The sequence below is a fragment of the Mytilus galloprovincialis genome, chromosome 7 (genome assembly GCF_965363235.1).
Source record: "Mytilus galloprovincialis chromosome 7, xbMytGall1.hap1.1, whole genome shotgun sequence".
Taxonomy (NCBI): Eukaryota; Metazoa; Mollusca; class Bivalvia; order Mytilida; family Mytilidae; genus Mytilus; species Mytilus galloprovincialis.
In genome coordinates this window covers 43,106,668-43,178,756 of record NC_134844.1, presented here as the reverse complement: position 1 = coordinate 43,178,756, position 72,089 = coordinate 43,106,668, and the positions used below count along the sequence as shown (strand labels likewise).

Sequence of the window (72,089 nt, the reverse complement as noted above, 5' to 3'; positions counted from 1 at the left end):
AAACTATTTTATCTTATATTTGCGCATATCTTACATTGCGATCACATGAATTGTAGTTGTAGCGGTTTTAAATTTAATAACGTTACGCCTTTGTCTCATCTTACGTTGTCTAGAGTTCATATTCATTGCAAGTTATTTTCATTTTGAGACACATCGTTATTTGTTTTGAGATTATATTTGGTAAGAGATATTTATGAACATTTTTAAGAACAATGATATTTATTTAACCTATCGTATCTTTTATCAGATAAGATAACAGAACTAAAATAAATTTATTTCAACTTACCTTTTAATTTGCAGGATTTTTTTTTGAAGCGTGAAAAAAGGAGATTCCTTTTGCTTGTTTAATTTAATGTCAAGTGTTTTAATTTATGTTTTACTTACGATGTATGTTAATGTGTATTTGTCTTTTATTGTAGAGAATCAAATATGATACTGATAGTATATGAATCCAAATGTATTTTGATCAATAAAGATACTTAGTTTACCCGCATATTCGATTATATCGACTTTTTGTATGTGATCCGAACATATATGATCGTCAAACGGTCAAACAAACCTTTTTTGTTGATTGGTCTTCAATTTCATCAAAAACTACCTCGACCAAAAACTCTAACCTGAAGCGGGACGAACAGCCGGAAGAACGGACGAACGAACGAACGGACGGACGAACGAATGGACGCACAGACCAGAAAACATAATGCCCATAATTGGGACTTAACAACCTCACGAAAGTGTTCACGGCATGGTTTTCAAAATAGAAAAAGTCACCGTCAGACTCAATGGGACATTAGAATAAAAATTATCTCATTGACTTTTTTGCAGAAATTTGAAACATAAAACACATTAACATCATTTAATATCGCAAAATTTTGAATTGAGACAAAAGTAAAAAAAACCCAACAAAGTGGCAACTGTAATTAGCCTAACAAACACCATCAACAACTAAATTAAGGTCAGGGGCCGTATGCATAAAACATCTTAACTTAAGTATTCCTTAAACTTAGATTTCACTAAGAATTTCCTTAGTTAAGGTAGATACATGGTATACCGCCATCTTGGATTGTACAATCACAGTAAAAAATCGGTCTAGTTATTTGCCTAAATCTGCAAATTTGGAGACAGATTTGCAATTTTAAGGTTAGACTGTTTAATTATATAAAGAAAACTTGGTAATTTATTGTATAACTCAAAATATTTAAACAAATATCATTTTTTTTTGCTTTTAGAATCATTTTTTTTCAAATGGGCCATTTAAGGGAAGATAACTCTTTTAGTAAACAATTTATACTGGACTGATAGGGAATTTTTTTCTTTTTACTTGTAGCAAGAAACCAAGTTCGGTGACACCATTTTTTCTTTTTATTTTCTTAAAATATATTACAAAAACTATCTTTTCACAATTTATTTCAAAATTCTATCTCATAGATTTTTTTTTATGCACACAAATGTGTTTTTCTATGAACAATCTAACCAAATTTAGGCAATTTTCAACGACTCATAGGAAGAAAAATAGCACGGTGACCAATACTTTTTATTATATTTTTGAAAAGAGCATAGTAAAATCTTCATTTTGGCTAAGTATAAGAAAATTCTGTCTCAAAAAATATTTAGATTAAATTGATATAGGTATGTAAAACAATTCAATTGAACGTAACATAGTATAATGATAACAATTGGTGCATATAAGACAACACTTTTTATGGTTGATGTTTTGACGGTTGAGCATTGGAAGAAAAATATTTCGGTAATCCAAAATTTTCCTCTACTTAATCTTTAATTATCTTTCATGGTTGTAATATTTTCTGGAGACAATATGTTTTAAACGCTATTAAAACAAGATCAAGGTTTCAGTGTCGTAGCATAAGACTAAGTGTAGCATTGTAAGCATGACATTATTGTGCTAACAAATAATTTTACAAAACACTTTTTTCGATAAAATGTTCACTATAATCGTTCAGCTTATTATGCGCTGCCACCTCCCTTTCCATACTCCTTGCTTACATTTGCTTATGGTTTTAAAAAAAATCTATTTTGATGTGAAATTAACATTTTTATCACTTCCCTTTTACAACAAAAAAAGGGGGAGGGTAGATTGTTTTCCCAGAAATCCATATACAAACTTACTAGGATATTTTCCGAAAGTCCTACAATCTTTACTTAAACAAAATATTACAGGAAGTATATTCTCCACATCTTAACGTACTTACCAATATTTTCGGAACCGCAATATATCTCACTGAGTATATAAGGTAATATGAAAAAAATAATTTAATACCTTTACGAGTAAGGTATTATAAATGCCTTACATAACCGACGAATTCCATGGGGGTGAAGCAGTCGGGACTTCTAATTGCCGTAACAGTGATTCTAAACAATCAACCTAATTGTTTAAACAAAATGCAGGTCCATGCTTCCCCTTATGAAAGAAATCCGCTTCTGATTTTGTCCCTGTAAGTGATTTTTTTTAGGGTATGCCCTACATCTTCAGAATAAAACTGAATTGAAAATTCAAATGACGCCCCCCCCCCCCCAAAAAAAAATAACCCCACACACATGTAGAAAATGTGGTTTTGCATGCTGTCTCTTCATTCCTTGATTCGGTTTAAACTAACGGTTACAATTGACACCGCGCGGTGTATTTTAACAATTTAAAAAAACGTTCACGTACAGAGTAAACAAAAGAAAATAGTACCATGAATTACATGTGTGTAAAAACTGAGTACTTTTCGGTATTTAACAACGAGATTGGGAAATAGTATATATAACTACTCACTGTTATCTCTTGATTTGTTGATTATACGTGATTTGAAAATCACGATGATCGTTAATATTTACTTATTATTTAGCAATAAATAAACGAATAATTAGTATTTTATTACTTATACATATTGATCAATCAAATTGTAGGTAACATATTAATGTTCTACCAAAAACGCAAACTTTCGACTGTTTTTTTAACTATTTTTGAAAATTTAAGGTAGCTCTATATGTACCTTAGACTTAAGTGTTATCTTAGGCGTTTCCTTAGTATAAGGAGTTTTATGCATACCACTTAAGTTATGTGGGCGTGACTAAAAACAACTAAGATTTTACTTATGAAATACTTAGTTTAAGATTTTTATGCATACCACTTAGATAAAAAGGGCGGAGTTTCCTTAACTTAAGTGTTTACTAAGGAAAATCTTAACTTAAGTAGCTTATGCATACGGGCCCAGCATCTTAAAATGCTAAACAAGTAATTATTCGAAGACTTTAGAATTGCACATTTATCGTTGAACAATTGATAAAAAATGTGGATTTTCAACATTCAAATGGCTAATGTAAAGTGATATCAAAATATTTAAAAACGATCAATACCACAAAGCCCTAATAGAACAGTGGCATTCGTGTATTGCTGGATTCGTCCGAAGGAGTTGAAACCTTATTCTATAAAAAGTATTCACGAACCGAGGAATTAACACTATATATATTCAACATTTTCAATTTAAAACAAAAAGTCATGCGACTACTAATTTGAATAAATTCCGAGGGCCACGATTGACGCAGTTGTGTCCTCTTCAATGGTTTGCTTATTTTCATAATGTTGATCAATTCTATTAACAAATATTGAGAAACTTAAATTTTAGAATAATACTACCAGAATTATTTGAATAACAGTCAGCAATTAATACTATTCTTTTCTTTAACTTTTTAATTTTATAATCACCGATAACAACTTATTTCACCTTTAAACTGTAATGTTGGAAATAATAGATTATTTATATCAAACAATACAGATACGTACGTCTTATTTCTATGATCAATGTATGATATCAATATCAATTATCATAATGAATGGAAGTTTTCTGCTAATGAAAAAGACGTTTTAACGAAAAGGAGCATGTTTACACAAATTAATTACAAATTCAAACACGTTTCCTGAAATAAATATATTGCATGAAGGTTGAGATCAAATTATAGATCGTGTTCCTCAACACACTTGTAATTTTACTCTCGAGAACATCCTGCAACTCAAACATATAAATAAATCATATTTAGGAATAAATTTAAAAAAACATCAACCTTTATTCAGGCTTACAACATGAAATCACTCACCAAGTTACTTTTAACAATTCATTTTATAATTAGCATGGCAGAAAGTGGAAGTCATATAAAAGGATACGCAGATAGCAACTATGACTACAAATCTCTCAAAATATGGAAACTTTCAGAAATTTCAGATGTTCGTAGGTTTAGATGTTTGCAGTTGTGCCTACAAGTTGATGAATGCCTTGGTCTTTTCTTGCAACAAGAGAGTAAAATGTGTCATCTGTCATCATTTGATTACATTTCAACAGCCACTGTAATGTATTCACAACCATCCATAGTTCTATCTTCTACACAATGGATTTATTATCACGTGGTCAAAGGTATGTGTATGTATTGCCTGTTTGCCTGAGTAAAAACAGCAAAATAACAGTGACTTTAATTTTTTTTTTTCAGATCAAAACTAAAGCTCTTAATGACACAAATTGTATGGTTGTTCATTATGACCACGGTTCCGTTTTCTTATTCATACTTCAGGTTACATTTTCCTGTATCACGTCCAGAGTACGACAGCTGTTTTCTATTCGTTTGATGTGTTTGAGCTTTTGGTTTTGCCATTTGATTAGGGACTTTACTTTTTTAATTTTCCTAGAGTTCAGGGCCCGTATGCATAAAACATCTTAACTTAAGTATTCCTCGGACTTAGATTTCACTAAGTATTCCCTTAGTTAAGTAAAAATCTTAAGTCGTATGCATAAACTTACTTAAGTCTTCACTTAACTAAGGAATACTTAAATCGGAACCTTTCTCTAATTACCGTATAATATATTAGCTTATCGCATGTGCTGATCATCTGTTATGATTATTTACATTGATTGATCAATACATACTTATATTAAGATCTGGGTTAAATTGATGTCGGGATGTTAAACAATCCAATAACTAAAAACGGATGAAACATTAATGCATTAGAGAAAAAGTTGACGTTTTGATGTTTCCAAAACTTAACTCTACTTAATCTTTAATGCATCCTTCGTGGATGTTCTATTTTCTAGAGAAAACAATATAATTTAAACTCTAACAAAACATGATAAAGTTTCCAATGGTGTAGCACTAGTGTAGCATTGTAAGCAAGTGCTTACAAATAAATTAATTAAACTTTTTTTTTCAATATTTTTTTTTCTATAATCGCTCAGCTTTTTTCGGACTGTCGTCTCCCTTTCAGACCCCTGATTACGTTTTCTTTTTGGGTTTTAAAATATCTATTTCAATTTGAAATAAATATTTTTATCATTTCCCTTTTACAACCAAAAAAGGGGGTAGGATCAATTGTCCACGAATCCATATAAAAACAAGTGTATTTTTCAAAAAGGGGCATACAATCTTAACTAAGACACATGATTAGATTGATATATTTACGGCAAGGTATTATCAACATCTAAGTGCGATTATCAACATTTTCGTTTACAGCAACATGTTACTGCATATATAAGGAAACATGAAAAGTACGGTTAAGGTATCATAAATACGATCCAGGGGGTGAGTTGGAGGTCCTTTGGTTGAAACCCCTTTTTTAGACGATCAATTCATTTGAAGGGGACATAAAGTTAGAACCCCCCCTCCCTCTCATCCTAGGTTGGGATCCAGAAATTTTCATAAAGGAGGGGAGAGGGAACTGACTGCCATAAGAGTTCCAATGATTTTCAAAATAATCAACCAAGGTGTTCCCTCAATGGGATGTCCTTACCACCCTCCCTTAAATCCACCACTGGGTAGGTCTTAAAACTTTCCGATTTTGTAAGTGAAACAAATTGAGGGGATTTGCCTTACATCTTTAGAATAAAACTAAATAATTGAAAATTCAACCGATGCCGCTTACACACCCACGTACACAGAACACAAGGTTTTGCATGCATGCCGAATTCGTCTCTCTCTTTCTTTTCATACAGTTTTTTTTTTTTACTAACGGTTACAATTGATACCACGAGGTGTATTTTAACAGATCAACGTTATAAGTTATGTGTGTAAACATGCACGTACAGAGTAAACAAAAGAAAATAATAGCATGAAATCCATGCGTTTAAAAACTGAGTATACACAACAACGAGATTGAGAAATAAGGGTAGGTTGGAATTAATTAAATATATCTACCCTGTGTTATTACTTGATTTGTTGATTATAGGTGATTTTAAGAAAATTACAATGATCGTTAATATTCAGCAACAAACACACGAATTATTAGTATTTTATTACTGATATGACTATTTAATCACTTAAATTGTATCTATCCTATTCGTGTTCTGCAAAAAAAATCATACTTTTTACTGATTTTTTGTAGTACCTCCGAATATATTTATGGACCCATTTCCCATGTTATAACAGGAGATCTTAACATCGTTCAAGACCGAGAGTTAATAGTTATCAAAGGTACCAGGATTATAATTTAGTACGCCAGACGCGCGTTTCGTCTACATAAGACTCATCAGTGACGCTCATATCAAAATATTTATAAAGCCAAACAATTACAAAGTTGAAGAGCATTGAGGATCCAAAATTCCAAAAAGTTATGCCAAATACGGCTAAGGAAATCTATGCCTGGAATAAGAAAATCCTTAGTTTTTCGAAAAATTTAAACTTTTGTTTACAGGAAATTTATAAAAAAAAAATGACCACATTATTGATATTCATGTCAACACCGAAGTGTTGACTACTGGGCTGGTGATACCCTCGGGGACGAAACGTCCACCAGCAGTGGCATCGACCCAGTTGTGTAAATAGTTATCAAAGGTACCAGTTAAAATCATTCCTCAGTAAAGGACCTAAATATCGTCCCCCGTCAATTATTAATTGGAATGAGTGTCGTAATATCATCCACGACTCACTCCATACTTACTGTATGAAATGGATAAAACTGGAAAAAGCTGACAAAAAATCTTTGGACTCTTTTTTTAATTCAGTAATGAAGATAGTTGATATACGTATTCAACATTTTAAAGAACATTTTACTATTAACAATAACCACAAAAAACCTATTTCTCGTATCAAACATAAACTAAAAGAACTAGCCAAGAAATTTGTTTTTGTCCCGGCCGATAAAGCTGCTAATAATATTATTATTGTTTGACGTAAATTTTACATTGAGGTTCTAAAAAAAGAAATCACCAATTCACCATCATTCCAACTGACTCCATTTTCAGAAAACGACATCTGTAACAAACATAAACTTTTAGCTACCGCTTTACAAGCAGGGCCAAATACAATGAAAGTCCCAACTATGTACTGGCTTCCGAAGCTACACAAAACACCTTACAAATATAGATTTATTTCGTCTTCAAGCCATTGTTCCACTACTAAATTGTCTATTCTTCTTACCAGCACACTTGGTACAATTAAAAACCTGATAATAAATTGTTCAAATAAGGCCTTCGAAAATAGTGGAATTAATTACTTTTGGAGTGTCAAGAACTCGTTGGAAGTACTTGATAAATTGCATGCTTATATTGGTGATTTTGAATCTGTTCAAAGTTTTGATTTTTCTACCCTGTATACCACATTGCCTCACATTCTCATTAAGAAAAAATTTACACACCTAATTAAATGGGCATTTAAAAAGTCAGAATGTGAATATATATGTTCAAACTCTTTTAGGTCATTTTTTAGTAGCAATAAACAAAAAAACTATGTCAATTGGACATGCTTTGATACTATATATGCCCTTGAATTTTTACTAGATAACATTTTTGTTCGCTTTGGGGATTCCGTATATCGTCAGATTATCGGAATTCCAATGGGGACTAACTGTGCACCACTTATTGCGGACCTGTTTTTGTATTGCTATGAGTTACAATTTATGACAAAAATAAGCAAAGACCCATCGAAACAACATCTGATAAACAAATTTAATAATACTTTTAGATATTTGGATGATATTTTGGCTCTCAATAATGACGACTTCAGTATGTATATTAAAGAAATTTATCCTGTTGAACTTACTTTAAATAAAGCTAATACTAACAATGACCACTGCCCTTTCCTCGATCTTGATATCTATATCATTAACGGAAAGCTGAATACTAAAATTTATGATAAAAGAGATTATTTTTCATTTCCTATCGTTAATTATCCATTTTTAGATGGTGACGTTCCCTTGTCACCATCTTACGGTGTTTATATATCTCAACTTGTACGATTCGCTCGTGTATGTAACAATGTTTTAGATTTTAACGAGAGAAATTTATGTATTACTGAAAAGTTATTACACCAGGGTTTTCGATATCACAAACTAGTCAAAACATTTACTAAATTTTATCATCGGTATAAGGACATCATTCGTAAATATAGCTCAACATGCAGACTTCTTATACGTTCAGGTATTTCACATCCAATTTTTTATGGAAATATTCTTTATAAAGCACAAAGGTGTCAGTATTCACCTCAAAAACTAACAAAACCTTTGAATAGACTTATTAAGAAGGGATATAGTTACGATACTGTTGTCAGGTCATTAAAGATTGCATATTTTGGCGTTAATATTGATTCACTTATAGGGTCTTTGCATCGGAACTAAACACATTTATTCAAAAACCAGTTGTTGGCATGACACGGGTTATGATCTTCTCATATATGTTATGATGGCTAGAGGTATAGGGGGAGGGTTGAGATCTCACAAACATGTTTAACCCCGCCGCATTTGTGCGCCTGTCCCAAGTCAGGAGCCTCTGGCCTTTGTTAGTCTTGTATTATTTTTAATTTTAGTTTCTTGTGTACAATTTGGAAATTAGTATGGTGTTCATTATCACTGAACTAGCATATATTTGTTTAGGGGCCAGCTGAAGGACGCCTCCGGGTGCGGGAATTTCTCGCTACATTGAAGACCTGTTGGTGACCTTCTGCTGTTGTTTTTTTCTATGGTCGGGTTGTTGTCTCTTTGGCATATTCCCCATTTCCATTCTCAATTTTATTTTCACTGATTTTTAACTATTTTTGAAAATTTAAGGTAGCTCTATAGGTACCTTAGACTTACGTCAATTCTTATGCGTTTTCTAAGTATTAGGGGTTTTATGCATACCACTTAAGTTTTGTGGGCGTGACTTAAATCAACTAAGATTTTACTAAGGAAACACTTACTTTAGGATTTTTTATGCATATCACTTATAGATAAAAAGGGCGGAGTTTCCTTAACTTAAGTGTTTATTAGGGAAAATCTTAACTTAAGTAGCTTTAGGCATACGGGCCCAGTATTTGTGTGGTTTAGCTTTTTGCATCATCTTTTTCATCAGTTTGAACAGAAACATGACCACTTAAAAGTTTTCAAATGATAGCAATGCTTCAACATTTATTTTGTTTTATTCCAGACTGCACGGATTCCAAATGTCCTAGTGAATTTGGATATATTTTAGTACCGGAAATATGCTTTTGCATTAAGTGGTATGACAACATTGTATATCATTCACAATCAAAGGAATTCTGTCGAAATGATGGTGCTCAATTAGTCAGAATTAACAGTTTTATTAAACAGCTTTATGTTAATGACTATTTAAGTGAGTATATAATTTTTCAACTTGGTTTCAACTGGAACACTCTTTTCGACAAATTAGTACTTTTATCTGTATCTATTTATATATATATGTACTTTGTACTTTATGCATGCAAGGAGAGAGATTGACTTAGTGCCTATGTTACAAAAGAGATTTTCAACTGTCGGAAAGATGTACTAATAAATCAAAAGTAAAAAATCTCAAAGTGCATCCCATATTAAGAAAGGTTGATCGTAGAGCAATAACTAAATGATCTGATTATTTCAGGTCCAATTTCTGACAGATACAAAATAATTAAGCTAAAAAAAAACATATCTTGATCCAATTTTACAGTTTGTTTAAATACAGTTAATATGCATAAAGAGAGAAGCAATGGGCTTTCATGACACCCCTCCCGTTGTGAATTTTGACTAAACATATTTGTTCTTGATGCATATACGCCCACGGTGGACAAAATCAAAATGGATAATTTCCTTTGTATGTTAAAATCTAAATAGTACATCGATAATACTTTTGTTTAAATTTCATTCAATACATACACTTTATTCTTTTTAACCAGTTATTGTCTAATTCATACGTAGTGGCAACTGTTTTCCCAATCCTAACAACTCTGTCATTCTTGCTACGCCTGAAATAAAAAGTGTCGGTGTGTCGAGCATGGCCTTGTTATTGTGATTGCTGTTAAACCTTTTTTTTTACAGTTGTATCTACCCATTCTGTTTATTTGCTATGAGATTTTTGACCGATGAACAGTAAATAATGTACAAGCTTTTAAGAGATGATTTCTGGCTCCCAATTGTGAACTTTTCATTTCTATGTCGCAACATTCCAGCAGCTTGTATATCCTATCATGATTTCCTTGATAGAGGATTGCTGTTCACAAGGAAGCTATTAAAACAAGAGTTCCAAATGCTCTAATAATTTGCATACTGAGGTATATGCTTATTTAATTTTCGTTTCAATATAATAAAAGTTCTTGAGAAAAGGTTTTAACACTTTTAACATTCCGTGGAGGCCATCGTTAATAGTGAAAGAGCCGGAGTTTCCGGAGAAAACCACCAAACTTCAATAGGAAAACTGACAAATCTAGTTAATTGAGATTGGAGTCTAATGTACCGCACGAGTGGGGTTCGAACACACAACCCCAATGTTCACTGACTAATGATTAGAGTAGTAGAGCTATTTAGACCATTTGGCCACCGAGGCCCCAGTACAAATTGAAATTCCAATATCTACTTGTAGAAATTTAGAATTCAGATTTGTACTCGGAGGTTTCTCGAATGTGATTAATGTAAAGTAAGATCCAGGTTATAACTTAAATAAAATATATACAAGTAGGTGATTAATGTAAAGTAAGATCCAGGTTATAACTTAAATAAAATATATACTAGTAGGTGATTAATGTAAAGTAAGATCCAGGTTATAACTAAAAGAAAATATATAGTATGATTCTGGGTTTTACTGTATGTTTTGCTACTTCGTTAAAGTTTTTAATGATGCACTGGATAGGTCAAAACAACAAACAAAATGATAAATTGATAGAATGTGATTTCTATATTTCCTTTTTTTTTTTGCATTAAGATGAGTGTCTTCTGAATACTAATTTTGATACATTTTTTTTAAATTTAAGATGTTTTTGTTCAATTTCAAATCGAAAGACATCATTTACATAATAAAATATTTTTATCTGATAGACAATATATGAAATGCTTCCAATAAATGTTGGCAAGTTATAAGATTAATATATAGTATAATCAATTAAAATATATGCCAAATTGAAGTGTTCTTAAATGCATGTACACTCAGATGTTGTCAAAACCTTAAAGCACCTCGTATGAACGTATGACCTGTTGAAATTTAGTTAATATTTTGTAAAAAGGCTCTGCTGTGAAATAAATTGAAAGAAAATTTGCTCTTTTTTTTCCTTTTTGGATATATCATTATAAAGAAAAAAACGAAATATTTCTTTTATTGTTGCTTTTTTAGTCATCGTCTAATACAATTTAGGATGTCCCAAGTACAATTCTGGATATCCTAATTTCTACCAGTAGATTTGAATTTGAATTCTTATGTGTACGAGGGTGATTATGGATCCAAGTGAATTCGAATCTGTACTGTAACAAGTAAAAAACAAATGCACTTAATTCAAAATTTATCATTCTGGTGTTTTTAATAATTATTTATAAATAATTTATTCAATTTAGAACAATCAAAAATGATTAAATGGATTTAAGTTGAACTATTGTATCACAAGTCTGTCAAAGCTGATTTTTTTTAATTCGAATACCGCACCAGAAATGTGCACTCGACTTTAATCTCAAATGACTAAGCTTGTCAGTTTTCCTACAGAAGTGTGGTGCTTCTCACCAGTAACTCCGTCTCCCTCAACAAATAAAATTACCACCTCGAAATGGCACAATCGTGCTGAAGATAAATTACACGCGAACCAGTTAATCAATTTCATACGGAAATGCCATGTTTTTCAGTAATGGCTCTAATCTTATTGTTTCAGACCAAGTAGAACCTTATCCAGTATCAGCAAAGTTCATTCAAGGTGAACTTGTTAATGGTAAATGGTTATATGACGATGGTACAGAAATGACTTACTTCAACTGGCTTCCTGGGAAACCAGAATCTGATGACACTTATTATATACTTAATATTGTATCCCGAAGTGAATACAAGTGGAAAAACATCAGAGATATCTTCGAGAGATCTTTCATTTGTGAAATAGACCTTCAAAAGTGATTGGCGTAATTTTCAGTATTTTGGCAATGCGGCTTATTATGCTTTTATGCTTTTAAAGTCTAAAAAACGGTTGTTTCTGTAAATAGTATATTGAAATTAAATATCGTCTGCATATAAGATTATGAAGCATGACCCCTTCTTTATCAATAAGAACCCTTTCCTCTATTTTTTTTTTTTATTGAAATTCGTAAGCCATGGACTCGAAATTGTTCTCATTTTATCAAATTCTGACTAAGATGTTGGCCTAAAAAAAAATTTAATTTGAAAATAACTTGAAAACACTTGTCCATTTCAAATGCTCGGCTAGGCTAACCAACGGAACACATAGGACCAACTGTAACTAAATAACGTTTATATTAGCAACTATTTGTCACCATATGGCTTTCAACAGTGAGCAAATATGTACCGTATATCAATTTATAAAAGGCGCGAACATTATAAATTGTAAAACAATTCAAATGGAAACCCACATATTGCTTTATGTACAAAACAGTAGGCGAAACAGATATGATATACTGCAACAAATGACAACCATTGAAATACAGGGGCCTGACTTGGAACAGGCACATTCAATATGTGGTTCGGTGAAACATGTTTGCAGGGCGTTAACACATACGCTAACCTAGGCCCGTATTAATATATCACAAACTCGATCAATGAACATACACTGGCATTGCGATCGAGTTGGAATATATAAACCCTTAGATTGGGTAAAATGAATATCACCGTCCAAAAATCATATTAGCAATAGGGAACTTCTAATCCTCCCTTTGTCTCGCAATGTTTCGTAAATAGTTTCTCACGTCAAACTAAAACATTTAAACCAGGGACATGACTGTTAATGCTTCCAAGAAAAAACTCATAATCTTTCGGATGTTAATCCTAGATACAAATTAGCCGTATAACACATTATATGAAGAATGTCAATAATATAATAGGAATAAAGGAATAATTATAGTCAAACGGTTTAATTTCAAAAGCTGGTGATAATAATCAGATAAATACAAATGGGGGCTTATAAATACATTTTATGTTATTTTCTCATTATTAAACTTAAGTAGCTCACATCAATGTCGGTATTTAGATTAAAAATTTCCGTACAATAACTTTGTCATCCAAAACAGCTCTTGTGATTATGTAATTGTCGTGTGTATCCGTTTTTGATACAAAAAGATATTTTGCTAATTATGCTTTTGAGATACCAAATAAGTTATATCTATAACACAGGGTTTATTTAATAGCTAATTAGTCCAGAAATATTGTGGTTTTGTTTTTTATTATATCAAATTCGTGTTGAATTCTTCTTCATTAACTGCTAGTATTCTTGGAATTATACATTATAGTTATTATCATTTTTAGTATTTTTGTTAGATTTTTTATGTGATAAATTAAGCCTTTTCCAAATATTTTTATGAGTTTTTCCTGTTACATTATTGTCTCGATTTAGGGAGAATTAAGCTTGCACATGCACAAAATATTTCAACCCTACACTGGTGTTATGCACCTGTACCGAGGTAGTAGCCTGCAGTTCATTTATTGTCGATGATTGCTGACTGTGATGAATGCTTTTCGTTTATTGGTAAGGAATAAATCAGGTTTTCGGGTGTTCCTGTGTCAATTGTTTCATATTTGGTATGTAGCTATCTATAAATAAAGGCAACAGTAGTATACCGGTGTTTAAAAGTCATTAATCGATAAAGAGAAAACATAATAACCAGGGGCCGTATGCATAAAACATCTTAACTTAAGTATTTCTTAAACTTAGATTTCACTAAGAATTTCCTTAGTTAAGTAAAATTCTTAAGCGGTATGCATCAACTTACTTAAGTTTTGACGGATGAGCATTGGAAGAAACATATTTCGGTAACCCAAAGGAATAATCTTTAATCATCTTTTAATGGGTGTAATATTTTTTGGATACAACAATATGTTTTAAACTCTAACAAAACATGATCAAGGTTTCAGTGGCGTAGCACAAGACTAGGGGTAGCATTGTAAGCAAATCATTTTACAAAACATTTTTTTCAATAAAATGTTCACTAATCATGCTAATTATAGTTCAGCTTATTATGCGCTGACATCTCCCTTTCCAGACCCCTTGTTTACATTTGCTTATGGTTTGAAAAACATCTATTTTGATGTGAAAGTCACATTTTTATCTCTTCCCTTTTACAACAAAAAAAAGGGGAAGGGTAGAAATTTTTTCCAAGAATCCATATACAAACAAGGACATTTTTCAAAAGTCCTACAATCTTTACTGACACAAATTATGACAGTAAGTTTATTCTCAACATCTTAACGTACTTAGTACTCAGTATTTTCGAAACCGCAATATATCTCATTGAATATATAATGAAATATAAAAAAAAAATTGATACGAGTAAGGTATATATATGATCTTATATAAACTTCGAATTCCATGAGGTGTAGCAGTGGGGACTTTTGACTTCTGTAACAGTGATTCCATAAACAATCAACTTATTGTTTCAACAAAATGAAGGTCCATGTCCACCTCTCCCCTTTGTATGAAAAGAAATCCGCCTCTTGGTAGGTCTTAAAACTTTTCGATTTTGTCCCTGTAAGTGAATTTTTTTTAGGGTATACCCTAAATCTTTAAAATAAAACTAAATTGAAAATTCAAATGATCCCCCCCCCCTCCAAAAAAAAAACAACCCATACACACATGATATAAAAAATGTTTTTTTGAGTGCCCTCTCTTCATTCCTTAATTCTGTTTGAACTTACAGTTACAAATGATACATGCGCGGTGTATTTTGTAAATCTAAAAACGTGCGCGTACAGAGTGAACAAAAGAAAAATAGAACCATGAATAACATGAGTATAAAAACTGAGTACTTTTGGTATACACGAGATATGAGAAATAGTATATAACTACCCACTGTTATCTTTTGATTTGTTGATTATACGTGAGTTGAAGAAAATTACGATGATCGTTAATATTTAACAATAAATAAACGAATAATTAGTATATTATTACTGATATAGTTATTAATCAATTTAACTGTAGGTAACATATTAATGTTCTGCTAAAAACGCATACTTTCGATTGATTTTAAACTATGTTTGAAAATTTTAGGAAGCTCTATAGGTATCTTAGACTTAAGAGTAATCTTATGTGTTTCCTTAGTATAAGGAGTTTTATGCATACCACTTAATTTTTGTGGGCGTGACTTAAAACAACTAAGATTTTACTAAGGAAATACTTAGTTTAATATTTTTTATGCATACCACTTAGATAAAAAGGGCGGAGTTTCCTTAACTTAAGTGTTTACTAAGGAAATCTTAACTTAAGTAGCTTTATGCATACGGGCCCAGGTTAAAAACTAAAATCAAGGGAAACACATTACTATAAGAGGAAAACAAAGTAACAACAGAAACACTTAAGTGCAAAAACAAAAACCAAAAAAGACAACTTCTATTGAAACGAACTATTTGTAAACACCTGCCTTATTCCAGACTTGACAACTTTTTTGGAATTATTGATCCTCAATGCTCTTCAACTTTGTACTTATTTTGCTTTAAAACTACTTTGATATAAGCGTCACTGATGAGTCTTATGTAGACGAAACGCACGTCTGGAGTACTAAATTATAACCTTAGTACCTTTGATAGCTATTGGCACAAGTCATTTTAAGGAAATTTGTAAGGGTTCCGCTTAACCCAGTGTCTCTCCTACTATTGTTGTTAATCGCAAGCTGAACAAAAATGAGGAAAAAATATTCCTGTCGATTATATTTTGAAAGTAAGAAGCTTCTGGTCAAGTTTGGCAAAAATCCAGGATAGTTTATGGATCTAACAAATGATTTAAAAACTTTAACTGCACTGTTTGTATTGCTAACTGGAAGAAATAAATAAGTTCATTTATAAGTAAAATACGGAAAACCAGGAACAGTTTGTTTACTAAATTTCCTTCTAGATACTAGTTTTTGATCATTAACAAGCTGCTGTCCAAGTTTGGTACAAATCTGGATAGTTTACGAAAGTTATTAAAATTTTAAAAACTTTAACCACACAGTTAATGTTATGTTTCCTTGCAGAAAAACTAAGTCATTTATATGTAAAATACAGAAAAACAGGATTTTTTTTAAATTTACTTCTGGATCATATATTGGTATCATAAACAAGCTTCTGTCCAACTTTGGTAGAAATCCAGGTATGTTTAAGAAAGTTATCTAATTTTCAAAAACTTTAACCACAGAGTAAATATTTGTGGACGCTGCAGACGACGACGACGCCCAGGACGGAATGTAGCATCGCTATGTCTCGATTTTTCGATAAGAGTCGAAGGCTCGATAAAAATGATTTAATGCACCTGTTTTAATGGTTAACCAAACCTACCACTTTATGACAATGCTACAAAATATTGCTAAAATTTCAAAACTACGTGATAGAAACACAGCCCAAACACTCGCCAGATCACTCATTACAAATAAGTGCAACTTACGGTAAAAAAAAAAATGCGTTTTTAAAATAGTCCCAGATTCTATCATCAACTCAGATTGATTTGAAATTATTTCTTTTGACAGATTTGCAAATAACCACAGTAAAATGCTTTTAATAATTAAATACGTTTTCTTTCCAAAGATAATTAATAAATAAATAAAATTAATGTAAAAAAGAAGCACAAAAAAGCATAAATATCATTTTGCTCTTTTATTACACGATTTTATTTATCTATGTAAAATCCACCATAAAGGAGTGAAAGATTTTTTAAAAGTACTGGGATCGAAGCCTTACCCTGACAGACTTATGGTTGGATTAACATTATATCTGACGTAGAATCACGCGTTTGACGTCACACAGTTAAATATAACATAATTTTGTCGTTCAAAGTATGACGGGATGCATAAGTGCAGAGTAACATTAAATTGATATCACTTAAACAGATTTAACAGTAAAAGTAATATTAATAAAGACAAACAAAAGAATACTACAATACGTTATTAAGACGATAAACAACGGCGGTACGCAAAATCTATACGTCAAGACCATCGTGTAATATTTGTGAATATAAAAAAGAAGATGTGGTATGATTGCCAATGAGACAACTGTCCACAAGAGACCAAAATGACACAGACATTAACAACTATAGGTCACCGTACGGCTTTCAACAATGAGCAAAGCCCATACCGCATAGTCAGCTATAAAAGGCCCCGATAAGACAAGAAGTTGATACGGAATATTTATCAACAAGGTACTGGTATCTTCCGATAAACTTTTTTAGAATAAGGACGAGACATACCCCTGGTTCATCAACCTTCCGCTCAGACACTGATGACGTTTTACAAAGTCTGAGTATGAGCCGCAAGCTCTTGAATCCCGAATATGTTGGGAAATGTACGTATATCTTATATGCAGGTGAAGTTGGTATATTTTTTCTTTATCGCTATTTTGTGCATTTCTCCTTTGTTCTTTTTTTGTGATAATATTTCATATCATGCTACTCGCTTGAGATGGAAAATTATCGCTAGAAACTAAGGAGGCACGAGGCTAATGAAATTGACATCGGTAAAATAGCGATACACATATTATCATTAGTCGTACCGGCTAAAGCGATAAAATCAATCTCGTTGAGAAGATCTTCGATAATCTATAAATATTTTAAAGGAATGTGGGCATTTATAATTTCAAAATTAAAATCGTCTCGTTTGTCTTAGATTCTGGTAGCAATGCTGGAGTTATCTAATCATGAATTACAAATTCTGACGGACATTGAAAATGTGGAAGTTAGCTAGCTTGTGCAAAATATGCATATCCGAGTACTTTTAATACTAACCAGCCTATTGGTAGACTGTACTGCATACCATAGTCTCACCTCAACCTTGACAGACCACAGGTAAAGCGTTTTAGTACTGTGTTTTTTTTTAAATGTATATCACTGTTGTTTTATAACATATCAATGCAGTATAGAATTATAAAATGAAAGTCTATAGATATTCAAATATTGTGATAATAGTGCATATATTAAATATAATAATAAATTTGACTGTACCGACATATTTAGGGGTGTATTTCACGGTATATCATATGAAATTAACCGGTATATATTGACTAAAATTTCTACGGAAACCTACACTTGTCACTATCGTTCATGTACAAATATATCTTTAATATGATTTTACACAGGTAGTCATCATCTCATAAAACTTTTCATTAACATGATTAAACTAGAAGAATTTGGAAATATTCCCCAATTGTATTTCTATATAACAGAAAAAGAACCAAATGTTCATGGTAAAGCTTAAATATGTAAATCTATAATTATCTGGGGGGAAAAGTCGATAATAACCATACATACCATGAAAACACGACAAATACTGCTACTAAAGTATTCGACTATATTATTCTTGAATGTTAATAATGAGTTGAAATTACATTCAGATAATAATGCTTTACTACAAATCATTCTATTTCTTTTAACATGTTAAAGAAATATGGTCAATATATTATATATTTCATATCAATCAAACAGATTTTCTATATTTCAGTCCCTGTAAATAACCATGCCAAATTTATACATTCACACAAACCTGAAAAATGATGATATCGCTTTGGATTTTGAAGAAAAGTTGATTAAGAAGGTAGCTTCAGTTATGATTGTTCCTACAGAGGTTAGTGCCGTGATCATAAATAAACTCATCACAAAAAAATGTCCCTTTAAAATCGAGCATCACTGGAGAGATATTTATTGTCGAAAGCGCATGTGGTGTAGCAAAATTGGTTCCATTAATATATTTTCTACCACTGCGACAATACCTATTCTGGGGAAATGTTAGTTCCCGCAGGTAGCACCAGCCTAGTAAACAGTAATTTGGCATAAGCATGAAAATGTTGTCACAAATATAAAAAAAAAAGGTAAGGAATAACTGTTCCTAATGCAAAGCTCTGGTGCATCGCATGTCTTTGTCTCAACTTTTTGTTTTTCTTAGTTTATAAGCTCTTCGTGTTTTGAATAGGATTTTGATTTTCATATATTCATACCTCGAGCATCACTGAAGGGATATTAATTGTCCAAATGCGGATCTGGTTCAGTCCATTTGTACCGTTATTAATGTTAAAATTTCAACTTTGAAATAAGCTTATCAAAGAAAATGATCATGAGGATCGCAAATTCATAGACAAAATTTCAATATAGTGCATATCTGAGGTTAACGCATCAGCAGTTTTACAAGACAAATATTAGCAGCATATGAATTTTAATAGTGAAACAGATTATAACAGGATTTGTAGCATTTTATATTGTTTCCAACAAATCCCAAGATCATGATCTATCAACAATGGACATATATAGGCTATTCATTAAAAACATAAGAAGATAGTTTTACCTATGCGACTATCATACAATTGAGAGGTTTGGTTAGCTATAAAATCAGGATTAACCATTTTCTACTTGAGAAAATGCTAGTAACAAGACCTTTGATGTTTAAACTTTTCATTTTGCCAGGATTTTTCGTTTTGAATTGTCCTTGATAATTTTGGTATTTTACTTTTTACCAGTCATTGCAAATTGCAAATATATTTTTAAAAAGAAAAAATGGTATAAGACAATAACAATCAAAACCAAGGAGTAAACAAAGACTAAAAAACCAAAGGACATTTACATCAACAGTTATAAATAATTAATAAGAAACAATAAGTTGTATTAACTTATTAAACACAACTTTAAGTTTCGAAAATCCATAATGGTTTCTTATCACTAGATAAAAGTCCAAGTAGAAGTAGCAGTTAATAGACTAAAAAAAAATTTTTTGCTTTCTGGGTGATATTGTTCTACCAAATGTCTCATTCTCACAAAAAGGTGAAATAATAAAAATCCGAGGAAAATTCAAAACGAAAATCTAGCATTCAAATGGCAAAATCAAAAGCTCAAACACATCAAAAGAAAGGAAAATAACTATCATATTCCTAACTAGGTACAGGCAGTTTCTTAGGTAGAAAATGATGGAGTGAAACTGGTTTTATAGCTAGCCAAACATTTCACTCATATATGTCATTCGCATAAAATTTCATTATTTTGACAACGATGTGTGAATAAAGCAAACAGACATAATAGATAAAAAAAAATTAGGCCATAAATCCCATCTTATTGAATATATATTGGATGTTGTACTTTATTGATTTTTCGGTCAAGTCAAAATGTCAGCAATAGCCATCAATTTACGTAAATTGTAAAAAAAAAATACCCAGCAATATTGGTTATTCCTATAAAGTTTCGTAATTTGATACCTTATTATTTTCCTCATTTTAATCTTTTTTTGTTATTATCAATCAAAAGAGGGACGAAAGATACCAGAGGGAGAGTCAAACTCATAGATAGAAAATATACTGACAACGCCATGCCTAAGAATAAAAAGACAAACAGACATAAAAATTATAATAGTACAGAAGACACAACATAGAAAACTAAAGACTAAGCAACACGAACCCCACCAAAAACTTTGTGTGATCTCAGGTGTTCCGGAAAGGTAAGCAGATCCTGCTCCACAGGTGGCACATGTCCGGTAAATAGTTTAACTCGGTAGGTCAGATTCGTGAAAAAGGAAGGGTATTGTAGTTACGACATAAGGAACATATCCGATATCATCTGTAAAACGGTCAACCAACCAAATGAACAACCTTTATTTTATGGTAAACATTTTCTCAATATATTGATAATCAAAACAAAAGACGAAAACAACATGTTATACAATTTCTTGCATACGTTTCTGGGTTAACCTTTATCAGGAACGCTCAAAGCCAAATGTTTAAAAGCCAAGGATTTATAAGAACCGAAACAATTGAAGAGCTATATATATATGACCAAAAAGAACTTAAAAATCAACAATTCCATCGAAGCCAATTTTGCATGATGGAGTTGTAACCTTTAGTTTCTTGAATTTCAAAATTTAAATAACTAAAGGACAATTTTAGAAAGGATTAATTTAAATTTGAAAAATTGTATGTAATCAATATAATATAACAAAAATTGCATAACGAACTTTAAGGTTATTTACATTTGATTCATTAAAGTTAAACATAGCTTTATTGATAAAATATACTCAATAATGAATTCAAGTATTAATATTTTCGTGTTAAAAATTACAGAAGAAAATGTACATAACCTTTATTTAAATATTGGTTTAATATCTAATCTGGACTTTTTTTGGAAATAATAAACTAATTACTATGGAAATGATTCCTCATATATCTACGACTATAAAATTAAAATCATAAAAACAAGTTCAACCAACCATTTTTTTTTCTTAAAATGATTTTAAGAAAAATCCTGTACCAAGTCAGGAAAAAGACAGTTGTTATCAAATAGTTTCTATGCGTGTTGGTGTATGTTTGTGTTGCACTTCGGTGTTCTTGTTGTCCCTTTGTTTTTCTCATATAGTTGATGTGCTTCCCTCAGTTTTGGTTTTTCTCAATCGATTTATAACTTTTGAACACTTACTACTGTTGCCTTTTTTGATTTTACATTAATGTTTCTGAATTTGCTGTTAATTTAGACTTTCGACAGCATTATTTCATCATGATTATGGTTTCGGTCATCTCTTTTTACCTCAGAAAGATGAATTGAATTCTTATAAATATAACGATTGCACAATATGTAACAAAAGCTTGTAAAAGAGAGGCGAAATATACCAATGTAATATTCAAACTCTCAAGTCCAAAACGTTTTGAACTAGGGTTGATGTTAAGTGCTCCTGAAGGACAACCACATACTGCTTCATGCGGCGTCCGTCATGTTGCTGTGGTGAGTCTAATTATCCCTGTTATAGGTCAAATTCAGTTACAGGACGGGTTGTAGTTACGATCATTAAAACATATGTCGTCGTCATTTGTGAAACAGATACTAGTATTCCAAATTTATCAACCAACTCGTGACGGCATCTATTAAATTGTCTTAAGGATCGTTTCAACTTAGCCACCTGAACATTTTAGTCTATTAGCTTCTATCAAGGAAATCATGATATGTAATACAAGTTGAAATATCATATTTCCAAATAATTTTGAGAAAATGAAAGTAGTATTTTCATAATTCTTTTAGGGAAATATGTCGTTGCTACTGAAATTGCATCTACACTTTGAACTCGATAAAAACCTATCAAAGATACATTGTACAAAGCTCATAATTTGAAAAGTCGATAACGACAGACGCACATTTCGTTTACATGATACCATTTGCGTTGACCTCTCGAATCAAAACAAATTGAAGTCAAAATCAGATCTAAAGTTGAAGATCATTAAAAATCGACAATGCCATAAAAAAGGTCAATGACACTTGGTAAATATCATGATTCCAGGCTTATATTTTGGTGATCTAGACGCGCTTTCGTGTACATCAACCTAGTCAGTTGCGCTCGAGCCATTACAAAAGGAAGCCAATATCAGACACAGCTTGATAGCATTTAAGATAAAACGTTCCGAAAATTTTAACAATTACGGCTTTGGCAATCTGTACAAATCAGTATACTTACGATCAATCTTAGTCGTAAGTTTTTTTTTGTGAAATCGACTCCTGGTGGTAGAAAAAAAAACCTTATTGTTTCAAATAATTTACCTCCGTTAAATATACAGAAAGTCAACATATCAATGATTTTTTAATCAGCAATTTAAAGTTATCAGAATAAGGATTTTCAAGACAGTCACACCATTGCGAATTCATTTAATTGACTTAGAGACAAAATAAATGATGACATTGTATTTGAAATTGGTTATTTCAGGTAGTTTATATAAAATTGACGTGTGGAGATAGGATGTACCATAATGGCAGTCGTGGTCCTATGATGTTTTTAGATATGAATACAGTTGGTAAATTTAACGAAACCAATAACCCTGAATACACGAAACAGTTTATGGAATTTCTAACAGAGAACACAAATATTCCAAAGAATAGGTAAGGTTGTATTAAGACTTCATAGTTTGACTCATCCAAAACATTAGGTGAAAAAAATATTAGGTTATTTGTAATTTTCACGAATGTGATCTACCGCATGAAACTTGTTATTAACATGAGCAACATGACGGGTGCCAGATGTGGAGGAGGATCTGTTTATCCTTTCAGAGCACCTGATACATCCCATTTTTTGGTGGGGTTCGTAATGCTTATTCTTAAGTTTTCTAAGTTGTGTTTTGTCTACTATTCTTTGTCTGTTTGTCTTTTTATTTTTTAATCATGGCGTTGTCAGTTTATTTTCGACATATATGAGTTTGAATGTCGCTCTGGTATATTTCGTCTTTCCTTTATGTCGTATCTGTAACTGCAGTATTTAAAAAATATATATATCTTCTGTTTTGCTGTCTGAAATTCATATGAAAATGAGGTTTTCTTTTAAATAGAACGTTCTACACATACTGGTATCATTCTTAAATGTTGTGTTATCATTTGATTTTCGTTCCCTATGCAGGAATATTACTTATTTTAGATTTATGAATGAACTCATCATAAAACAAAATAGATCAATAAGTCCAACTTTGTATTATTATCAGAAAATAAAGTACCACCTTAATTCTCTGTTATAATTTAAGGTGGTACCTAACACTACAGGGAGATAAAATCAGCTAAACGTTTTAATTACCTTGTGTTGATAAGCATGTTAAGGGAATATTAAGCTTCTCAATGATCAAAATAATTGCTTGTCAAATTGCTATATAACCAGTGTAATTTTTCTGATAAAACGGTTGGTTCAAATTTAAAAAAAAATTATGTTTTTGTCAAAGGGTCAAAGTAAATACTTTGTCAAAATTTTAAGAAAATTAAACGAGCCAAATTAATTTTAGTTAAAGTGTTGGGTACCACCTTAAACAATGGGAAACGGTTATTGTTATATGTAATTAAATCATGTTTTGTTTTTACTTCTCTTATTCTTAATTTGCATTACACAAACTTGCCTAGTAGGTGAAATAAAAAGATATGTTGAAAATATTTATGCATCCTTCTATATGTGGCGTATAACTGTCACCAAGACATTACTTTTTTGTCCTTTCAACATGTTCAATGTCGATAATACGTGATATTCTGCTCACTCCTGTCATTAATACAAGCAAGAAATACATGCATTGAATTGGCTAAATTCTAAATTCAATGATAAATTAAGAATGCAAGTCAACCTGGCAAGGTCTGGCAATGTTCATGACAGATGCATCATGCAGCATTCACACCAATCAAATGTCGTTGGGTGTCTCTCGGATGATTTTGTGACACAAATCTGACTAAAGCTTCATACTTTTAACATATTCTGCTTAAACTGACGGACATGTCAGGAATATGACTCCTGTCTTTTCTGCAATTTGGTTTCGTCTTTCATGCACACAATGTGTATTAATAAATGTGCTTTTAGTTTTCTCATTTGAATAATTTTTCATTTTGGTGCCTTTGCGGTAGGGTTTTTGATCATTGTTGAAGGCCTTATGGTGACCTATAGTTGTTAATTTCTATGTCATTTGGTCTCCTGTGAAAAGATATCTCATTGGTAATTTTACCACATCTTTTTTTTATATTTAAGTACCATATAAACATTATATTTTGTTTCCAGTCCATAACTTTTTTAAAACATGCGGGTATTTTTATGCTTATATTATTTTCTCTAACAAAATTGTTATCTTCAAAGCAATTCGTTTCTTTTTCAGAATCGTCATTCATTACCATGATGCCAGTGCACATGAATATGGCTTCTGGAGACGAGCACCAGACTACAAATACTCACAATATTATTCACCATGAGGAATTGTGCAATATCACATTCAAATCATTTATTCTAAGGCAGCCATTATTTGATGTTCTCATGACATAAAAGGACATAAAATAATTAATTCAGACAGCGCATGTAGATTTGAGTTCAATATGCACACAAGCATAGAAAATAAAGTATATTGATATTTATTCTTGTAGTATTCAAAATAAAAAGAAAAAACCAAAGGACATGGGGTATCCAATACTGACACAAAATATGGACATTCACAGCAAAAATCTCACAAAATGCAAAGGAAGAGCGGTTTTATCGATGTTCTTCATTACAAATTACAGTGAGGCCTTCGACAAGGAGCATAAAAAAGAAACACTCTTATTCATGAGTACTGCATACAAGTACTAGAACTTCCACTAGTGGAGTACCATGCTGGAATATGACACTTTCGGTTGTTATCCATTTTGATTTGTTTGGGCTTTTGATTTTGCCATTTGATTAGTGACTTTTTGTTTTGAATTTTCCTTGGATTTCAGTATTTGTGATTTTACTTTTTTCTGAACCTCTTTTTTGTATGCAACCTGGTTCTTCTGGGTTTTTTTAAGAGCTATCCTACCATAATCAATACTTGATGATCTGATGACGTAATGGGCACTGATAATAGCTTCTATAATTGCAGACATTATATTCCAAGCAACACACCAACTATTGTTTTGGCCTTTCTTATTTTATCAATAGAGGGTCACTGATGAGTCTTTTATAGATGAAAAACATATTTGGCATACAAAACGTAAATCCTGGTTGGTTTATTTGTAATACTGCAACAAATTGTATAAAAATCAACTACTTTAATCATTTATCAATTTTATTAATTATTGTATAAATCAACATTGGATTTTATATTATTGCACATCACAAGTAACAGTATTCTTTAATATATGTAAGCTATTAAAAAACATACTTCAGGGTAGATATACAGTTAGAGTTCGAATATATGATATTCAAATTCCAATAATAAGGTTTTGCTTAAAGTAGAATAATGCAGACAATGAATACAAGTGTATTATCTTTGGTTCAATAAGTAATTTATTATAGTAATTTCTCTCAAATTTAGGGCTTATAGCTTTTAGTAGACATATGAGTATAAGAAATACAAATTTCAACTCATTGCTAAATCAGAAATGTAAAGTAGGAAAATTTTGAGAAGGCCCTATTTTCCCAAATTTCTCAAATAGATAATAGATAAATGATAAAAAATTTCCACTCATTTAAATTTAATCTTTTAGAAAAACCAGCATACATTACTTTGTCTTTGCAAACAGATTTGGCCTTTGAAATCAAGACATTATTACACTATATCTAATAAAACTAATATGTATCAAAGAAACACAAAAAGTCATATAGACAAGGCACATTAGCAAAAATGAAAGACAAGAATACAAAAAATATCAAAGAACATAACACAATAACGAGATTTTGCTTAGGAACTTATCGTTAATAATTTTAAGCGGAGTTCTGTATTTTTTTTATTTTTGTTTTTTTCATCAAGGAATTAAACAATAGTACAGAATACCTCTTACTTCCGCCAAATGATTCATTATAGTTAAGCTGTCAGAGGCGGTAATCAGTTTTCTGAAAATATCAATTGATAATAAATTGTCACAACACTCAAGTACTTTGTATCATCATTGTCACCTTGCAAACGACCTTATGAAATCACTACTTTGACAATATTCCACTTAATGCTTGATAAAAAGGGAGATGTTGTATGATTGCCAATGAGACAAGAATCCAACAGAGTAAAAATATAGTGGATGAACAAGATTTTAATTTGAAATACATATTGTTGATGTGCTGTTGTTGAGCTTTTGTTAAAACTGGTAAAAATCAAGTATATCTTAATGTGAAAATACTATTTTACCCCTCAAGACTCACATGAGCATAAACATTAATATACTAACTCTCTTATATAAAATAAACAAAAAGTTGTTTAAAATATAAAAAGCAAGTAAATAATACTCCAAGATAGTTTCAATAAGCAACTGTTCAAATTCATACTTAAATATCAATTTAATATCACTAATTAAGAGAGACTGGAGTCATAAATAATAACTGCATAAAAATCATATATCTTTCAGATTTTAAGTATGAACAATGATAACAAAACCATGACAAATATTAATATCAAATAATTTGTGATGCAATGATCACAACCATTACATACATCTAATATGGTGAACCCTTATTTAGGTGGTTTGAATATGAGAACGTCTTTGAATAATGCATATAATATTTCAAAGAACCCATGGAAAATATAAAAGGAAATAAATGCTTTCTGTATAATACATATAAAGTCTATATTTTTAACACATTTTAATATCAATAAGTTCTGAGATAAATTTGCTTGAAAAAATATATATAAAATGGCTTTTAATCTTGAAGAAATTATTTACAGTCAGTGCTTCAAACCCCCTCATGTTAAATTGACCTCATGTGAGTTTGAATACTCTTTTTGAGTCCCTTACAGTCTTATAACTCCTCAAATATTGAGGTATCCTTGGATTTTAAATTTTAGTGTTTGTGTGTTCCAGCTGAAGGTTATTCCAGCAAATCCCTTTGAGCACACCAAAGTGTTCTTCCATTCATAACCTAATAATCTACACATATAAAATGAAGAGCCAAATTCTTTAATGATAACAACCAAAACGCACTAAAAATGCAGGGAAAAAATTCAACATATGGATTTCATTTGTAAATACAATCTGTATAATTTTATAAAAATAAAATAACTACATGTACCCTGCTGCAGTATAAAACATTAAGTGCTAGTATTTTTCATTCGAATTTACTATAAATTACAATATAAAATCAACTTAAGCCACCTCTTTCTACACAAGATTTAACTTAATGCAAATACAAGTTTATTTATCAATTTTTTTCATTATCTTTTTTTTTTAAATTACTATCAATACACACTCCATGCAAATAATAAGTCTTATTTAACATGGAATGTCTAAATACTAGCCACTCTCATTATGAATTATCAATTAAAAATACTGCCTTCCAATTATTCTTATTAATCATCAATCAAAAATACCTCTTTCCATTTATTCTTATAAATCATCGATTAAAAATATCTCTTTTCAATTATTCTTTCAACAAAATATAAACTCAATCATATTTTTTATATATACCAACACCTATCTTTGACACGTAATGTGTATTTTCTATATTATGGATGCACAAATAACTATCATTCTTGCTAAAAATCATCAGTTGACATTCCCTCTTTCCAATTATTCTTCCAATTACATATATACTACTTCATTTATTATATACCAACACCCATCTTTGCCTTGTATAAATCACTACCAATTCCAACACCTTACAAATAATATGTGAACTGAAAGATATCTGCATTCTAGTCATATGTAGACTTCTTCTCCCCTTTTTGATTCTTATTTGCATAATTTAATTCTGCCCCTCCTGATAAGTTGAGATCTATTCCTGTACAGAATGTTGCATCAGCTGCCAGATAAAGGAAAGCTAAACCACTTTCTTCTAATGTACCATATCGACCAATCAACTGGAAAACAAAGAGGTTAAGGATTTGAAACACAATCTTAATATCATTATCAATTTTCTGTTACTAATGTTAACTTTTTCTTCATTACAAACTGATTGTCTGTTATTCTTAACTGTTTTCTATCATTTTGTTATATTTTTTATGTTTCTTTTTTTAGTTATCAGTCAAAGCTCCATTCATTTCCAATTGTGAATTTTCCTTCCATATACCAGTAGCTGAAATATAGTTTAAGTCCTTACAGTAAGATGAAATCCCTTCAGCTATAATTCCTTGTCTGGATTGACTAGACTTTAGGTCCTTTTTGGTTTCATCCTCTCCTCAACCTTTGTATTAGATTTTGGATATTCAAATATTTTGACCAATAGCATCACTGAAGACACATTAACTATCGAAATGTGCATCTGGTGCATTAAATTAGTACAATTTGTTATCAAATGAGTCTATTTTTCTAAGCCAGCTGTATATATTTACCTGAGCATCTGCACCTGCCTTTTTTGCAGCCTCTGGATCACTGAATGAATTAGCTCCAGCCTCCCACATAGGTGTCCAAACATTTCCAGGTGAAACACTGAAAATTTAATATTATTACATTGTTTGCAATGAATTACATTGATTTCCCAGTTAAATAAATACCGATAATTTCACATGTGAAATAAACGTGGTTATTTCACTCTCTGACGTCATAAACAATAGGCGTTGTCAAGACGTCGATAACGGCGGATCAAAACAAATTGTGAATGCGTAGAAAAAAAGATATAGTTCCTTACATGTTTTACATTAATTTCTTTAAAAAAAACATTTGCCAATGTAATAAAAAGAATAACTAATTAAAGAATTCAAATATCGAAAAATATTCAACAGGTGACCGAACAACACTGATAATTAACTCATGCGCTACGCGCATCCGTGAATTAATGTGTTGTTTGGTCATTGTGGAATATTTTTCTCTATTTGAATTCTTCGATTAGTTATTCTATAAATAATTTTAAAGTTTATCATCAACATATATTTATCTCACAGATGGTAGTATAATTTTTTTCTGTGATGTTTTATATCTGCCAAAAAGTTCTCACTTATTCTTACAGATATTTTTTTAACATGTTACAACTTTTTTCTACAATAGTAACAATACCTTCAATCATGAAAATTTCTCAAATTATCAACACACAAAATGTACCGACCGTGCAAGGGCTGTTAAGCCAGTCAATGCCATTAAAAACTTCAATCATCAAAACACAAAATGACCAATTCATAGGGACTATGACAATCCAACTAGAGACTATTATTTCTACAGAAGTGATATTTTTATAGCTTTTCCTTAAATATGTTTCAATTGTTCAATATTTTCAACCAAAAAAACCAAAATAAACTGAGTGATGACAGTGGTAAAACATCAATGTAAGCAATGTAAATATCTTTAATCCAAACCTAGCATATACTATATCATTCTATACTTACGAGTTTACTCGAACATTGTACTTTGCCTCATCTATTGCAAGAGCTTTGGTCATTGCTGTTATAGCTCCCTACAATATGTAAACACAAAACGTTTAATCTCGCTGCAAATGTTTGCACCTGTCCTAAGTCAGAAATCTGATGTACAGTAGTTGTCGTTTGTTTATGTAATTTATACACGTTTCTCTTTTTTTTTTTTATTGTATATAGATTAGACTGTTGGTTTTCCTGTTTGAATGGTTTTACACTAATAATTTTCGGGCCATTTATAGCTTGTTGTTGGGTGTGAGCCAAGGCTCTGTGTTGAAGGCCGTACATTGACCTATAATGGTTTACTTTTTTTAAATTGTTATTTGGATGGAGAGTTGTCTCATTGGCACTCACACCACATTTTCCTATATCTATATACAATAATAGTTAGGAATCAATATTTATACCTAGGTTAATTGCCTTGTTGACCTTATGGTCTAAGTACTTCATTTATAGTATCACAAGTCTTTTAAACTGAGGTAGTAAGTTGGAACCGCAAATGCTACATGTGCTTTGGAGCAAGAGTATATAAGTTTACCTTTAATTATCTCTATACAGGTATCAGACCAATAATTCAAAATCCCTATCTTTTCAACTGATGTTTTCTATTTCCACAGCAGGTGCTTTCTAAATGTTCTACTTTAGTTTAACTTCATAGAAACCAGGAATATCAAAAATCGTTCATGTATTGCCTTTCTGCTTCCTAGTTTTCAACCAATGTTTAAAGCCATATACAGAAAATCATCAAGTATAGTAATGCAAAATGTTCAATTCAAACACAAAGACAAGTAAATCATGGCTCAAAATGGTCTTAATATATTTTATCCAAAGTTTCAAGTCGGTAAATTTGCTGGTCAGTTTAAGTTAATAATGACATCAAAAGGACTGTTTTGTTGTCAGGGAACTGTTACTTTTACATAAGTTCTTAGTTGTTAGAGTGTGTAAATTGGTGGTGTGACACCTACAATTGAACAAATGCTCATAAACTTCTCACCTTTGTAGCCACATAAGTTACAGCTCCTTGTTGTCCTATCTGTGCAACCAAACTAGAATCATTGATGATATTCCCTTCTGTTTTTCTTAAGTGTGGTAATGCAAACTGAAAATTATTATAAACTTTTTACATAATATTACATGTTATGTATGTGATAATCTGGATAAATTTTCCTTATTTTCCTGCTATAATCAAAGACCACTAATAACCATATGAATACACCTTTGAACTAGAGGCTCTAAAGAGCCTGTGTCGCTCACCTTGGTCCATGTGCATAATCATAAATGAAGGACACAGATGGATTCAAGACAAAATTGTGTTTTGGTGATGGTGATGTGTTTGAAGATCTTACTTTTCTGAACATTGTTGCTGCTTACAATTATCTCTATCTATAATGAACTTGGCCCAGTAGTTAAAATATTTTGTAAAAATTTACAAAATTTACAAAATTTAAGAAATTTGTTAAAAATTTACTATAAAGGGCAATAACTCCTTAAGGAGTCAATTGACCATTTTGATCATGGTGACTTATTTGTAGGTCTTACTTTGCTGTACATTATTGCTGTTTACAGTTCATCTCTATCTATAATAATATTCAAGTTAATAACCAAAAGCTGCAAAATTTTCTTAAAATTACCAATTCAGGAGCAGCAACCAAACAACAGGTTGCCTGAATGGTCTAAAAATTTCAGGGCAGATGGAGCTTGACCTTACAAACAAATTTATACCATTAGATTAGCTCTTAATGCTTTGAATTCAGAGATATGAGCCAACCAGATGCTCCACAGGGTGCAGCTTTATACGACCTCAGAGGTCGAACCCTGAACAGTTGGGGCAAGTATGGACACAACATTTAAGCTTGATACAGCTCTGAATTTGGATTGTGATTAAATAGTTGACGCAAAATAGGTATCTGACACAAAATGAATGTGGTCTAAGAACTTAAACTTAAAATTTTTAAATTGAACATTTACCTATTATGGTCCAATATCCCAAATCTAAATACATGGTTAGATTCAGCATATCATAGAACCCCAAGAAATCAATTTTTGATGAAATCAAATAATGTTTAATTTTAGACCCTTTAGACCTCAATGTGGAAGAATTTGATAACTGGGCCGCAATATTAAAAATCTAAATACATGGTTAAATTCAGCATATTGAAGAACCCCATATATTCAATTTTTGTGGAAATCAAACAAAGTTTAATTTTTGACCCCGATTTGGACCAACTTGAAAACTGGGCCCATAATCAAAAATTTTTAAAAGTACATGTTTAGATTCAGATATCAAAGAACCCCAAGAATTCAATTTTTGTTAAAATCAAACTAAGTTTAATTTTGGACCCTTTGGACCTTAATGAAGACCTATATATAAGATCTATATACACGGTTAGATTTGCATATCAAAGAACCCCAATAATTCATTTTTTGATGAAATCAAACAAAGTTTAATTTTGGACCCTTTTGGCCCCTAATTCCTAAACTGTTGGGACCAAAACTCCCAAAATCAATCCCAACCTTCCTTTTGTGGTCATAAACCTTGTGTTGAAATTTCATAGATTTCTATTTACTTATACTAAAGTAATAGTGCGAAAACCAAGAAAATGCTTATTTGGGCCCTTTCTGGCCCTTAATTCCTAAAATGTTGGGACCAAAACTCCCAAAATCAATCCCAACCTTCCTTTTATGGTCATAAACCTTGTGTTTAAATTTCATAGATTTTTATCTACTTTTACTAAAGTTATAGTGCGAAAACCAAATGTCTTCGGACAACGACGACGCCAACATCATACCAATATATGACCAACAAATTTTCAATTATTGCGGTCGTATAAAAACAGCATTTTAACCAATGTACTAGTTTTAGACATGTCGGCCATCTTGGTTCACATGTGAGGTCATCGGACACATTTTTTAAACTAGATACCCTAATGATGATTGTGGACAAGTTTGGTTCAATTTGTCTTGGTAGTTTACTCTAAGCATCTAAGAATACTCTAGCAAACCATATCCTGAATTTTTTATGAATAATTACCTTTGAAAATAGGAAATAGTTAACAACATTTGTATTGAGAAGTTTCCTGAAATCTTCTGCACTAAAATCATCTATAGGCATATGTGCTGGATCTGAAGATAAAAGTTGACATCTTATTTGAAACATAGAAAAATATCATGCTGACTGATCAAATATTCAATTACATTTGTAGCACTGACTTTAAAAGTTTAATTGATTATGAATTTTATTTTAGCCATGCTTTAACAATATGCCTGTTGATTATGATACCTGAGAAAATTTTGTATGTCATGCTTTTAAAAAAGCAAAGTTTTGTGGTACTTTGACTTATAATTGTTTACTTTTTACACATTGTGACTTGGAAGGAGAGTTGTCTCATTGACACTCATACCACATATTCTTATTTGTATTTACAAAAATGATCACATTATCTTAAAATAACAAGCATATGCTATCTTTTTGTTTTTTACTTTCAGAACTGTTGGCATCATTAAGACCTGATGTAAGTTATTTCAGAAATATTTGTTGTGCATGTCTGTAAGCATGAAATACACATTTTTCAGCAAAATCAGAATATGAATTTGAAACAATTTAAAATTAGAAAATCAATTCGTTCTAAGATACATTGAGTTATAAACATGATTTATTCATGATCTTTGTTTTATCTTTACTTAAAAAAGAAGTGCTGTTTAACATCAAACATCAAAATAGTAAAGAAACTAAAATGCAATTAATAAAAATGAACTCCTTTTTCTTGACCAATATTATGTCAACAATATATGATGTTTAGAAAACACCCTCATTGAACAGAGCCATCCCTGCTAGGGCTTAATAGGCATTCAGGGTCTTAAACACACCCACTAGCCTAGGTTACTTACGCTGTCCAGCATTGTTAATGAGACAGTCAATTCTTCCGTATCTGTTTACTGTTTGTTCTATCACATTCTGTATAAAACAATATCAAGCACATTTAAAAAACTATTTTACATAAGGTTTACAATGAATGCTCCAAACTTTTGGTGCTTCTATTAAATTAAAATCGATAAATATCTATTTTTGTAGAGGACAGCTTGCCAACTATAAAGAACTTTTTTATTGTTGCAAATAGGTTTTTCATAGAATGCAAAAGTTAAGTGTGTATACCGTTATTTAGCATCTGTGATTTTAAAATATAAATAAACAGTTAATTTGTAAGGAAAAAGAAACTAAATTTAACTAAAATAAAGTAAATTTTGTAAATGCATCATGGAAGCAAATGAGTTTTATACCTAAAGGAAATAGTTTTCTTTTTTCAGTAAAAAATTCAATACAACTCAATATCATGGACTAACCTGTATATCTGATTCTTTGGTCACATCACACTGTACAAAAAAAGCTTCTCCAGGACCTAAAGAATTCATCTCTGATTCCACTTCCTTTCCTTCTTTCTCTAGTTAAAAAACAAATAGATTTTTCTTCATAATTGATATTTTATCAAATAAACTTTAAAAATCTGGTTTAATCTAAATTTTGTATTTCTAAATAATATTACAACAAATAAAAAATTTGAATGCAACTATACTTTTACTGAATCACTACTTGTATTTCCTCCTTCTAGCATTAATACTAAACATGTCCTATATTCTGCTATGGTATCTTCTTAAAATAAGGTTCTTTTAGAAGACATTAATTCTCTATGAGACCCTTACCTTTTCTTTGAGGCCCTTTCCTTTGGGGAGCCCATTTCACAGTAGCAATTCTTCACCTCACTTTAGATAAACCACTTTAAGTGACATATATATTTAGATAAAATGATTATTCTAGGAACATACCTCCTCTGGAACAGAACACAACTTTGGCACCATTTTTAACTGAAATATATATAAAAAAATACATTTAATATTTATAACAAGAATGTGTCCCCAGTACACAGATGCCCCACATGGCATTATCATTCTCTATGTTCAGTGGATTGTGAAATTGGGTAAAAACTCTAATTTGAAATTAAAATTAGAAAGATTATATCATAAGGAACATGTGTACTAAGTTTCAAATTGATTGGACTTCAACTTCATCAAAAACTACCTTGACCAAAAACTTTAACCTGAAGCGGGACGAACGGACGGACAGATGAAAGGATGAACAAACAAACAGACAAACGAACAGACGGATGAAAGGATGAACAAACAAACAGACAAACGAACAGACGGATGAACAGACCCACAGACCAGAAAACATAATGCCCCTCTACTATCGTAGGTGGGGCACAATGGTTATTTGTGTTAATCATGTTAATAAAAAGAAATTTTGTTGTAGTTTTTTTTAAATTTTTGTTGTAGGGTATATAAGTTTCAGGTCGTGCATGGACAACGACAGATGCCAATGATACCTTTTTACAGGATACTGTACATTCAGAATTTATTGCATGAATTTGTTATTGTGATTTTGTTATTTTAGACTAAAATGCGATTTTAATTTTTGTAATTTTGATAAAAATCCTGTTAATTCATATAAAAAATTTCAAAATGCGAGTTTAAATTATTGCATTTATAACCCTGCGCATTTTTCGCAATAATAACCAGATGCTCCACAGGATGCAGCTTTATACGACCGCAGAGGTTGAACCCTGAAGTTCTGAACGGTTGGGGCAAGTATGGACACAACATTCAAGCTGGATTCAGATCTAAATTTGGATTGTGATTAAATAGTTGACACAGCATAGGTTTCTGACACAGAATGAATGTGGTCTAATGAACTTAAAATATTTTTTTTGCCTTTGAGCAATTCACTATGCTGTTGAAAAAATGTTTGAAGAAATTTTCTTTTTATTTATGAAATCTGAAATAAGAAAAATTTAACCCCCCCCCCCCCCCCCCCATTTTTTTTTCACATCCCCCTTTCCCTTTTTCTAAAACTGATCTCAATTCAAATTTCTAATGGAGTTTGCAACAATAACTACTCATTTAAATACATCATAAAATATTAAAATGTAAAATAAAGTGCTTGTTATCACTGAATGGTAAAGATTGTTTTAATTTATCAGTTGGTAGTAAAAGTGAATATACATTGTGTATTGTATAAAACAATGGTTTAAGTTGATTCAACTACTATTCTGGACAAAGAAAGATAACTCCAATTGAAAATTTCTTGATATTGCACAATATTGTGCAATTAGATATTTCATGCTATTGCGCAATACTGTGCAAATGAAAATATTTGCTATTGCACAATACTGTGCAATTGAAGATTTCTTGCTATTGCGCAATAGTGGCAATTGAAAATTTCTTGCTATTACACAATACTGTGCAATTGAAGATTTCTTGCTATTGCTGAATACTGTGCAATTGAAAATTTCTTGCTATTGCACAATACTTTATATAGTAATTTTGGATCCTGATTTGAACCAACTTGAAAACTGGGCCCATAATCAAAAATCTAAGTACATGTTTAGATTCAGCATATCAAAAAAGCCCAAGAATGCAATTTTTGTTAAAATCAAACTTAGTTTAATATTGGACCCTTTGGACTTTAATGTAGACCAATTTGAAAACAGGACCAAAAATTAAGAATCTACATACACAGTTAGATTTGGCATATCAAAGAACCCCAATTATTCAATTTTTGATGAAATCAAACAAAGTTTAATTTTGGACCCCAATTTGGACCAACTTGAAAACTGGGCCAATAATCAAAAATCTAAGTACATTTTTAGATTCAGCATATATCAAAGAACCCCAAGGATTCATTTTTTGTTAAAATCAAACTAAGTTTAATTTTGGACCCTATGGACGTTAATGTAGACCAATTTGAAAACGGGACCAAAAATTAAGAATCTACATACACAGTTAGATTCGGCATATCAAAGAACCCCAATTATTCAATTTTTGATGAAATCAAACAAAGTTCAATTTTGGATCCTTTGGACCCCTTATTCCTAAACTGTTGGGACCAAAACTCCCAAAATCAAAGCCAACCTTCTTTTTATGGTTATAAACCTTGTGTTTAAATTTCATAGATTTCTATTTACTTATACTAAAGTTATGGTGCGAAAACCAAGAATAATGCTTATTTAGGCCCCTTTTGGCCCCTATAATTCCTTAACTGTTGGGACCTCAACTCCCAAAATCAATCTCAACCTTCCTTTTGTAGTCATAAACCTTGTGTTTAAATTTCATTGATTTCTATTTACTTATACTAAAGTTATTATGCGAAAACCAAGAATAATGCTTATTTGGGACCTTTTTTGGCCCCTAATTCCTAAACTATTGGAACCAAAACTCCCAAAATCAATCCCAACCTTCCTTTTGTGGTCATAAACCTTGTGTCAAAATTTCATAGATTTCTATTGACTTAAACTTAAGTTATAGTGCAAAAACCAAGAAAATGCTTATTTGGGCCCTTTTTGGCCCCTTATTCCTAAAATGTTGGGACCAAAACTCCCAAAATCAATCCCAACCTTTCTTTGTAGTCATAAACCTTGTGTTAAAATTTCATAGATTTCTATTCACTTTTACTAAATTTAGAGTGCGAAAAGTATTCGGACGACGACGACGACAACAACGCATACCAATATACGACCAAAAAATTTTCAATTTTTGCGGTCGTATAAAAACATCGCAATAATCTCTGAATTTACAGTATTCTATTAAAGCCTGGTCACATTGATCAAATGGATCCAGGTGTAGTTTGAACAAATTCTTGTCAATAAAAATATCCTCAAAGTCAATGAAAAGTTCAATATTGTATAATCAAAATCACAAAACTATAACAAAGTTACAATTAATAAAGTGTTCATCTAACTTCAGACTCAACAAAACGGTTCTCCTCTCATACTATAAATGTAGCTCACTCAGTCTTTTTCTCATTGTCAATGCTCTCTCTGCTTTATCTCAAGCTCTTTCTCTCTTTTAAATCACCGTGTACTCCAGGCTCTGGTAATCTGGATGGTTCAGTAATCCAAGTTGCTGGTGTTCCGTGCTGACCTAACATAAATTGTCTAAGGACACCATAAAGGTCTGGAGTAGGGGCAATAAGGCCCTTATTTGGCCCAAAAATTACCGAAGTTTTTAAGTTATCATACATATTCTTAAATAACTGAAAACTTGACTAAGGTATTAGGAACTAAGAAAAACAAATACAAATTTGACATCGAACAAGTTACCATGGGCAACAAATCATGACTTAATTTGAATATTATGTTAAATTTCGTGATTTTCCTTGTTTTTTTCATCAAATTTTAGGTATATTTTAGATTGAAAAAGTATGTGCGCACCCAAGAAACAACTTTATATTTGGTGAGATTATACCAATAGTTATAATAAAACTTCTGTTAAATTATTCTGTTGTTTCTTGGCTGCGCAAGAATTATTGTTGCCACAACGGAAATAAAGATAGAAAACTGCATATTGTAAATTCTGTATTTCTTTATCGTTTATGTGAAAACAGTACATATTATGACGTAATTGTGACGTCATCAGATAAAAATCTTTATGTTTTTCATTTAAATTTCTTGACCCAATGGTTTTCAAACATTTTATTTTCTTGGGCAAAAACTAGGCCCTAATGCTCCGAAATATAGTCCTTATATAAGAAGGGGGTAGGAGGGTAGGAGGGGTCCTGGTCCTGAAATCCAGGGCTTAAAAAAAATAAACTCCCAAGGTCCCGAATTTAAAGAAATTTAAATCCAGACATCCCGAAATTCGAAAAAAAGAATTCCCTGATCCAGAAATGACCTATCTCATCATCCCAAGCTTAAAAACACCCGATCCCGACGTCATGAAAAAGATCCTGCCTCCCTCATAAGCTATAAGACATGTGACACTGTTATGTAACACAATGATGTTTTAGGTGTGACGGATCATAGGCATTCTTTGGATAAACCCAAAGGCTTAATGGTAGAATTGTCTTACTCGAATCATCCTATCATATTGACATCTACCACTTTGGGTGATCAAGCTCTACACCGGAACGCAAAGTTTTCAGGAAACATCCCAGTGGGCACTCAACGTTGTGACAACGTTGAAACTTGGTTGAAATATGGTCGTGACGTTGATCGACCTAAATTCAACGTTGATCTAACGTCATGGTATTCAACGTTGACTTCACAACGTTGTTTCAACGTTGAATTTACGTCTTTAAAATCAACGTTTAAACAACAACGTTAATTCAACGTTGGGTTAACGTCAGTCAATCACGACAGAAAAATCTTATTGTCAAAATTGAAGGGTACAGATATATTGGATGAGCAGATCGAACAAGGAGCAGTGCTGCAGTATTATAAACGATTGGATAATAAGTGTCTAATCTAGAATTTATAAACTTATAAGGGGGTCCACTGACTGCCATAAGCGTGAGGGGGTTTCCTCCTGTCATGCTTCCATGATCCCTATATAATCAATCATTTTTTCCCACAAAAAAAGGGGGTAGACCGAATTGCATTGTTTATGCATGTAAAGGAGTTTTGGACAAGAACAAGTGGTCAGGAGACATCACCAATAACAAATCGGCTTTTTTAAATTAATTTTGTTTTGTGTTTATTTTTTAAGTATCTTTAAAAAAAAATCAATTCTAACCAATTATTTAGAAGATCTAATTTTGGTTTATTAATCATCTATATTTTGGGAGATCTCAAAAACCTGTTCATGCTATTTTAATTATATGTATATCTGTATAAATATGATATATTCTTAGTTTATATTTTTTTAAATCAAATAGATTTTTTTTAATTGCTTTCATTCAATTAAATAAATAGGTGAAATTATTCGGTATATTTATTTAATTATTTTTACTGATTGATATTTAATATATAAACTTAAAATATCATCGATGTACAATGTGATCATAATAGACATAATAATTGAGAAGTTTTTAAATTTTCGCGGTTTTTCAACTGGAGTTCCGAATATTTACATTTGGATGCGCACGCAAGCACGCGCACCTCTTTTTAATATCCGTTTAGAAAAATTTGAAAATAATCCTCGAGAAATTATCGCACCAGACTGATGAACAAATAGACTAGTGAACAACTAACTGCGTCTAAGGAATATAAAGAAGATAGAAGACTTTTCTGTATAAACCTCTTGATATAAGCGTAAGTCTATTTTACAGATAAATTAACGTAGAATCATAATATAAACAAACACATTCAAATTATTTATCAGATTATCTGCATGTTTACCTTCACAGAAATTATGAGAAGGTCGACTTATCTTACTGAATCTAATTCAGTTTCATGTCAAAACATGATTGCATATATCCACTAATTAGCAAACTAACATAAAACATATCTAGCCATGAACAGAGTCAGTAATATCAGAAAAAGGGGGAGTCATCGAAAACTAGCCATTCGTTCCAATACAACTCGATATGGTGTGTCTGCTCTTGAACACTATTTTGGTCTTTTAGATTTTTTCGTTAAATACCTCTCATCTTTGATAGTTTTATCTGTATATGAACATTATGGTTTTTGCCAAACACAGATCTGGTTTAAGGGATTCATGCTTTGTCTTGTTAGGGAGCTACCATTTGATTTTTAGGGGGGGGGGGGGGGGGGGGGGGGCTAGGATGAAAAATGTTGTCCTGCTTTTTTTTTAGTTGTAATCTCTGTCCTGCCTTTTTATTTTTTACTCTATTCGGTCCTGCCTTTTTTTTTTACCTAGTTATCCTGACTTTTTTTACACAAATTGTCATCCTGCCTTTTTTTTTTACCAAGTTGCTCATCCTGCCTTTTTTTTTACTCAAAACTCCTGTCCTGCCTATTTTTTTCAAATTTCATCCTAGCCCCCCCCCATAAAAATCAAATGGTAGCTCCCTTATTGATGCAAGCTGGTACAATTGTTTCAAATGAACATGTTGTTTTCTATGATTTAAAATAATTGTTTTATAATTGGTAGAATTTGATAACATTTCCGGCTTGTAAAAGTACACAACTTTAATTTATGTAATTCAAATTTATGTTATTTCTTTTCCATGCTTTCAGATGCTGTTCTAGTCTGCCACAAAGAGACTGACACCAGAATCCAAAATATCCGAGCAGTGATCAGGACATTAATTTTGAAGTGTGCCCCACAGAGAGCAGAAGGAGTTTCTAGGCCAGAAGAATAAATCATTAAAACAAAATAAATTTTTCATTTTAAAAACCTCTTTTTTTAAATTTCTATAGCTAATTTAGTGCCAGTAAAAAAAGGCAGTGAAATTTAGAAATACGTTATTTGGTGCATCTTTTTTTTCTCCGGTTTACTCAATTGTATCGGGTGTATAGATAATGATTGAATGAGTAAACAGCTTGGTGATGGTATGGTTTGTTCCAAATGCCTTCAAGATAAATAAAAAAAACATACGGTATACCCTCAAAAAGTCAAATTTCAGATCAACAAGTATCAATAAAAATGAAAAAAGACAATAAAAAAGAAGTAAATACATGAAATATCGGATTACAAAAACTTAAAATGAGAACATCTTTTTTTATGGTCCTGCTATGTATTCACATAAAACAAAGGAGGCATTTTGTGTCACTGAGTCAAATTTGCTGCATTTACATAATTTTGTATTAGTTGGAAAACTTGATCAACCAGAATCAAACCAGTGTGCTGTAGTAAGTTTTTCTTTTTTCCTTTGCTTTGAGAAATTGATGTGCTAGAAAAGTAAGCTTTGTTGATATTGATATATTTGGTTTCAAATAAAATTTTGCTATTGTAACTGTCTTCTCTTTGTTTCTGATTTTTATTGTCTACTTTTCTCTTTTGGAGTCCCTTGTTGAGAAAGGAACTGTTGATGGACACTAACTTGAAAATAATTCAGGTATCTTGTTATTGTATTTGAACACGTGCCAATAAGGATTAATGTACACCCCAAAACCATCACTTCAACCAACCTAAAAATGACCCAACTACAACCTAACTCGACCTGATTTCAACCTAAACCAGACCTGATTTCAACATAACTCGACCTGATTTCAACCTAAACCCGACCTGATTTCAACCTAAACCCGACCTGATTTCAACGTCACTGGACCCGATTTCAACATGTTATCAACGTCAATACAACGTTGAAACTGCAACGTTGATTCAACGTCAGAATTTCAACGTCATTACAACTTTCAAAACTAACCCAAGTTTCAACGTTGTAACAACGTTGAAGACTGACTTTGGATCAACGTTGATACAACGTTTTGTGCCTGCTGGGATATGGACAGAAGGAGGATGGTGATAAGTATGTTGTCAATCCCCCCTGTATGTATCAGTTTTGCAATGACAGTTGTAGCAACTGCGAGTCAAGACAAAAAATAAAAGATTCCTACCAAAAGTTTCTACACAACCCTTCCCGATACCCTTGGAACCGCCTGTTATTACTGCAACTTTATCTTTGTATCGCTGACCGTCTGCCATTTTATCAGTCACATGACACAAACGTGAGGTGGGGTTGAATACCCTATTAAAAATTACCAACAACGTCCCATTTTGAAGTTTTGTCATTTTAATAGGTGTCATTTAGGTGTCACTCTCTCAACGTTTATTTGTTCCACCTGACAGAAGTTCCAATACAAACTGTGTTATAAACATTGTCATAATATCTATTCCTGTTGGAACAAATATTCTATCAGTTCAGTTTCTTGTATATTCCTCCATTAATTGTGGAGCACTACCGAAAGGGTATAGTTTTAGCAACTATGTACACCTATAGTGTTTCCCATGGTTCTATACCATACACACTGTGTTATAAACATTGTCATAATATCTTTTCCTGTTCCAATACAAACTGTGTTATAAACATTGTCATAATATCTTTTCCTGTTCCAATACAAACTGTCAGTTATAAACACTGTTGGAACAAATATTCTATACCATTTATTCCGTTAGGAACATATTCTGTAATATTTATTCCTGTGGAAATAGTATTTCAGAATATATTTTCCTTTCGAAACTTATATTATGAAGGAACTAAATATCTTTATCTTATCTTATTCCGTGAAAACACCACCAATTACTCCCTCCAATTTAGAACGTATGTGAAAGTAGGCCTACTCGGACAAAAAATAGTGCTTTTGATGTCATAGTTTACCTAAACTATCCAACAAATTGGCAGAAATAAAACTTTTAGTGAAAGAGAACTATATTAAGACCATTTTGAGCTAAAATTTACTTGTTCATGAGCTCAAGTTGCATTCAAAATTGAGGATTAATACACTCCATAGTATACTAATTTAAGATTTCCTGAAAACCAGGGGTTATTTGTACAGTAGTGGTACCTGTATTCGGAAGACCTTTTCTTTTTTATATGATTTTGAACATCTGTTGAAAATTGGCATGTAGAAAGCTGATGATGCATGTACCATTCAGGATACATCTGGTTTCTATGAAGTTAAACTTAAGGTAAAATATTTAGAAAGCTGTGGAAATTGCAAAATTTAGTTGAACAGATAGGGACTTTTAATTGGTGGTATGACACCTTTATATAATAATCTTCCTTCAATTACGATTCATCTTTTTTTTACCGCTTGAAAATTGTTCATATAAAGTAAAGCCTATATTGTAAATAAAAGGAGATGTGGCATAAAAACCAACGAAACATCAACACATCTTGAAAAAATTAACCCTGACAGTTATAAATTTAATAATTAATGCTACCAAAAAATAAGGTTATGTACTACCGGTATTTTAATTATTGCATTGCAATTGCATTGCATTGCAATGCACACACATATTATGAGGGTCTGGATGGGATTTACTGAATAGAGAATAATAGGCGAAACGTGCAAAATAAATGGCCTATCAAAATAAAGAAAAGAGAAAAATACGCCAAAACCGATTAAGAATAATGAATGACAGGGTGTTGAAATATTAAGAATAGAGAAAAATGGGCTGGATTTATGAAGAACAGAAGAACAAAATAGGTGTATAAAAATATAGAAGAACACAGAATAGAAAGACCCCCATCAAGACCCTCAGATATGTCTTCCTCTACTGTTTATGGCGTTGCCGTAATGGATTTTCTCAGAAGTACAGTGACTGATATCAGAGTGTAGGATACACGACAGCATAATTATTCTTTATTAAACTAAAGTAAACAAAACACGATGAAACCAACTGACACAATGGCTTTAATAGTCGTGAAATATTTGCTGCGTGACTTTAAGTAAAAAAAACCACTCAAATCATACATCACCATATTTGCTACAAAAACATAACTGACAGTCCTATCAGATTTATATGCTACGAATTTTTTTCAGTCATCAGCCCACATGTAAAAAAAAAGTGACGCTCGAATAAAAGGAGATGTTTTGTATACGTCAATGAGACAGCAACCGAACTACAGTAATAACCGAAAGACATCTAGAGGGAGACGTGTAGACTTCAACAAAAGACAAGAGTTATAACATTATGTCTTATGAGTGCTATCAGATTCATATTTTTTCAACCAGCAATGTACACGTAAAATTTAGTGTATATGAATAAAAGGAGATGTGAGGTATACGTCAATGAGACAGCAACTAAACTACACAAATAATCGCAGACATCTCACGGAGACGTTAAAATCTTCAACAGAAGACGGGTGTCATAACCTTATGTCTCATAAGTGCTATCATATTTGATATCCTTTTTTTCAGCCAACAGTGTACTCGGAAAATCAATTGTGAAGTAAAAATAAATTGACTCGTTGATGTATTCATAAAAACTACGACACATAGACAGAACACCACACAAACACAATATGTCTCGCTCTTAGTTGTCTCGATTTCATGAGATATAAATGGAGTCAACAGAAACAATCAGGGCCGTAACTACATTGAGGCAAATGAGGCAAATGCCTCATGTTGGAAATTTCAAAAGAAAACACCAAAAAAAAGAACTGAAACAAAAGATTGTCTTCACATCAAATTGTTTTTACGGAAAGTGTCTTGCAAGAAGCACGTTCTCTTCACTCTCTGGTGTCGCCCCTGAATGTTTTTCGTCATCCATGTTTCTCATTTACTTTTGGTTTTGAGAGTTGATGGTCTATTGTTTGTACTTCTGTGTCCCGGGTTTAAACGACTCAGAGAAAATACCCAATTCTTAGTATAGATTGTAAAATTGGGTATTTTCTCTGAGTCGTTTAAATCACTCGAAACTAGGCGAAAGATGCACAGAAGTGATAGATATGTATTATAAATATCATATATTTTAATCAGTAAAATAAAAAAAAAAAAAAATCTTTATCATATACCCATGCCCCTAAGGATAAATCTAGACAGCTGCCATGGTTTACATTAAAGTAAGACCACCAATTTCCCGGTATCAAATCATTTGAAAAAAAACCAATGTATTGGCATATAACCTTTTACATTGGAGGGTGAAACTTGCATTAAGTCGTGTTCAGACCCTTTCACAGAAAATAAAGGAATATGGAGTAAACGTGCGCGGAACTAATCGCACACAGAGTCAATGCATAGAAAAAGTACAAATCAATGGTCAAAGCTTTTATTCCTGTTCTCCATCTTGATAGTTGTTGGAGGGTCTTCAATAATAAAAGAATCATTAATACCGTAAAACAAGGTCAAGATGGTCCCTATTGTCAACCTAAGTAGGACTAAAACATAAAGTATAATACTGCCCTCTTAATATATATTTAAATCTAGTCATAAAAAATCACCAAAGTCAGCACAATACAAGACAAAAACTGACAGACCGGTATTAATGATTATGAGAATTACGATTTTTGCTTTATCCTACATATTGGTCTTTTAATCTTGTCCCTAAAACCGAAAAAAATCTTAAATTACAATAAATCTATATTTTTAATTTGAGACCAGAATATTGTCGAAAAAATAGCTAAAAATTATTTGCGTTTCAATGTAAGAAAGAGTCCGAGAAACGCTCAGAATGCTCGATTTTGCGTTATTTTTCTCAGAGCTGCTGGGGGCCTTGAGCGGCCCATAGACCCATCGCCGAAAATTTTTCGCCTCGCTACGCTCGGTGAATATATTTTGCCTCACTATTGAAAGAGGCTAGTTACGGCCCTGACAATCAACGATCTGCTATTACCACGTCACTTTCTTAATAAGGGGGGAGATTTCTTTTTATTTCTTTTTTTTTTGGGGGGGGGGGGTTACGATATGACATGCGACCACTAACGAATGTCATTCCCCACTGCTGCAGATTGACGTTTAGGAAATAAACTTTAATTAAATGTATTTAAAACTAAACCATCCCACTTTCCACTATCATACAATGTGTAAAGAGGAGAGAAGAGTGGTGAACCGTTATGATTTACCCCGTGCGCCCAATGAACGTACGGGTAATACTCACACCCGTTGAGGGTAGAGGTTTACCAACAGCACCGGACCGTAATAAAACTGTTTACTAGACTGCGGTTGGATTCTCAAATGTGCTTTGGAAACTTATTTGTAAATATTATTTGTTTAAAAAGGTATGATAAAAGAAAATATTTCAAAGTTTTGCAAAATTTGTGTTTTTTATCAAGAAAAATTCATGATGAAGACTCAATTAATGATTGATCTGTTGTTCAAAATTTTTTGGAACTTTTTAATTTTAATCTGTACTGATCAAAAATTCAAAAATTACGAAAAATGCCAAAAGCCTTACAAACGTATATAATACGTATATAAACGATTCGGATTTTTTCAATACCTTCTCTGAGGAAACTATAGCGAATTGTGTACTATATAAGGATTTAAAACCCTTTACATAGTATGCTAACCTCTGAAAGAAGCAGCTTGTTTTGTTTCCTATTAGGTTTGAGAAACATTTTTCTTTTGTGTTTTGCTTTTGTCTTTTACATTATTTTGTGTTTTGTTACTGTTTTTATAGAAAGGGGGGGGGGTGCCGTGACATAGATTATTTCAACGATAAACATCAGCTATAAAATGAGTCAATATTTTTAATGTTCAGTTAATAGGTTACCATTTCATAGCTGACTATGCAGTATGTGTTTTGCTCATTGTTGAAGCTTGTACAGTGACCTAAAGTTGTAAATTGCTATGCCAGTTGGTCTCTGGTGGAGAGTTGTCTGAATGGTCATCATGCATACCACATCTTCTTCTTATTATGTATCTCTCTTAATCATGAAAAAACGTGCACCAATGTTTCATAAAACTCTTTGACGGTATGGCAAGGTTATGTACTACCGGTATTTTAATTATTGCATTGCAATGCACACACATATTATAGATTTATGAGGGTCTGGATGGGATTTACTGAATAGAGAATAATAGGCGAAACGTGCAAAATAAATGGCCTATCAAAATAAAGAAAAGAGAAAAATACGCCAAAACCGATTAAGAATAATGAATGACAGGGTGTTGAAATATTAAGAATAGAGAAAAATGGGCTGGATTTATGAAGAACAGAAGAACAAAATAGGTGTATAAAAATATAGAAGAACACAGAATAGAAAGACCCCCATCAAGACCCTCAGATATGTCTTCCTCTACTGTTTATGGCGTTGCCGTAATGGATTTTCTCAGAAGTACAGTGACTGATATCAGAGTGTAGGATACACGACAGCATAATTATTCTTTATTAAACTAAAGTAAACAAAACACGATGAAACCAACTGACACAATGGCTTTAATAGTCGTGAAATATTTGCTGCGTGACTTTAAGTAAAAAAAACCACTCAAATCATACATCACCATATTTGCTACAAAAACATAACTGACAGTCCTATCAGATTTATATGCTACGAATTTTTTTTCAGTCATCAGCCCACATGTAAAAAAAAAAGTGACGCTCGAATAAAAGGAGATGTTTTGTATACGTCAATGAGACAGCAACCGAACTACAGTAATAACCGAAAGACATCTAGAGGGAGACGTGTAGACTTCAACAAAAGACAAGAGTTATAACATTATGTCTTATGAGTGCTATCAGATTCATATTTTTTCAACCAGCAATGTACACGTAAAATTTAGTGTATATGAATAAAAGGAGATGTGAGGTATACGTCAATGAGACAGCAACTAAACTACACAAATAATCGCAGACATCTCACGGAGACGTTAAAATCTTCAACAGAAGACGGGTGTCATAACCTTATGTCTCATAAGTGCTATCATATTTGATATCCTTTTTTTCAGCCAACAGTGTACTCGGAAAATCAATTGTGAAGTAAAAATAAATTGACTCGTTGATGTATTCATAAAAACTACGACACATAGACAGAACACCACACAAACACAATATGTCTCGCTCTTAGTTGTCTCGATTTCATGAGATATAAATGGAGTCAACAGAAACAATCAACGATCTGCTATTACCACGTCACTTTCTTAATAAGGGGGGAGATTTCTTTTTATTTCTTTTTTTTTGGGGGGGGGGGGGGGGGGTTACGATATGACATGCGACCACTAACGAATGTCATTCCCCACTGCTGCAGATTGACGTTTAGGAAATAAACTTTAATTAAATGTATTTAAAACTAAACCATCCCACTTTCCACTATCATACAATGTGTAAAGAGGAGAGAAGAGTGGTGAACCGTTATGATTTACCCCGTGCGCCCAATGAACGTACGGGTAATACTCACACCCGTTGAGGGTAGAGGTTTACCAACAGCACCGGACCGTAATAAAACTGTTTACTAGACTGCGGTTGGATTCTCAAATGTGCTTTGGAAACTTATTTGTAAATATTATTTGTTTAAAAAGGTATGATAAAAGAAAATATTTCAAAGTTTTGCAAAATTTGTGTTTTTTATCAAGAAAAATTCATGATGAAGACTCAATTAATGATTGATCTGTTGTTCAAAATTTTTTGGAACTTTTTAATTTTAATCTGTACTGATCAAAAATTCAAAAATTACGAAAAATGCCAAAAGCCTTACAAACGTATATAATACGTATATAAACGATTCGGATTTTTTCAATACCTTCTCTGAGGAAACTATAGCGAATTGTGTACTATATAAGGATTTAAAACCCTTTACATAGTATGCTAACCTCTGAAAGAAGCAGCTTGTTTTGTTTCCTATTAGGTTTGAGAAACATTTTTCTTTTGTGTTTTGCTTTTGTCTTTTACATTATTTTGTGTTTTGTTACTGTTTTTATAGAAAGGGGGGGGGGGGGGTGCCGTGACATAGATTATTTCAACGATAAACATCAGCTATAAAATGAGTCAATATTTTTAATGTTCAGTTAATAGGTTACCATTTCATAGCTGACTATGCAGTATGTGTTTTGCTCATTGTTGAAGCTTGTACAGTGACCTAAAGTTGTAAATTGCTATGCCAGTTGGTCTCTGGTGGAGAGTTGTCTGAATGGTCATCATGCATACCACATCTTCTTCTTATTATGTATCTCTCTTAATCATGAAAAAACGTGCACCAATGTTTCATAAAACTCTTTGACGGTATGGCAAGGTTATGTACTACCGGTATTTTAATTATTGCATTGCAATGCACACACATATTATAGATTTATGAGGGTCTGGATGGGATTTACTGAATAGAGAATAATAGGCGAAACGTGCAAAATAAATGGCCTATCAAAATAAAGAAAAGAGAAAAATACGCCAAAACCGATTAAGAATAATGAATGACAGGGTGTTGAAATATTAAGAATAGAGAAAAATGGGCTGGATTTATGAAGAACAGAAGAACAAAATAGGTGTATAAAAATATAGAAGAACACAGAATAGAAAGACCCCCATCAAGACCCTCAGATATGTCTTCCTCTACTGTTTATGGCGTTGCCGTAATGGATTTTCTCAGAAGTACAGTGACTGATATCAGAGTGTAGGATACACGACAGCATAATTATTCTTTATTAAACTAAAGTAAACAAAACACGATGAAACCAACTGACACAATGGCTTTAATAGTCGTGAAATATTTGCTGCGTGACTTTAAGTAAAAAAAACCACTCAAATCATACATCACCATATTTGCTACAAAAACATAACTGACAGTCCTATCAGATTTATATGCTACGAATTTTTTTCAGTCATCAGCCCACATGTAAAAAAAAAGTGACGCTCGAATAAAAGGAGATGTTTTGTATACGTCAATGAGACAGCAACCGAACTACAGTAATAACCGAAAGACATCTAGAGGGAGACGTGTAGACTTCAACAAAAGACAAGAGTTATAACATTATGTCTTATGAGTGCTATCAGATTCATATTTTTTCAACCAGCAATGTACACGTAAAATTTAGTGTATATGAATAAAAGGAGATGTGAGGTATACGTCAATGAGACAGCAACTAAACTACACAAATAATCGCAGACATCTCACGGAGACGTTAAAATCTTCAACAGAAGACGGGTGTCATAACCTTATGTCTCATAAGTGCTATCATATTTGATATCCTTTTTTTCAGCCAACAGTGTACTCGGAAAATCAATTGTGAAGTAAAAATAAATTGACTCGTTGATGTATTCATAAAAACTACGACACATAGACAGAACACCACACAAACACAATATGTCTCGCTCTTAGTTGTCTCGATTTCATGAGATATAAATGGAGTCAACAGAAACAATCAGGGCCGTAACTACATTGAGGCAAATGAGGCAAATGCCTCATGTTGGAAATTTCAAAAGAAAACACCAAAAAAAAGAACTGAAACAAAAGATTGTCTTCACATCAAATTGTTTTTACGGAAAGTGTCTTGCAAGAAGCACGTTCTCTTCACTCTCTGGTGTCGCCCCTGAATGTTTTTCGTCATCCATGTTTCTCATTTACTTTTGGTTTTGAGAGTTGATGGTCTATTGTTTGTACTTCTGTGTCCCGGGTTTAAACGACTCAGAGAAAATACCCAATTCTTAGTATAGATTGTAAAATTGGGTATTTTCTCTGAGTCGTTTAAATCACTCGAAACTAGGCGAAAGATGCACAGAAGTGATAGATATGTATTATAAATATCATATATTTTAATCAGTAAAATAAAAAAAAAAAAAAATCTTTATCATATACCCATGCCCCTAAGGATAAATCTAGACAGCTGCCATGGTTTACATTAAAGTAAGACCACCAATTTCCCGGTATCAAATCATTTGAAAAAAAACCAATGTATTGGCATATAACCTTTTACATTGGAGGGTGAAACTTGCATTAAGTCGTGTTCAGACCCTTTCACAGAAAATAAAGGAATATGGAGTAAACGTGCGCGGAACTAATCGCACACAGAGTCAATGCATAGAAAAAGTACAAATCAATGGTCAAAGCTTTTATTCCTGTTCTCCATCTTGATAGTTGTTGGAGGGTCTTCAATAATAAAAGAATCATTAATACCGTAAAACAAGGTCAAGATGGTCCCTATTGTCAACCTAAGTAGGACTAAAACATAAAGTATAATACTGCCCTCTTAATATATATTTAAATCTAGTCATAAAAAATCACCAAAGTCAGCACAATACAAGACAAAAACTGACAGACCGGTATTAATGATTATGAGAATTACGATTTTTGCTTTATCCTACATATTGGTCTTTTAATCTTGTCCCTAAAACCGAAAAAAATCTTAAATTACAATAAATCTATATTTTTAATTTGAGACCAGAATATTGTCGAAAAAATAGCTAAAAATTATTTGCGTTTCAATGTAAGAAAGAGTCCGAGAAACGCTCAGAATGCTCGATTTTGCGTTATTTTTCTCAGAGCTGCTGGGGGCCTTGAGCGGCCCATAGACCCATCGCCGAAAATTTTTCGCCTCGCTACGCTCGGTGAATATATTTTGCCTCACTATTGAAAGAGGCTAGTTACGGCCCTGACAATCAACGATCTGCTATTACCACGTCACTTTCTTAATAAGGGGGGAGATTTCTTTTTATTTCTTTTTTTTTTTGGGGGGGGGGGGGTTACGATATGACATGCGACCACTAACGAATGTCATTCCCCACTGCTGCAGATTGACGTTTAGGAAATAAACTTTAATTAAATGTATTTAAAACTAAACCATCCCACTTTCCACTATCATACAATGTGTAAAGAGGAGAGAAGAGTGGTGAACCGTTATGATTTACCCCGTGCGCCCAATGAACGTACGGGTAATACTCACACCCGTTGAGGGTAGAGGTTTACCAACAGCACCGGACCGTAATAAAACTGTTTACTAGACTGCGGTTGGATTCTCAAATGTGCTTTGGAAACTTATTTGTAAATATTATTTGTTTAAAAAGGTATGATAAAAGAAAATATTTCAAAGTTTTGCAAAATTTGTGTTTTTTATCAAGAAAAATTCATGATGAAGACTCAATTAATGATTGATCTGTTGTTCAAAATTTTTTGGAACTTTTTAATTTTAATCTGTACTGATCAAAAATTCAAAAATTACGAAAAATGCCAAAAGCCTTACAAACGTATATAATACGTATATAAACGATTCGGATTTTTTCAATACCTTCTCTGAGGAAACTATAGCGAATTGTGTACTATATAAGGATTTAAAACCCTTTACATAGTATGCTAACCTCTGAAAGAAGCAGCTTGTTTTGTTTCCTATTAGGTTTGAGAAACATTTTTCTTTTGTGTTTTGCTTTTGTCTTTTACATTATTTTGTGTTTTGTTACTGTTTTTATAGAAAGGGGGGGGGGGGGGTGCCGTGACATAGATTATTTCAACGATAAACATCAGCTATAAAATGAGTCAATATTTTTAATGTTCAGTTAATAGGTTACCATTTCATAGCTGACTATGCAGTATGTGTTTTGCTCATTGTTGAAGCTTGTACAGTGACCTAAAGTTGTAAATTGCTATGCCAGTTGGTCTCTGGTGGAGAGTTGTCTGAATGGTCATCATGCATACCACATCTTCTTCTTATTATGTATCTCTCTTAATCATGAAAAAACGTGCACCAATGTTTCATAAAACTCTTTGACGGTATGGCAAGGTTATGTACTACCGGTATTTTAATTATTGCATTGCAATGCACACACATATTATAGATTTATGAGGGTCTGGATGGGATTTACTGAATAGAGAATAATAGGCGAAACGTGCAAAATAAATGGCCTATCAAAATAAAGAAAAGAGAAAAATACGCCAAAACCGATTAAGAATAATGAATGACAGGGTGTTGAAATATTAAGAATAGAGAAAAATGGGCTGGATTTATGAAGAACAGAAGAACAAAATAGGTGTATAAAAATATAGAAGAACACAGAATAGAAAGACCCCCATCAAGACCCTCAGATATGTCTTCCTCTACTGTTTATGGCGTTGCCGTAATGGATTTTCTCAGAAGTACAGTGACTGATATCAGAGTGTAGGATACACGACAGCATAATTATTCTTTATTAAACTAAAGTAAACAAAACACGATGAAACCAACTGACACAATGGCTTTAATAGTCGTGAAATATTTGCTGCGTGACTTTAAGTAAAAAAAACCACTCAAATCATACATCACCATATTTGCTACAAAAACATAACTGACAGTCCTATCAGATTTATATGCTACGAATTTTTTTTCAGTCATCAGCCCACATGTAAAAAAAAAAGTGACGCTCGAATAAAAGGAGATGTTTTGTATACGTCAATGAGACAGCAACCGAACTACAGTAATAACCGAAAGACATCTAGAGGGAGACGTGTAGACTTCAACAAAAGACAAGAGTTATAACATTATGTCTTATGAGTGCTATCAGATTCATATTTTTTCAACCAGCAATGTACACGTAAAATTTAGTGTATATGAATAAAAGGAGATGTGAGGTATACGTCAATGAGACAGCAACTAAACTACACAAATAATCGCAGACATCTCACGGAGACGTTAAAATCTTCAACAGAAGACGGGTGTCATAACCTTATGTCTCATAAGTGCTATCATATTTGATATCCTTTTTTTCAGCCAACAGTGTACTCGGAAAATCAATTGTGAAGTAAAAATAAATTGACTCGTTGATGTATTCATAAAAACTACGACACATAGACAGAACACCACACAAACACAATATGTCTCGCTCTTAGTTGTCTCGATTTCATGAGATATAAATGGAGTCAACAGAAACAATCAGGGCCGTAACTACATTGAGGCAAATGAGGCAAATGCCTCATGTTGGAAATTTCAAAAGAAAACACCAAAAAAAAGAACTGAAACAAAAGATTGTCTTCACATCAAATTGTTTTTACGGAAAGTGTCTTGCAAGAAGCACGTTCTCTTCACTCTCTGGTGTCGCCCCTGAATGTTTTTCGTCATCCATGTTTCTCATTTACTTTTGGTTTTGAGAGTTGATGGTCTATTGTTTGTACTTCTGTGTCCCGGGTTTAAACGACTCAGAGAAAATACCCAATTCTTAGTATAGATTGTAAAATTGGGTATTTTCTCTGAGTCGTTTAAATCACTCGAAACTAGGCGAAAGATGCACAGAAGTGATAGATATGTATTATAAATATCATATATTTTAATCAGTAAAATAAAAAAAAAAAAAAATCTTTATCATATACCCATGCCCCTAAGGATAAATCTAGACAGCTGCCATGGTTTACATTAAAGTAAGACCACCAATTTCCCGGTATCAAATCATTTGAAAAAAAACCAATGTATTGGCATATAACCTTTTACATTGGAGGGTGAAACTTGCATTAAGTCGTGTTCAGACCCTTTCACAGAAAATAAAGGAATATGGAGTAAACGTGCGCGGAACTAATCGCACACAGAGTCAATGCATAGAAAAAGTACAAATCAATGGTCAAAGCTTTTATTCCTGTTCTCCATCTTGATAGTTGTTGGAGGGTCTTCAATAATAAAAGAATCATTAATACCGTAAAACAAGGTCAAGATGGTCCCTATTGTCAACCTAAGTAGGACTAAAACATAAAGTATAATACTGCCCTCTTAATATATATTTAAATCTAGTCATAAAAAATCACCAAAGTCAGCACAATACAAGACAAAAACTGACAGACCGGTATTAATGATTATGAGAATTACGATTTTTGCTTTATCCTACATATTGGTCTTTTAATCTTGTCCCTAAAACCGAAAAAAATCTTAAATTACAATAAATCTATATTTTTAATTTGAGACCAGAATATTGTCGAAAAAATAGCTAAAAATTATTTGCGTTTCAATGTAAGAAAGAGTCCGAGAAACGCTCAGAATGCTCGATTTTGCGTTATTTTTCTCAGAGCTGCTGGGGGCCTTGAGCGGCCCATAGACCCATCGCCGAAAATTTTTCGCCTCGCTACGCTCGGTGAATATATTTTGCCTCACTATTGAAAGAGGCTAGTTACGGCCCTGACAATCAACGATCTGCTATTACCACGTCACTTTCTTAATAAGGGGGGAGATTTCTTTTTATTTCTTTTTTTTTTTTGGGGGGGGGGGGTTACGATATGACATGCGACCACTAACGAATGTCATTCCCCACTGCTGCAGATTGACGTTTAGGAAATAAACTTTAATTAAATGTATTTAAAACTAAACCATCCCACTTTCCACTATCATACAATGTGTAAAGAGGAGAGAAGAGTGGTGAACCGTTATGATTTACCCCGTGCGCCCAATGAACGTACGGGTAATACTCACACCCGTTGAGGGTAGAGGTTTACCAACAGCACCGGACCGTAATAAAACTGTTTACTAGACTGCGGTTGGATTCTCAAATGTGCTTTGGAAACTTATTTGTAAATATTATTTGTTTAAAAAGGTATGATAAAAGAAAATATTTCAAAGTTTTGCAAAATTTGTGTTTTTTATCAAGAAAAATTCATGATGAAGACTCAATTAATGATTGATCTGTTGTTCAAAATTTTTTGGAACTTTTTAATTTTAATCTGTACTGATCAAAAATTCAAAAATTACGAAAAATGCCAAAAGCCTTACAAACGTATATAATACGTATATAAACGATTCGGATTTTTTCAATACCTTCTCTGAGGAAACTATAGCGAATTGTGTACTATATAAGGATTTAAAACCCTTTACATAGTATGCTAACCTCTGAAAGAAGCAGCTTGTTTTGTTTCCTATTAGGTTTGAGAAACATTTTTCTTTTGTGTTTTGCTTTTGTCTTTTACATTATTTTGTGTTTTGTTACTGTTTTTATAGAAAAGGGGGGGGGGGGTGCCGTGACATAGATTATTTCAACGATAAACATCAGCTATAAAATGAGTCAATATTTTTAATGTTCAGTTAATAGGTTACCATTTCATAGCTGACTATGCAGTATGTGTTTTGCTCATTGTTGAAGCTTGTACAGTGACCTAAAGTTGTAAATTGCTATGCCAGTTGGTCTCTGGTGGAGAGTTGTCTGAATGGTCATCATGCATACCACATCTTCTTCTTATTATGTATCTCTCTTAATCATGAAAAAACGTGCACCAATGTTTCATAAAACTCTTTGACGGTATGGCAAGGTTATGTACTACCGGTATTTTAATTATTGCATTGCAATGCACACACATATTATAGATTTATGAGGGTCTGGATGGGATTTACTGAATAGAGAATAATAGGCGAAACGTGCAAAATAAATGGCCTATCAAAATAAAGAAAAGAGAAAAATACGCCAAAACCGATTAAGAATAATGAATGACAGGGTGTTGAAATATTAAGAATAGAGAAAAATGGGCTGGATTTATGAAGAACAGAAGAACAAAATAGGTGTATAAAAATATAGAAGAACACAGAATAGAAAGACCCCCATCAAGACCCTCAGATATGTCTTCCTCTACTGTTTATGGCGTTGCCGTAATGGATTTTCTCAGAAGTACAGTGACTGATATCAGAGTGTAGGATACACGACAGCATAATTATTCTTTATTAAACTAAAGTAAACAAAACACGATGAAACCAACTGACACAATGGCTTTAATAGTCGTGAAATATTTGCTGCGTGACTTTAAGTAAAAAAAACCACTCAAATCATACATCACCATATTTGCTACAAAAACATAACTGACAGTCCTATCAGATTTATATGCTACGAATTTTTTTTCAGTCATCAGCCCACATGTAAAAAAAAAAGTGACGCTCGAATAAAAGGAGATGTTTTGTATACGTCAATGAGACAGCAACCGAACTACAGTAATAACCGAAAGACATCTAGAGGGAGACGTGTAGACTTCAACAAAAGACAAGAGTTATAACATTATGTCTTATGAGTGCTATCAGATTCATATTTTTTCAACCAGCAATGTACACGTAAAATTTAGTGTATATGAATAAAAGGAGATGTGAGGTATACGTCAATGAGACAGCAACTAAACTACACAAATAATCGCAGACATCTCACGGAGACGTTAAAATCTTCAACAGAAGACGGGTGTCATAACCTTATGTCTCATAAGTGCTATCATATTTGATATCCTTTTTTTCAGCCAACAGTGTACTCGGAAAATCAATTGTGAAGTAAAAATAAATTGACTCGTTGATGTATTCATAAAAACTACGACACATAGACAGAACACCACACAAACACAATATGTCTCGCTCTTAGTTGTCTCGATTTCATGAGATATAAATGGAGTCAACAGAAACAATCAACGATCTGCTATTACCACGTCACTTTCTTAATAAGGGGGGAGATTTCTTTTTATTTCTTTTTTTTTTTGGGGGGGGTTACGATATGACATGCGACCACTAACGAATGTCATTCCCCACTGCTGCAGATTGACGTTTAGGAAATAAACTTTAATTAAATGTATTTAAAACTAAACCATCCCACTTTCCACTATCATACAATGTGTAAAGAGGAGAGAAGAGTGGTGAACCGTTATGATTTACCCCGTGCGCCCAATGAACGTACGGGTAATACTCACACCCGTTGAGGGTAGAGGTTTACCAACAGCACCGGACCGTAATAAAACTGTTTACTAGACTGCGGTTGGATTCTCAAATGTGCTTTGGAAACTTATTTGTAAATATTATTTGTTTAAAAAGGTATGATAAAAGAAAATATTTCAAAGTTTTGCAAAATTTGTGTTTTTTATCAAGAAAAATTCATGATGAAGACTCAATTAATGATTGATCTGTTGTTCAAAATTTTTTGGAACTTTTTAATTTTAATCTGTACTGATCAAAAATTCAAAAATTACGAAAAATGCCAAAAGCCTTACAAACGTATATAATACGTATATAAACGATTCGGATTTTTTCAATACCTTCTCTGAGGAAACTATAGCGAATTGTGTACTATATAAGGATTTAAAACCCTTTACATAGTATGCTAACCTCTGAAAGAAGCAGCTTGTTTTGTTTCCTATTAGGTTTGAGAAACATTTTTCTTTTGTGTTTTGCTTTTGTCTTTTACATTATTTTGTGTTTTGTTACTGTTTTTATAGAAAAGGGGGGGGGGGTGCCGTGACATAGATTATTTCAACGATAAACATCAGCTATAAAATGAGTCAATATTTTTAATGTTCAGTTAATAGGTTACCATTTCATAGCTGACTATGCAGTATGTGTTTTGCTCATTGTTGAAGCTTGTACAGTGACCTAAAGTTGTAAATTGCTATGCCAGTTGGTCTCTGGTGGAGAGTTGTCTGAATGGTCATCATGCATACCACATCTTCTTCTTATTATGTATCTCTCTTAATCATGAAAAAACGTGCACCAATGTTTCATAAAACTCTTTGACGGTATGGCAAGGTTATGTACTACCGGTATTTTAATTATTGCATTGCAATGCACACACATATTATAGATTTATGAGGGTCTGGATGGGATTTACTGAATAGAGAATAATAGGCGAAACGTGCAAAATAAATGGCCTATCAAAATAAAGAAAAGAGAAAAATACGCCAAAACCGATTAAGAATAATGAATGACAGGGTGTTGAAATATTAAGAATAGAGAAAAATGGGCTGGATTTATGAAGAACAGAAGAACAAAATAGGTGTATAAAAATATAGAAGAACACAGAATAGAAAGACCCCCATCAAGACCCTCAGATATGTCTTCCTCTACTGTTTATGGCGTTGCCGTAATGGATTTTCTCAGAAGTACAGTGACTGATATCAGAGTGTAGGATACACGACAGCATAATTATTCTTTATTAAACTAAAGTAAACAAAACACGATGAAACCAACTGACACAATGGCTTTAATAGTCGTGAAATATTTGCTGCGTGACTTTAAGTAAAAAAAACCACTCAAATCATACATCACCATATTTGCTACAAAAACATAACTGACAGTCCTATCAGATTTATATGCTACGAATTTTTTTCAGTCATCAGCCCACATGTAAAAAAAAAGTGACGCTCGAATAAAAGGAGATGTTTTGTATACGTCAATGAGACAGCAACCGAACTACAGTAATAACCGAAAGACATCTAGAGGGAGACGTGTAGACTTCAACAAAAGACAAGAGTTATAACATTATGTCTTATGAGTGCTATCAGATTCATATTTTTTCAACCAGCAATGTACACGTAAAATTTAGTGTATATGAATAAAAGGAGATGTGAGGTATACGTCAATGAGACAGCAACTAAACTACACAAATAATCGCAGACATCTCACGGAGACGTTAAAATCTTCAACAGAAGACGGGTGTCATAACCTTATGTCTCATAAGTGCTATCATATTTGATATCCTTTTTTTCAGCCAACAGTGTACTCGGAAAATCAATTGTGAAGTAAAAATAAATTGACTCGTTGATGTATTCATAAAAACTACGACACATAGACAGAACACCACACAAACACAATATGTCTCGCTCTTAGTTGTCTCGATTTCATGAGATATAAATGGAGTCAACAGAAACAATCAACGATCTGCTATTACCACGTCACTTTCTTAATAAGGGGGGAGATTTCTTTTTATTTCTTTTTTTTTGGGGGGGGGGGGTTACGATATGACATGCGACCACTAACGAATGTCATTCCCCACTGCTGCAGATTGACGTTTAGGAAATAAACTTTAATTAAATGTATTTAAAACTAAACCATCCCACTTTCCACTATCATACAATGTGTAAAGAGGAGAGAAGAGTGGTGAACCGTTATGATTTACCCCGTGCGCCCAATGAACGTACGGGTAATACTCACACCCGTTGAGGGTAGAGGTTTACCAACAGCACCGGACCGTAATAAAACTGTTTACTAGACTGCGGTTGGATTCTCAAATGTGCTTTGGAAACTTATTTGTAAATATTATTTGTTTAAAAAGGTATGATAAAAGAAAATATTTCAAAGTTTTGCAAAATTTGTGTTTTTTATCAAGAAAAATTCATGATGAAGACTCAATTAATGATTGATCTGTTGTTCAAAATTTTTTGGAACTTTTTAATTTTAATCTGTACTGATCAAAAATTCAAAAATTACGAAAAATGCCAAAAGCCTTACAAACGTATATAATACGTATATAAACGATTCGGATTTTTTCAATACCTTCTCTGAGGAAACTATAGCGAATTGTGTACTATATAAGGATTTAAAACCCTTTACATAGTATGCTAACCTCTGAAAGAAGCAGCTTGTTTTGTTTCCTATTAGGTTTGAGAAACATTTTTCTTTTGTGTTTTGCTTTTGTCTTTTACATTATTTTGTGTTTTGTTACTGTTTTTATAGAAAAGGGGGGGGGGGGGTGCCGTGACATAGATTATTTCAACGATAAACATCAGCTATAAAATGAGTCAATATTTTTAATGTTCAGTTAATAGGTTACCATTTCATAGCTGACTATGCAGTATGTGTTTTGCTCATTGTTGAAGCTTGTACAGTGACCTAAAGTTGCCGTAATGGATTTTCTCAGAAGTACAGTGACTGATATCAGAGTGTAGGATACACGACAGCATAATTATTCTTTATTAAACTAAAGTAAACAAAACACGATGAAACCAACTGACACAATGGCTTTAATAGTCGTGAAATATTTGCTGCGTGACTTTAAGTAAAAAAAACCACTCAAATCATACATCACCATATTTGCTACAAAAACATAACTGACAGTCCTATCAGATTTATATGCTACGAATTTTTTTTCAGTCATCAGCCCACATGTAAAAAAAAAGTGACGCTCGAATAAAAGGAGATGTTTTGTATACGTCAATGAGGCAGCAACCGAACTACAGTAATAACCGAAAGACATCTAGAGGGAGACGTGTAGACTTCAACAAAAGACAAGAGTTATAACATTATGTCTTATGAGTGCTATCAGATTCATATTTTTTCAACCAGCAATGTACACGTAAAATTTAGTGTATATGAATAAAAGGAGATGTGAGGTATACGTCAATGAGACAGCAACTAAACTACACAAATAATCGCAGACATCTCACGGAGACGTTAAAATCTTCAACAGAAGACGGGTGTCATAACCTTATGTCTCATAAGTGCTATCATATTTGATATCCTTTTTTTCAGCCAACAGTGTACTCGGAAAATCAATTGTGAAGTAAAAATAAATTGACTCGTTGATGTATTCATAAAAACTACGACACATAGACAGAACACCACACAAACACAATATGTCTCGCTCTTAGTTGTCTCGATTTCATGAGATATAAATGGAGTCAACAGAAACAATCAGGGCCGTAACTACATTGAGGCAAATGAGGCAAATGCCTCATGTTGGAAATTTCAAAAGAAAACACCAAAAAAAAGAACTGAAACAAAAGATTGTCTTCACATCAAATTGTTTTTACGGAAAGTGTCTTGCAAGAAGCACGTTCTCTTCACTCTCTGGTGTCGCCCCTGAATGTTTTTCGTCATCCATGTTTCTCATTTACTTTTGGTTTTGAGAGTTGATGGTCTATTGTTTGTACTTCTGTGTCCCGGGTTTAAACGACTCAGAGAAAATACCCAATTCTTAGTATAGATTGTAAAATTGGGTATTTTCTCTGAGTCGTTTAAATCACTCGAAACTAGGCGAAAGATGCACAGAAGTGATAGATATGTATTATAAATATCATATATTTTAATCAGTAAAATAAAAAAAAAAAAAATCTTTATCATATACCCATGCCCCTAAGGATAAATCTAGACAGCTGCCATGGTTTACATTAAAGTAAGACCACCAATTTCCCGGTATCAAATCATTTGAAAAAAAACCAATGTATTGGCATATAACCTTTTACATTGGAGGGTGAAACTTGCATTAAGTCGTGTTCAGACCCTTTCACAGAAAATAAAGGAATATGGAGTAAACGTGCGCGGAACTAATCGCACACAGAGTCAATGCATAGAAAAAGTACAAATCAATGGTCAAAGCTTTTATTCCTGTTCTCCATCTTGATAGTTGTTGGAGGGTCTTCAATAATAAAAGAATCATTAATACCGTAAAACAAGGTCAAGATGGTCCCTATTGTCAACCTAAGTAGGACTAAAACATAAAGTATAATACTGCCCTCTTAATATATATTTAAATCTAGTCATAAAAAATCACCAAAGTCAGCACAATACAAGACAAAAACTGACAGACCGGTATTAATGATTATGAGAATTACGATTTTTGCTTTATCCTACATATTGGTCTTTTAATCTTGTCCCTAAAACCGAAAAAAATCTTAAATTACAATAAATCTATATTTTTAATTTGAGACCAGAATATTGTCGAAAAAATAGCTAAAAATTATTTGCGTTTCAATGTAAGAAAGAGTCCGAGAAACGCTCAGAATGCTCGATTTTGCGTTATTTTTCTCAGAGCTGCTGGGGGCCTTGAGCGGCCCATAGACCCATCGCCGAAAATTTTTCGCCTCGCTACGCTCGGTGAATATATTTTGCCTCACTATTGAAAGAGGCTAGTTACGGCCCTGACAATCAACGATCTGCTATTACCACGTCACTTTCTTAATAAGGGGGGAGATTTCTTTTTATTTCTTTTTTTTTTGGGGGGTTACGATATGACATGCGACCACTAACGAATGTCATTCCCCACTGCTGCAGATTGACGTTTAGGAAATAAAGTTTAATTAAATGTATTTAAAACTAAACCATCCCACTTTCCACTATCATACAATGTGTAAAGAGGAGAGAAGAGTGGTGAACCGTTATGATTTACCCCGTGCGCCCAATGAACGTACGGGTAATACTCACACCCGTTGAGGGTAGAGGTTTACCAACAGCACCGGACCGTAATAAAACTGTTTACTAGACTGCGGTTGGATTCTCAAATGTGCTTTGGAAACTTATTTGTAAATATTATTTGTTTAAAAAGGTATGATAAAAGAAAATATTTCAAAGTTTTGCAAAATTTGTGTTTTTTATCAAGAAAAATTCATGATGAAGACTCAATTAATGATTGATCTGTTGTTCAAAATTTTTTGGAACTTTTTAATTTTAATCTGTACTGATCAAAAATTAAAAAATTACGAAAAATGCCAAAAGCCTTACAAACGTATATAATACGTATATAAACGATTCGGATTTTTTCAATACCTTCTCTGAGGAAACTATAGCGAATTGTGTACTATATAAGGATTTAAAACCCTTTACATAGTATGCTAACCTCTGAAAGAAGCAGCTTGTTTTGTTTCCTATTAGGTTTGAGAAACATTTTTCTTTTGTGTTTTGCTTTTGTCTTTTACATTATTTTGTGTTTTGTTACTGTTTTTATAGAAAAGGGGGGGGGGTGCCGTGACATAGATTATTTCAACGATAAACATCAGCTATAAAATGAGTCAATATTTTTAATGTTCAGTTAATAGGTTACCATTTCATAGCTGACTATGCAGTATGTGTTTTGCTCATTGTTGAAGCTTGTACAGTGACCTAAAGTTGTAAATTGCTATGCCAGTTGGTCTCTGGTGGAGAGTTGTCTGAATGGTCATCATGCATACCACATCTTCTTCTTATTATGTATCTCTCTTAATCATGAAAAAACGTGCACCAATGTTTCATAAAACTCTTTGACGGTATGGCAAGGTTATGAACTACCGGTATTTTAATTATTGCATTGCAATGCACACACATATTATAGATTTATGAGGGTCTGGATGGGATTTACTGAATAGAGAATAATAGGCGAAACGTGCAAAATAAATGGCCTATCAAAATAAAGAAAAGAGAAAAATACGCCAAAACCGATTAAGAATAATGAATGACAGGGTGTTGAAATATTAAGAATAGAGAAAAATGGGCTGGATTTATGAAGAACAGAAGAACAAAATAGGTGTATAAAAATATAGAAGAACACAGAATAGAAAGACCCCCATCAAGACCCTCAGATATGTCTTCCTCTACTGTTTATGGCGTTGCCGTAATGGATTTTCTCAGAAGTACAGTGACTGATATCAGAGTGTAGGATACACGACAGCATAATTATTCTTTATTAAACTAAAGTAAACAAAACACAATGAAACCAACTGACACAATGGCTTTAATAGTCGTGAAATATTTGCTGCGTGACTTTAAGTAAAAAAAAACACTCAAATCATACATCACCATATTTGCTACAAAAACATAACTGACAGTCCTATCATATTTATATGCTACGATTTTTTTTCAGTCATCAGCCCACATGTAAAAAAAAAGTGACGCTCGAATAAAAGGAGATGTTTTGTATACGTCAATGAGACAGCAACCGAACTACAGTAATAACCGAAAGACATCTAGAGGGAGACGTGTAGACTTCAACAAAAGACAAGAGTTATAACATTATGTCTTATGAGTGCTATCAGATTCATATTTTTTCAACCAGCAATGTACACGTAAAATTTAGTGTATATGAATAAAAGGAGATGTGAGGTATACGTCAATGAGACAGCAACTAAACTACACAAATAAACGCAGACATCTCACGGAGACGTTAAAATCTTCAACAGAAGACGGGTGTCATAACCTTATGTCTCATAAGTGCTATCATATTTGATATCCTTTTTTTTCAGCCAACAGTGTACTCGGAAAATCAATTGTGAAGTAAAAATAAATTGACTCGTTGATGTATTCATAAAAACTACAACACATAGACAGAACACCACACAAACACAATATGTCTCGCTCTTAGTTGTCTCGATTTCATGAGATATAAATGGAGTCAACAGAAACAATCAACGATCTGCTATTACCACGTCACTTTCTTAATAAGGGGGGAGATTTCTTTTTATTTCTTTTTTTTTTGGGGGGGGGGGGGGTTACGATATGACATGCGACCACTAACGAATGTCATTCCCCACTGCTGCAGATTGACGTTTAGGAAATAAACTTTAATTAAATGTATTTAAAACTAAACCATCCCACTTTCCACTATCATACAATGTGTAAAGAGGAGAGAAGAGTGGTGAACCGTTATGATTTACCCCGTGCGCCCAATGAACGTACGGTGAATACTCACACCCGTTGAGGGTAGAGGTTTACCAACAGCACTAGACCGTAATAAAACTGTTTACTAGACTGCGGTTGGATTATCAAATGTGCTTTGGAAACTTATTTGTAAATATTATTTGTTTAAAAAGGTATGATAAAAGAAAATATTTCAAAGTTTTGCAAAATTTGTGTTTTTTATCAAGAAAATTTCATGATGAAGACTCAATTAATGATTGATCTGTTGTTCAAAATTTTTTGGAACTTTTTAATTTTAATCTGTACTGATCAAATTCAAAAATTACGAAAAATGCCAAAAGCCTTACAAACGTATATAATACGTATATAAACGATTCGGATTTTTTCAATACCTTCTCTGAGGAAACTATAGCGAATTGTGTACTATATAAGGATTTAAAACCCTTTACATAGTATGCTAACCTCTGAAAGAAGCAGCTTGTTTTGTTTCCTATTAGGTTTGAGAAACATTTTTCTTTTGTGTTTTGCTTTTGTCTTTTACATTATTTTGTGTTTTGTTACTGTTTTTATAGAAAAGGGGGGGGGGGTGCCGTGACATAGATTATTTCAACGATAAACATCAGCTATAAAATGAGTCAATATTTTTAATGTTCAGTTAATAGGTTACCATTTCATAGCTGACTATGCAGTATGTGTTTTGCTCATTGTTGAAGCTTGTACAGTGACCTAAAGTTGTAAATTGCTATGCCAGTTGGTCTCTGGTGGAGAGTTGTCTGAATGGTCATCATGCATACCACATCTTCTTCTTATTATGTATCTCTCTTAATCATGAAAAAACGTGCACCAATGTTTCATAAAACTCTTTGACGGTATGGCAAGGTTATGAACTACCGGTATTTTAATTATTGCATTGCAATGCACACACATATTATAGATTTATGAGGGTCTGGATGGGATTTACTGAATAGAGAATAATAGGCGAAACGTGCAAAATAAATGGCCTATCAAAATAAAGAAAAGAGAAAAATACGCCAAAACCGATTAAGAATAATGAATGACAGGGTGTTGAAATATTAAGAATAGAGAAAAATGGGCTGGATTTATGAAGAACAGAAGAACAAAATAGGTGTATAAAAATATAGAAGAACACAGAATAGAAAGACCCCCATCAAGACCCTCAGATATGTCTTCCTCTACTGTTTATGGCGTTGCCGTAATGGATTTTCTCAGAAGTACAGTGACTGATATCAGAGTGTAGGATACACGACAGCATAATTATTCTTTATTAAACTAAAGTAAACAAAACACAATGAAACCAACTGACACAATGGCTTTAATAGTCGTGAAATATTTGCTGCGTGACTTTAAGTAAAAAAAAACACTCAAATCATACATCACCATATTTGCTACAAAAACATAACTGACAGTCCTATCATATTTATATGCTACGATTTTTTTTCAGTCATCAGCCCACATGTAAAAAAAAAGTGACGCTCGAATAAAAGGAGATGTTTTGTATACGTCAATGAGACAGCAACCGAACTACAGTAATAACCGAAAGACATCTAGAGGGAGACGTGTAGACTTCAACAAAAGACAAGAGTTATAACATTATGTCTTATGAGTGCTATCAGATTCATATTTTTTCAACCAGCAATGTACACGTAAAATTTAGTGTATATGAATAAAAGGAGATGTGAGGTATACGTCAATGAGACAGCAACTAAACTACACAAATAAACGCAGACATCTCACGGAGACGTTAAAATCTTCAACAGAAGACGGGTGTCATAACCTTATGTCTCATAAGTGCTATCATATTTGATATCCTTTTTTTTCAGCCAACAGTGTACTCGGAAAATCAATTGTGAAGTAAAAATAAATTGACTCGTTGATGTATTCATAAAAACTACAACACATAGACAGAACACCACACAAACACAATATGTCTCGCTCTTAGTTGTCTCGATTTCATGAGATATAAATGGAGTCAACAGAAACAATCAACGATCTGCTATTACCACGTCACTTTCTTAATAAGGGGGGAGATTTCTTTTTATTTCTTTTTTTTTTGGGGGGGGGGGGGGTTACGATATGACATGCGACCACTAACGAATGTCATTCCCCACTGCTGCAGATTGACGTTTAGGAAATAAACTTTAATTAAATGTATTTAAAACTAAACCATCCCACTTTCCACTATCATACAATGTGTAAAGAGGAGAGAAGAGTGGTGAACCGTTATGATTTACCCCGTGCGCCCAATGAACGTACGGTGAATACTCACACCCGTTGAGGGTAGAGGTTTACCAACAGCACTAGACCGTAATAAAACTGTTTACTAGACTGCGGTTGGATTATCAAATGTGCTTTGGAAACTTATTTGTAAATATTATTTGTTTAAAAAGGTATGATAAAAGAAAATATTTCAAAGTTTTGCAAAATTTGTGTTTTTTATCAAGAAAATTTCATGATGAAGACTCAATTAATGATTGATCTGTTGTTCAAAATTTTTTGGAACTTTTTAATTTTAATCTGTACTGATCAAATTCAAAAATTACGAAAAATGCCAAAAGCCTTACAAACGTATATAATACGTATATAAACGATTCGGATTTTTTCAATACCTTCTCTGAGGAAACTATAGCGAATTGTGTACTATATAAGGATTTAAAACCCTTTACATAGTATGCTAACCTCTGAAAGAAGCAGCTTGTTTTGTTTCCTATTAGGTTTGAGAAACATTTTTCTTTTGTGTTTTGCTTTTGTCTTTTACATTATTTTGTGTTTTGTTACTGTTTTTATAGAAAAGGGGGGTGCCGTGACATAGATTATTTCAACGATAAACATCAGCTATAAAATGAGTCAATATTTTTAATGTTCAGTTAATAGGTTACCATTTCATAGCTGACTATGCAGTATGTGTTTTGCTCATTGTTGAAGCTTGTACAGTGACCTAAAGTTGTAAATTGCTATGCCAGTTGGTCTCTGGTGGAGAGTTGTCTGAATGGTCATCATGCATACCACATCTTCTTCTTATTATGTATCTCTCTTAATCATGAAAAAACGTGCACCAATGTTTCATAAAACTCTTTGACGGTATGGCAAGGTTATGTACTACCGGTATTTTAATTATTGCATTGCAATGCACACACTTATTATAGATTTATGAGGGTCTGGATGGGATTTACTGAATAGAGAATAATAGGCGAAACGTGCAAAATAAATGGCCTATCAAAATAAAGAAAAGAGAAAAATACGCCAAAACCGATTAAGAATAATGAATGACAGGGTGTTGAAATATTAAGAATAGAGAAAAATGGGCTGGATTTATGAAGAACAGAAGAACAAAATAGGTGTATAAAAATATAGAAGAACACAGAATAGAAAGACCCCCATCAAGACCCTCAGATATGTCTTCCTCTACTGTTTATGGCGTTGCCGTAATGGATTTTCTCAGAAGTACAGTGACTGATATCAGAGTGTAGGATACACGACAGCATAATTATTCTTTATCAAACTAAAGTAAACAAAACACGATGAAACCAACTGACACAATGGCTTTAATAGTCGTGAAATATTTGCTGCGTGACTTTAAGTAAAAAAAAACCACTCAAATCATACATCACCATATTTGCTACAAAAACATAACTGACAGTCCTATCAGATTTATATGCTACGATTTTTTTTTCAGTCATCAGCCCACATGTAAAAAAAAAGTGACGCTCGAATAAAAGGAGATGTTTTGTATACGTCAATGAGACAGCAACCGAACTACAGTAATAACCGAAAGACATCTAGAGGGAGACGTGTAGACTTCAACAAAAGACAAGAGTTATAACATTATGTCTTATGAGTGCTATCAGATTCATATTTTTTCAACCAGCAATGTACACGTAAAATTTAGTGTATATGAATAAAAGGAGATGTGAGGTATACGTCAATGAGACAGCAACTAAACTACACAAATACTCGCAGACATCTCACGGAGACGTGTAAAATCTTCAACAGAAGACGGGTGTCATAACCTTATGTCTCATAAGTGCTATCATATTTGATATCCTTTTTTTTCAGCCAACAGTGTACTCGGAAAATCAATTGTGAAGTAAAAATAAATTGACTCGTTGATGTATTCATAAAAACTACGACACATAGACAGAACACCACACAAACACAATATGTCTCGCTCTTAGTTGTCTCGATTTCATGAGATATAAATGGAGTCAACAGAAACAATCAACGATCTGCTATTACCACGTCACTTTCTTAATAAGGGGGAGATTTCTTTTTATTTCTTTTTTTTTTTGGGGGGGGGGGGTTACGATATGACATGCGACCACTAACGAATGTCATTCCCCACTGCTGCAGATTGACGTTTAGGAAATAAACTTTAATTATATGTATTTAAAACTAAACCATCCCACTTTCCCCTATCATACAATGTGTAAAGAGGAGAGAAGAGTGGTGAACCGTTATGATTTACCCCGTGCGCCCAATGAACGTACGGGTAACACTCACACCCGTTGAGGGTAGAGGTTTACCAACAGCACTAGACCGTAATAAAACTGTTTACTAGACTGCGGTTGGATTATCAAATGTGCTTTGGAAACTTATTTGTAAATATTATTTGTTTAAAAAGGTATGATAAAATTAAAATATTTCAAAGTTTTGCAAAATTTGTGTTTTTTATCAAGAAAAATTCATGATGAAGACTCAATTAATGATTGATCTGTTGTTCAAAATTTTTTGGAACTTTTTAATTTTAATCTGTACTGATCAAAAATTCAAAAATTACGAAAAATGCCAAAAGCCTTACAAACGTATATAATACATATATAAACGATTCGGATTTTTTCAATACCTTCTCTGAGGAAACTATAGCGAATTGTGTACTATATAAGGATTTAAAACCCTTTACATAGTATGCTAACCTCTGAAAGAAGCAGCTTGTTTTGTTTCCTATTAGGTTTGAGAAACATTTTTCTTTTGTGTTTTGCTTTTGTCTTTTACATTATTTTGTGTTTTGTTACTGTTTTTATAGAAAAGGGGGGGTGCCGTGACATAGATTATTTCAACGATAAACATCAGCTATAAAATGAGTCAATATTTTTAATGTTCAGTTAATAGGTTACCATTTCATAGCTGACTATGCAGTATGTGTTTTGCTCATTGTTGAAGCTTGTACAGTGACCTAAAGTTGTAAATTGCTATGCCAGTTGGTCTCTGGTGGAGAGTTGTCTGAATGGTCATCATGCATACCACATCTTCTTCTTATTATGTATCTCTCTTAATCATGAAAAAACGTGCACCAGTGTTTCATAAAACTCTTTGACGGTATGGCAAGGTTATGTACTACCGGTATTTTAATTATTGCATTGCAATGCACACACATATTATAGATTTATGAGGGTCTGGATGGGATTTACTGAATAGAGAATAATAGGCGAAACGTGCAAAATAAATGGCCTATCAAAATAAAGAAAAGAGAAAAATACGCCAAAACCGATTAAGAATAATGAATGACAGGGTGTTGAAATATTAAGAATAGAGAAAAATGGGCTGGATTTATGAAGAACAGAAGAACAAAATAGGTGTATAAAAATATAGAAGAACACAGAATAGAAAGACCCCCATCAAGACCCTCAGATATGTCTTCCTCTACTGTTTATGGCGTTGCCGTAATGGATTTTCTCAGAAGTACAGTGACTGATATCAGAGTGTAGGATACACGACAGCATAATTATTCTTTATTAAACTAAAGTAAACAAAACACGATGAAACCAACTGACACAATGGCTTTAATAGTCGTGAAATATTTGCTGCGTGACTTTAAGTTAAAAAAAAACCACTCAAATCATACATCACCATATTTGCTACAAAAACATAACTGACAGTCCTATCAGATTTATATGCTACGATTTTTTTTCAGTCATCAGCCCACATGTAAAAAAAAAGTGACGCTCGAATAAAAGGAGATGTTTTGTATACGTCAATGAGACAGCAACCGAACTACAGTAATAACCGAAAGACATCTAGAGGGAGACGTGTAGACTTCAACAAAAGACAAGAGTTATAACATTATGTCTTATGAGTGCTATCAGATTCATATTTTTTCAACCAGCAATGTACACGTAAAATTTAGTGTATATGAATAAAAGGAGATGTGAGGTATACGTCAATGAGACAGCAACTAAACTACACAAATACTCGCAGACATCTCACGGAGACGTGTAAAATCTTCAACAGAAGACGGGTGTCATAACCTTATGTCTCATAAGTGCTATCATATTTGATATCCTTTTTTTTCAGCCAACAGTGTACTCGGAAAATCAATTGTGAAGTAAAAATAAATTGACTCGTTGATGTATTCATAAAAACTACGACACATAGACAGAACACCACACAAACACAATATGTCTCGCTCTTAGTTGTCTCGATTTCATGAGATATAAATGGAGTCAACAGAAACAATCAACGATCTGCTATTACCACGTCACTTTCTTAATAAGGGGGAGATTTCTTTTTATTTCTTTTTTTTTTGGGGGGGGGGGGGGGTTACGATATGACATGCGACCACTAACGAATGTCATTCCCCACTGCTGCAGATTGACGTTTAGGAAATAAACTTTAATTATATGTATTTAAAACTAAACCATCCCACTTTCCCCTATCATACAATGTGTAAAGAGGAGAGAAGAGTGGTGAACCGTTATGATTTACCCCGTGCGCCCAATGAACGTACGGGTAACACTCACACCCGTTGAGGGTAGAGGTTTACCAACAGCACTAGACCGTAATAAAACTGTTTACTAGACTGCGGTTGGATTATCAAATGTGCTTTGGAAACTTATTTGTAAATATTATTTGTTTAAAAAGGTATGATAAAATTAAAATATTTCAAAGTTTTGCAAAATTT

At 32.6% G+C, this 72,089-nt stretch overlaps 2 protein-coding genes and 1 long non-coding RNA gene across 4 annotated transcripts; 2 read left to right on the top strand and 1 right to left on the bottom strand.

Annotated features, from left to right (window-relative positions):
- Positions 1-18,054: 18,054 nt before the first annotated feature.
- LOC143081706 (MIF-like protein mif-2) lies at positions 18,055-25,203 on the top strand. 2 transcript variants are annotated; one of them, XM_076257449.1, is made up of 4 exons: positions 18,055-18,171; positions 18,824-18,916; positions 23,045-23,217; positions 24,951-25,203. In XM_076257449.1, exons 2-4 carry the CDS (start codon positions 18,839-18,841, stop codon positions 25,042-25,044), a joined length of 345 nt encoding a protein of 114 aa, XP_076113564.1. In that variant the 5' UTR covers positions 18,055-18,171; positions 18,824-18,838; the 3' UTR covers positions 25,045-25,203. The 2 variants fall into 2 exon arrangements, with proteins under 2 accessions (XP_076113564.1, XP_076113563.1); XM_076257448.1 differs by having other exon boundaries at positions 18,065-18,171; positions 18,824-18,946.
- Positions 25,204-27,938: 2,735 nt separating this feature from the next.
- LOC143083054 (L-fucose dehydrogenase-like) lies at positions 27,939-42,549 on the bottom strand. Its single transcript, XM_076259193.1, has 9 exons — positions 42,365-42,549; positions 34,899-34,937; positions 34,419-34,516; positions 33,966-34,032; positions 33,109-33,200; positions 31,072-31,176; positions 30,051-30,118; positions 29,064-29,160; positions 27,939-28,592 (listed from the first exon to the last, which is right to left on the bottom strand). The coding sequence occupies exons 1-9, from the start codon at positions 42,537-42,539 to the stop codon at positions 28,428-28,430; spliced, it is 906 nt and encodes a 301-aa protein (XP_076115308.1). The 5' UTR covers positions 42,540-42,549; the 3' UTR covers positions 27,939-28,427.
- LOC143081705 (uncharacterized) lies at positions 40,010-41,204 on the top strand. Its single transcript, XR_012980042.1, has 2 exons — positions 40,010-40,156; positions 41,045-41,204. It is a non-coding gene; the product is annotated as an uncharacterized LOC143081705 (long non-coding RNA).
- Positions 42,550-72,089: the final 29,540 nt, after the last annotated feature.

Excerpts from the sequence above, each read along its gene's own strand:
- LOC143081706 (XM_076257448.1), top strand. The coding sequence starts at position 18,839 with ATGCCAAATTTATACATTCACACAAACCTGAAAAATGATGATATCGCT. Across the intron at positions 18,947-23,044 it reads TTATGATTGTTCCTACAGAG|GTAGTTTATATAAAATTGAC; the intron begins GTTAGTGCCGTG and ends TGGTTATTTCAG. Across the intron at positions 23,218-24,950 it reads ACAAATATTCCAAAGAATAG|AATCGTCATTCATTACCATG; the intron begins GTAAGGTTGTAT and ends TTTCTTTTTCAG.
- LOC143083054 (XM_076259193.1), bottom strand. The coding sequence starts at position 42,539 with ATGACAAAACTTCAAAATGGGACGTTGTTGGTAATTTTTAATAGGGTA. Across the intron at positions 34,517-34,898 it reads TGTGTTCTGTTCCAGAGGAG|AGAAAGAAGGAAAGGAAGTG; the intron begins GTATGTTCCTAG and ends TTTTTTAACTAG. Across the intron at positions 28,593-29,063 it reads AGGCAGGTGCAGATGCTCAG|TTGATTGGTCGATATGGTAC; the intron begins GTAAATATATAC and ends TTTGTTTTCCAG.